Raw genomic sequence first — 60,948 nt, 5'->3', positions numbered from 1 at the left:
GACATGAGTCATGAAAAGCCACCAATTTACAAAAGTTAACTAAAACTGAAGGAAAAAGCAACAATGGAGAGACAAAATAATCAGAAGGCAAAATCTGAAATGGCAGTAGTAAGTCCTTATATATTAATAATCACCCTAAATGTAAATGGAATTCACCAACCAAAAGGCACAGAGGGGATGGATGGATAAAAAAAAACAAGACCCAAATATATGCTGCCTACAGGAGACTCATTTCAGGTATAAAGGCTAAAAGTAAAGGAGTAGATGGTATTTCAAGCAAGTGGAAAGAAAAAAAAAAGCAGGCATAGCTATACTTCGATCAGTCAAAATAGACTTCAAGCCAAAAATGGTGAAACAGGCAAAGAAAATTATATAATGATAAAAGGGTCAATACATCAAGACAAAATAATCATACAAATATACACTCAACACCTGAGCACCACACATATTAAGCAAATATTAACGTATTAAAGGAGAAATAGACAAACAGACGATAATAGTAGGGGACTCCAGTACCCCCTATCACCAATGGAAAGATCAGACAGACAGGAAATCTACAAGAAAATACTATAAGGAATTAAAACATACTTTAGAACAACATTCCACCCAACAGCAGCATATAGTTTTCTCAAGTGCACACGGGACCATTCTCCAGGAGATCATACGCTAGGACACAAAATAAATCAGCAAATGTAAGAAGACTGAAATCATACCAACCACAATGGTAAGAAACTAGAAATCAAAAAGGAAAGTGAGATCTACAAATACATCGAAACTAAACAACATACTTCTACACAACCAATGGGTCAAAGAAATAAAAAAGAAAATAAAAAATTACCTCAAAATGGAAATACAAACACATCAAATCCTGTGAATGAGGGAGGTAAAAGCAGGTATAGTAATAAACACATACTAAGAAATTAGATCTCATAAATAAACCTAACAACTACAAAAAGAACAAAGTAAGTTCAAAGTTAGCAGAAGGAAGGAAATAAAGATCGGAGTGGAAATAAATGAAATAGAGACCAGAAACGTAAAGGAAAGGATCAATGAAAGTAGAAGGGTTCATTGAAAAGATAAATAAAATTGACAAACCTTTAGCTAGACTAAGAAGATTCAAAATTAGAAATGAAAAAAGGAGACATTACAACTGATACTACAGAAATATGTAGGATCATAAGATAGTACTATCAATTACAGGCCAACAAATCACATAACCTAGGAAAAATGGAGACATTTCTAGGAACACAAAACCTACCAAGACTGAATCAGGGATAGAAAATCTGAATAGACCAATAACAAGTAAATAGGTTGAATCGGTAATCAAACAATTCCCAATACAGAAAACTCAAAAGATTCTGCACAGCAAAAGAAACAACAAAACAAAAAGCCTACAGAATGGGAGAAAATTTTTGCAAACCATGTATTGGAAAAGCAGTTAACAAACAGAATACAACTTAACAAAAAAACCCAAACAATCTGATTTTTAAAAGGGCAGAAGAATTTAAAAGACATTTTCCCAAAAAAGAGAGCCAGGTGTATGTTTTATAACTTTATAAATATCTATGAATTTTGGTTGTACAGATGTGCTTTTTCCTTTATGATCAGGGATATAACATTTGGAGACTTGTACACAGTTAAGTTGAAGCTCCTTAAGAGTCTCCTGTGACTTGTCTGCTTCCCTTTTTTTTCTTACGTGCATACCTCAACTTCCATCTACCAGTACTGCTCAGCTAGTCACAATTCTCCTCTGTACACTGCAGACTCCTGCCTCTTTGCTTTGTTCATTTCACCTTGTTCACCGGAGCACTGCTCTCTAGTGTTTAGACATCATTTCCTCCAGAAGGTTTTCCTGTTCCATCAGTACCTTCTCTGCCATGCCCCGGCTTCCTGTGCTCCCGTAACAGTGCACATGCTATTGCCACTGTGCTCACCATATTGAAATGATGTCCGGTATCTACCACCTGCCTGTGAGCACTCCTTTCTTCCTCAGCTTGGTGTTCATGTTGGCGTTTTACATGTAGAACATCCTTGTACTGGAAATGCACTGCGATAAAGCTGCCATACGACGGAATTGGATGGATGACAAGATAATCCTCGGCTGTAAGCGCTCCGATAAGGGAAGCAGTGTTCTCTCGTTTTCAGTTCTCACCTGAGGGTATCAAAAGCTGGAGTGGATATTTCAGTTTGACGCCTGAGGAGAGGGGTAGCTTTTACCAACATTAAACCACTCTTCTAATTAGGACTTGGAGCCACTACAATGCAAGTGAGGTTTACAAAATTTAATGACCTGAAATTCAAACACAGAGATAACGAAAGTTTTAATAGTTGAAAAGGTGGTTGAGACACCAAGAAACATTTTACATGTCACAAAGCAGTGAGTGAGTCCTTGGATCTATAGCCTCACTGCCATGAATTTGATGAAGATACAAACCCGCTCATGAGAAAATTGTACATGCAAGCAAAAGTTTATATACAATTGCAGGAGATTCACAAATACCCCCAAATCTAAAGCCCCTGAAATAAGAACTCTGTAGGAAAATCATTCAGTAAGAGGCCTAATAAGCTTAGTGCCCAGATAGCCACTACAATTCATGCTGGTTATCTAGATAAAATCCTAGAACTCTTTCAATCCCAGGGAGGCATAAAAAGGAATCTTTAGTATGTGGCTGATGAGTTTTTCAGTACTCTTTTATTAGAGTATCTTATCACACACCAGGAGATAATTCGATCTTATAGGGTTTAGTTTCTATGTAAGCATGAGAAAAGCAAGTAAATTATGAAATACCAGATATTCTTATTGTTTCTCATAATATGCTTATGTTCTGTTTAGAAATGCATTTTTTGCAGAGATTACAACAAATAAAGCCTTTATTAACAGGCTGTTATGGAAAATTGCAATGTTTCCTTTAAAAAGCTGCTTTATTGATTTTGGCAAATTTATAAAAAGGTAACATGTCGATCTATTCAAAATTACGATTTACATTAACATAATGACCATTGCACGTGTACAGTTAATACTGCACACATACTGTACACCAAAAGTAAATATCCAAGGGGTCTTCTTAGATTTAAGATTAAAACCCATAATGCATTGAACTCAACAGCATGATTACAAACACGTACTATTTAAAAATAAATGTATATGCTTCACCATACCACCCTTTCTCTCTTCATTCCAAAAGCTCATTTACTTCATTAACAATTTGTTTACACTTTAAAAAATGCTTTTATAATCTTTACAGTTAATTGACTAAAAATGAATGCCTGGGTCTTTAAAAAAAAAAAACTTTAACAGTGGATTAAAAATCAACAGAAGTGTATTTAATACTGAGTGATGTTTGAAATGTCAAAAAGCAAAACAAAACAATCCTCTTAAATATGTATAAATATTTAAATATAGAAAACCTCCATCAAGTTAAAAATAAAGTCTATTTAATGGTTGTACTGTCAAGGAGAAATGGGCAATTCATGCCAGAGAAGATTCAAAAATGAGACGTTTCAAGCAAACACTGCCTACGGACAGCCTCATATTTGGATAATTTAAACCTAATTTTAATTTTACTTAAAGAACTATTTTAAAAAATCACGCCCACAAGGAAAAAATTGGTAATTTGTTTACAAAGCACAATATTTCAGTACAGCAAATTCATCTCAAACAAACAGTATGTGTGGCTTCTTAGCTTTTCAAACTCCCCTGATTTCCATTTAGATGGTTTAACACGTAGTCGTGATGGGTAACACACGAAGCCTGTGTAATGAAGCCTGGGCCCCTTAAAGCCTGGTAATTCCAACATAAGAGTATGAGACCTGGCAAGTAAATTGTCAACATCTGATTGATGAGGTACAAATTATCGGAATAAAATTTATGACCTGGTACCAGTCAGTAATCCCAACACAAACTATTACTTTGTAATGAACTCTGTATGGTTTGCATGTCTTTCAATAACTGAAGATTTTTCCTGCTTTTTTCTCCAGGTCTGGGTTTGGCCAAGTCCTTTTTGTTTGTGGTCCCTGTGATTCCAGAAGAACGGCTGCTGCTGTTTCCTTCTTCATCGAGAGTCTTTTTGGTGGTTCTTAATTCCCTCTTCTGCTTCTCTGTCTTCTGTTTTTCCAGCTATACCAAATAAGCAAGGCATAGAAAAAGGAGAATTTAATGAAAACATTCTCTTCTGACAACTGGTACTTTATTCTCATACTAAACTAAAATGCAAATAATATATTCTACTTTTTTGAGACTTCAAAAATCTGTTGTACTACTAATCATTTACTAATCAGTGCTTAAAATATATCGTGACATACAAGGAAGTCTGGTGCTGTATCAGAAGTTAAGGCATGTGGCCCAAGTGCAGAATAGGTAAGTGAGAAGCATGGGGGTTTGGGGGAAGGTCTCAAGGAGGAGGCAAAAAATCCTGACACGGGAAATGAAGGATAGGAAGGATTTAGGAGATGAAGGACAGGAGAGAGAAACGCATTCTAGAAACTAGTCTGAGCAGGCACAAAAGTGTGTTTCAGATAGACGGAGAGATGTAGTAGTGGTAATGTATTAATACTATGAAAAGGATTTTTATTTTGTTATTTCACTATTATTTAAATTCATTTATTTAAATAATTATTATAAATTAAGAATAATTTATTAAAATAGAGAAGCTTTATTTTCACTTTAGCTGCAGGCTAAAATAAACTGCTGCTGGCATGTTGGTGTTCCACTGGAGAGAATAAAGTCTAATGTACAAGAAACAAATCCGACCATTACTCCTACAGGAATCATTTGCTTGCCATTTCTTTTTTTGAAAAATGAATTTTCTCATCTATAAAATGAAATAATATGTACGTACTTAACAAGCCTTCCATGAAAATTAAGTTTTAAGATGACATTTTCAAAGCACCTTGCAACCAATTAACACTAGCCGACCCTGTGCTGCTCTGTCTTCTCCAGTGGTAACCCACCATCCTTTTCCTCCAAGTGAGATCCAGCAGCAAGTCGCCCTGATATTTCTACTTCCAAAACACACCTCAAATCCGTCTCTTCTCCCCAGCTGCAGTCACCGTCAGAGGTCAGCTTACAAGGCCCAGCTGGTCCCTCAGTTTCCCTGCCCCATCTCCACCCCGCCCGGTGGTCATAGTAATCTCCTAAATAGGTGAATCATTGTGTTTCTCTCCACATGAAAACCCTGGCGTGTGACTTCCCACTGCACTTAGTAGATACTAAATAGATGGTTGTTTTATTCATTTAATTAGTAACAAATGTAACGATTTTTTCACATTTATGTCTGACTCCTTTAGAAATGAAAATTTCTAGGTTCTGTTAAAGACTTGGGTAAACTTAGAATCATTTAAATTCCTCACAGAAGTTAAAAGTTCGTTGATATAAAGGTAGGAATATTAAATAGATTCAGTATTTGAAGGGCGTATCTTAGATAGTAAAATCTATTCTAAGAGACTGCAAGACAGTTGTCTTATTTCCTAGCCCACTGAACACGAATTCTTAATATTTAATAAACTGAATTAACAAGTGTCTAAAGAAAGACTTCCTGTAGCTCCCTATCTATGATACACTTACAATGCCATCAATATATTGACTAAAAGGGTGTTTTTGTTACTGTTGTTATTTTCTAATCATTAGAAACATGTGAAGAGAAACTGAGTTACCTGGGCTTGATATTTTCGAACTTTCGTTATTTGATTGGCTTTTGCCTCCATCCTTTCCACTAATGCCTCCAGTTCGCACTCTAAATTGTCTTTCAGTTCAACAGTTGGTGATTCTTGTATAAGTTTTGCAAGTTGCTGATGATCACTATATAAAAAACAAAAGTAGGGCTTGGTTACGTTTCCTGTGATTCGTGGTTAGGCCCATACATCTCACTCATCGTGGGACCACTGCTCTGTGCATTAAAAAAAGACTTTTTTTTAAATACACCAACACATTTTCAAATTAACAGTGACAATTTAAAATTCCAAGAAAGGCACTGAAGGCAAATGCCAAAAGTTCTTAATTTCAAAGAGTTAATTATATTTCCAAACCGCCCCCCGTAAGAGTATTAACGCATCTAGAAAAGAAAATCTGGAGAAGGACCTTGGTTCAGCAAACACGCACATCCTAACGTATCAGTTAAGTTTAGCGTAATGTATATATATCAAGCTTCCAAACAAGGAAATAAAACTTAAATGTAAATCTTGGTCTTCAAAACAGTTAACAGTATTAGAAAGGGAGAGATTTCACCCAGAACAGCTGTATTTGTTAATGTCCTAGTAACTTGCTCAGTGGTTGGCGCAATGATTGTGCTCAACAAATATTTGTTGAACAAAGATAAGATTGGTAAAATCATCGAGAAGTTAAAACAAGATTTTACAACTACATTAAAAAAAAAAAAAAAAAAAAAACACTGAAAACTCACAAACTCATTTGCCCAAATTCATCTTGTAATGTCTGTAAGACTTCCGACAACTCTTCATTAATGCTGCTCGAGGAGGGAGGTGTTGCTGACAACTTCTTAGTCCTGCCACTTCGTGAAGGTACTTGCTTCGTCAAAGGAATGCTGCTGACGACTCGATCATTGCACAAGGCTTTACTGTGCTGCTTCATTAGGTGCAAGACATGCTGCACGTTGGCTACCACTGCATGGCTGGGGCTGGTGGACTGAAGAGAAATGAAGAGAACGAATTGAAGCCACATCCTCTAAATCTTGTTCTTTTTACTCCCTAACCTGGGTAAAAAGACATCCCAAACCCCTGAAAAAGCCTGACCTAAGTCTCCTACTCTGGAGTAAATCAATTACCAACTCCCACGTATTTAGCATTTGAAGTATCTCCAATAGGCCTTTGATACTCCACCCTGCCGTCAGTCACCTGGTTTATGTACTCGCCTCTATGAGCCACAGGAAGAACATCCTAATTGGTCTGTCTGCTCCCAGCCTCTTCCGCCTCTAACTCCACAGAGCTATCACTTATCTTCCGAACATATTATTCTGATCAAGCTGTTCTCCTAATTGGCATCCTCTGATGGTAAGCCCACTGATTTCAAACTCTTCAGCACAGAAAATTAGGCCTTATTACTGAGCTGCAGTTTATACTCCCTGACCTCATGTCCCATCTCCTAATTTCTCTCCATTACTTCTTTTGTGTGACAAATTTTATACCATTCTTTAAAACCCAGTTCAAATCTATAATTTTTGAAGACTTCCTTAAAACCTCCAGGTAATTAGTGTTCATTTACAGATCACCTATGGCATTTATCTCTATCCCAGTATTTAATCACAATATATTGTAATTGTGTTTGTGTGTATCAGCTATTAAACAATGTGTGGTAGGAACTGTTATTGTATTGATTTCTCTATCCTGGAATAGTAAGAAGCACTAAATGTTTGCCAATATTAACAGGAAAAACCTGGTAGCCTTCTTGAAGTTTGTGTTTCGAACACTAAACAATAATCTCAATGTGCCATTTCAATTCATAAACAGATGGCTGTTCTAATTCAGCTCCAGAAGAATCATCTAGACAGCATATTTAAAGTGCAGATTCCCAGGCAGCACTCCAGACTCAGTGTGAGGTCAGGGGTTGGAAAGGTGTACTTTTAAGTCTACCAAATTGATTCTGATCGGCCAGGTTTGGAAACCACTGTGCTAAGCTAAACAGATACTCTTTTTATCCTAGTTTCTGTTAGGTAGTTAACTGATTCTAGCAATACACTGTTGTATCCACCACATCAAAGTGGGGTTTATTCCAGTAATGCCAGGCTAATTCAATATTTGAAAATCAATCAATTTAATCCAGCATCTCAGTAGGGTCAAAAAGAAAACTCATATAATCATATAATTTGATGAAGAAGAGCACTGGAAAAAGTCAAACACCCATTTGGGGCATTAACACTCAGCAAATAGGAGCAGAGGGGTATTTCCTCAAGTTGATAAAGAGCACTGACTGAGAACCTACCCCTGATGCCGTACTGACTGGTGAAAAGAATGAAAGCCTTCCCCTTAAGATCAGCAAACAGGCAAGGATGTCCACTCGCATCACTCTTACCTAAACTGTCCCTATTTACAGATGACATGACTCTCTACACAGAAAACTTTAAGCAATCCAAAAAATAACTCCTAGGACTAATAAGTGAATTCAACAAGGTAACAGAAATTAGGAGCAACATACAAAAACCAAATATACTAGCAATGATCATGTAGAAACTGAATTAAAACTAAATACAATTTACAATCACTCAAAAAATATTTGAGTATAAATCTAATAAAACAGATATGCTGGACTAATATGTTGAAAACCATAAAACACTGATAAAAGAAATCAAAGAGCTAAATGAATGAGAGATACACTATCCTCATGGGCTAGCAGACTCAACGAGGATGTCAGTTCTCCCCAAATTAATCTACAGGTATAATACAATTCCCATGAAAATCCCAGTACAATTTTTTTTTAAGCTAGAGACACGTTTATTCTAAAATTCATATGGAGAGGCAAAGAAACTAGAAAAGCTAAAGCAATTTTGAAAAAGAATAAAATAGGATGAATCACTCTCCCCAATGCTAAGACTTTATATAAAGCTACAGTAATTGAGGCAGTGTGGTATTGGCAAAGACGTATCATCTATCCATGGAAAAGGAAAAAAAAAGAATCTTGACCTAATAAGACCGTATACAAAAATTATTTAAAGTGGGTCACAGATTTAAATGTAAAACAAACTACAAAACACAGATGAAATTCAGTGAAAATCGACACAACACAGTCTAGGCAAAGAGTTCTTCGACATGACTCCAAAAACATGATCCATAAAAGCAAAAATATCAATTAACTAGAGTTTGTCAAAATGAAAGCTTCTGCTCTGTGAAAGAGTCTGTTAAGAGGATGATATGAGGACAACATAATAAAAGAGCAGGTCCAAGATGCAGATCAGGTAAACGCTATACTTACTCCATCCTGGGATCACACCAAAATTACAAATGAGTTATAGAACAATCCACCTCAAGAGTCATCTGGAGACTAGCTGAGCAGAACCCCTATAACTAAGGATATAAAGAAGAGGCCACATTGAGACTGACACCCCCCCCCACCACACACACACAAAAGGATGGAAAGCTAAGCTACCAATTGGGATAATATATTTGCAAACCACCTATCTGATAACGTGCCTTGTATCTAAAATACAGAAAGAACTGTGAAAACCTAACAGTAAAAAAAAAAAAAATCAATTGAAAAAGGGCAAAATATATAAATAGACATTTCACTACAGGATATGTGGCTGGCAAATAGCACATAAAAAGAAGCTCAAATATTATTAGTCATTAGGGTAACAAATTAAAACCACAGTGAGGTATCATAACATACTAAAATAAAAAGTGACAATACTAAATGCTGGGGAGAATGTGGAAAAATTGCACCTTTCATACACTGCTACTGGGAATGTAAAACGGTACAGCCAATCAAAAATAGCTGGATAGTTTTCTTTAAAAACTAAATATACCCTTACAATACAATTTGGCAATCAAACTCCTGGTTATTTACCCCCGAGAAATGAAACCATATGACCACACAAAAACCTATACACGAAATGTCATACTGGTTTTATTTGTAAACATCAAAAAGTGGAAACAACCCAAATGTCCTTTAATGGGTGAATGAATGGTTCAACTGTGGTACGTCCACACAACAGACAACAGACTACTACTCAGCAAGAGCAAGAATTATGGATACACACAATAATTTGATAGGTCTCAAGAGAGTTATGCTGAGTGAAAAAGTCAATCTCAAAGGGTCACATACTGCATGATTCCATTATACAGCATTTTTGAAATGGCGAAATTGCAGATACGGTGTGGTGGTGGTTACACAAATCTATGTGATAAAATTGCGTTGACCTGGAGCTGCGTGCACCCACGTCCATGTAAAGCTAGGGAAATCTGAGGAAGGTCTGTGGATTGTACAATGTTCATCTTCTGGTTTTAATACCACATTATAGTTATGTACTCTGTTACTATTGGGGTAAACTGGGTGAAGGGTATACACGGCCTTTCTGTATTCTTTCTGCAGCATCATATGACTCTATAGTCATTTCAAAATGAAAAAGTTAATCCACGTTTTTATCAAGATAACTTAAATTTAACTATAACTAAATAATTTAGGTACACATACTCCCCTGCAAGTATGCCATCATCAATACAAACCTGATTATCAAGAACCAAATTCATCTGTCTCATTAACAACTTTAAACAGTGATATACATGGTATTTGTTTTAAAGTACAAAAATATGTGTTGAATATGGGGAATCACTGTATCACTCATAACTTCTATTCATTATACTTCTGCTCTGTGAGTTTGTTAAGAGGATGAGAAGAGGACAACGTAATAAAGGAGACAGTACAAGATGGTGGATTAGGTAAATGTAGACATACACTTTCTTTTATTTATACATATACTTTCAATAAGCAGTATAGTTTTTGAAATCTTTTCCTATTATTTTCCTGATTGTAATTGTTAATGTAATTTTATGTCTGCTGAATCTAGTAATAAATTGGGATTTGTATTTTATGTCTTTTTAATTTCATATTTCTAATAATTCATTTTTATTGCATTTTACAAATGTTTTTGTCTATGACAACATACGATTAAAAATAAAAACTGGTCTTTCACAATAGATAGTTTGAGAAACACTGAGCTAAGGTGACAGCACATTCTTAAGTATTTGAATAATATTTCACAAAAAATACAAAAAACTTCAAAAGAGGAACTCAAGTTGAAAAGCCCTGTGTTTGAACATGTCCTGTTCAATCTTTGTATTAATGAGAATTAGCAATGATAGATAATTAAATTTGAAGATAACAGAAATATAATGGAAGACTGAAATCAATTCTAATCTAATGTGGGACTGGGTGAATCTATTCCTATAGAGCTTCACTTGATTAAAAATTCTGTATATATAAAAAAAATCAATTCCACAAGTAAAGAACCTACAGAGGCCAGTGCAAAGATTCAGTAAGCCTTGTACCTTCAGCTGACTTCAGTTATCGATGAGTGAAAGGGATAGGGTGGCTTTCCCCGTAACCCGTAACATTAATGTGATGCTAGGCTGAGCTAACAGATTATCCAGAACATGACAAAGACTATTCTGTGCGAGTCACACCACAGTTAGAAAGCTATATTCAATTTAGGAAAGAAGAGAGTGATGAGGCAGTAAAGAAACTCATAAAGCACATCTTATGGTGAAGAGCTGAAGGAAAGGTAGTATTTATTTATAACCTAGAATAGAATAAGATGAGAAAAAGATAAAGCTACCTTCAAAAGTTTTAAATTTTATAATAGTCGAGCGTTCATTTATATGTTCTATGTGAATCCTTAAGAATAGAAAAAAGACCAATGAGTAGAATTTCTACAGTGACAGATTTCAACTCACTTAAGAACTTTCAAATAAAGCCGTCAAAGAAATGTGATGGGCTGTCTACGGTATAATGGTGTCTCATCAGTAGATGTAATTGAATAGAGTATACAACCATTACCCTGGATGTTTATATAATGAAAACAATGGACAGGGAACTACTGTATTAGGTGGGTTCCAAATCGAACTGAACATTAGACTGGGAGCAGGGAAGAGTGGAAAAATACTTTCTAGGCCCCACAGCTGAAAAATTCGATTTAGTAGGATTGTGGTTGGGGTTTGTAATCTTTTTCAAGTGCACAGTGATTCTGATGAAGCCGGTCATCCCTTAAGAACCTCTATTTCCAACCTAACTCAAAGATTCTATGGTAAAACAAAAGAGCCTGGTAAAAGACATAGGGGAAAACATGGTCTGCAATCCCACAAGAGGATTAATTTAGGGTAAAGGACAGCACAGAGCCAACGGCAACACTTTTTTTCAAGTGATGTGTGCCTCACACACCTGCAAAGGGCAAGTGGAAAAGCTAGGAAATAGTTCATTCCTTAAGCTTTCACGGAGAATTTACTGTGCGGTTAAAGTTAAATAAATATGACAGATAAAATTAAAATTTACTCCCCAAGCCTCTCAAACTCACTGGGTCTTCAAGGCATCTATACAAGAAACAAACCAGCAACACAAACAGTTAATCAAACAGTGGTATAAACACAGTATTAAGTACTGATTAGAAACTACTTAGTACTTGCTGGTACTTGACAAAATTAATCACCTCTGCATTTAAGCACTAAAGGAACATAAAATTCAAATCTACACATGACTGTTTCTTGGAGAATGAGTCCTGTGAGTAATATGGATGTGAGGACAAACAGTCTGTGATTTCTATTTATTTAAATATCTATCTATATTTAAATATAAATCTACAGGACTGACACTGAAAATTCAATGCTACAATACACTATTTCCTGTTCCTCGACCCTTATCTGCAACCCCATCATCTCCAAACCAGGGTCTCTGGCATTTGTTCCCATCTTCCCTTCCACAAATACTTTATTTGCTCTAAAGTAACCCCTAGTCTCCTCCCTGGTCCCCAATCTCATAATATCTTCCTCCATTTCATTCTCACATCACTATGATCCACATTGGTAATGGAGCAGAAAAATGTTTCCACCATTTATAGGTATACAGGCAGACGGGTGGATTTAGTTCAAAGATCTAAGTTGTATATAAAAAAAAAAAAATCCAGATTCAACCAACTCACCTTTCCAGCTACAAATGGCATATCACCCAAGCATAATCTATAATGTGGTTGTGCAGCAAAATAGTTCCTAGGACCTTTCTGAATGGAAAGGAAAGAAAAACAATTTTACGCACATGACAATAAAAGCTAACTGTCCATGACTAACCTGAAACTTCAGCTTAGTGCTGTGCTACTACTTGCCTTATCTATACTGGCACTATGGTCTCAAGCTCCTACTAATACTTGTCAACATGCATCCCAGCCTAGGAAAAAAGAAAATGGTACCTGACAAAACAGCAATTAAAATCTAGGAAAAGTGAGTGTATGTATGTGTAAAAAGATTTTAACAGCAAAAGGTAATTAATTAATGCAATACTTATTAATAACTAATATTTGTGCAGTGTTTTATAATTCCAAGATGCTTTCATATATATTATTTCACCACCAGAGTAAAAATTTAGAAGCAGATATTACTTATCTCCATCTTCCAATGAGAAACTGAGAATGAGAAATTTACTCATCCAAGCCTGTGTTATCATCACATGGTTTTACGAGGGTTTTTCACATAAAATATACCCAGTAATAATCAGCATTCTGACTTATTAGTTGTTTTCATACCTTTTCTGGTGGTTTTGACTTCTTTTTTTTAATTCTTCTTGCACTAGGAACACAAGGAGTTGCCTTATCTTCAAAGATAAGTCTATTTGTTTCTAGACCAATCTGCAACTAGAAAAAAATATGAGCCTAAAGTTAATGCTGTAGAAATAAAAGCTATGACTCAAATTTGAGATTCACCATGTAAAAGCCTACAAAAACCTACAGTAGTATATACCTGAAAAACAAGTCATAGCTATGTAACTATGTCTTGAACTAATCCGTCAACATTTGTCAAACATTTTAAATCAGTATCAATCTCTCATTTTATCTTGAAGTGTTGTGTTATAATTTGTCCTTTCTTTAGCCTGGAACCCTTTAGCTCCATTATTTGTAGTTGCTTCATAAATTATACTTAATGAGTTAAATGCACTATATCAAACTGATACTTCAATATTTTTTTTTCACACATAGAATCAACAATAGTGCCAGACACGAAGCAGCTGGAGAGCAAAACACATTTCTTTTTATTTAAAAAACTCACACATTTACAATGTAAGAAAAAGAAACTGGAAATTTACGTCCAAAAGAACTGGAAGGTGTATCAACAAATGTTATCAAGTCCCTTTCTCTAGAAGCTTAGTAACTACATGCTTTTAAAAGTAATTTCACATCTGCGTGGTAGAAATTCCACAAGCAATTACTAAGGACTTCAAACGGACTGCTGTTTTGTCTAAGCCAACTTTGAACGTTCCTTAAACACCCGTGCGCATGTGCGTTTATACACACACACACACACACAAACACACACAACCGACAAGTGCGTGTATTAGTCTAGAATTGTGGTTTTCAAACCTGCCTGTGTATGAAAGTTTATGAGAAAAAGTCAGATTGTCAGGCTCCTTTACAGACCTCATGATTTTGAATGGTCCAGGTTGGGGAAATTTGTATTTAAAAGCATTTTAAAGTTCCCAGGGAAATTATGATGGAGCTGGAACAAACACTCAGAATCAATGGATTAGTTGAAAGAAATACTGAGGTCATTCATTACTAATACTTCCCACAATGAACTGCATTCTCTGGGGAAAGAATCTATCTAGTGACAAAGGAATACAGGGATCTCTATTCACAGGAGTGTCTGCATCCCCACACATCTAACAATGCTTTATACATAGTAAACTGAATAAATACAATTCAATGAACATGAAATTACTATTCTGGAAGACCTAAGAAGCCAATGAGTTTAAATAGTATACAAAAGGACAATTTTTTTCTAGCTTATTTAGTTCTTCCCAATAGCTGTTATATATTTGTGTGGCAGATTTCTAACATTTTTAAGTGTTTTCATTATCTTTCTCTCTTGTTTGAACTCTCCAACACTAAGATACAAAATGAAGACCACTTTCTCAATGATAAAATCCAAGCCCTGAATGGTTACTATCTTGCCCAAGGCTACACAAATTAGGGTTAGCTAGACTCGGAACCATTTATCCCTGGCCATTGTTCTTCCACTACAATAGTGTTCACTAGCAGAACTCAAAACCTTTAGTGATATTATCAGTAATAATAACTGATTGGATCTCTACTTTATTCCTGCTAAATGAAAAAGAAAACAAAAACACCATAAAATCATTTTTAAAATTAATAATGAACTTGTTTAATTTTGTATTTCATGTACAACAGAACTCCCCACCACAAAGTATATAAAGAACAACCTGTAAGTTTCATGTTACAAGTGAGGAAATGAAAACACAGTAAAGTGGAATGGGCAGAGAAACCAAGTAATTTCAAAATTCGTTGGTAGTCAAAAATAAAGCCACATGGCTATATAACTCAGAACACATTGAGGGAAAGACATATATCAGGGAAAAACATATATGAGGGAAAACATATTGAGGGAAAAACATACTGAGGGAAAACCAAATCTATCAGAAAGTAAACATTTGAGAAAATATATTACGCTTAATAGAAAGACAGTATGTTAAGTCAATGAATTCTGGGAAGCACGGGAAGAAAAAGACAAAGATAACAGAATGTTTCTAGTCCTGCGAGAACATTGATGAAGTGACTTTTGGCCACAGCTGGAACTGCAAAGCCTCTACTCCTAATTGTTTTAGAATAAAGACCTATTTCTTGTGTTAATATTATCAGAAAAGATAAAAATGTTATAAAAATTGAAGACTTTGGAAGGGGGAGGGTAATATACGTGAAGTATTTGAATAAATATGCTCATAAGGGGAGTCTTCAGTTACAAAGAGAAGTCTTTTATTGAGTCTGTAAGACTTATTGGGTACAGAAGTGTCACTATAAATGCAGTTCTGGTTGATAATATATTAATTCGATGTTTTTGAGAATTCACACTGCCTCTCCTATACTAGCTAGTGGCCACCGCATAGGATAAAAACCAAGACTAGAGTGAGCAAAGCTCATTTTCCTAATATGGTAGGTTTTTGTGAATTAGTATAGGTCACTAGATATTGAAGTAGCCCACTACCTCAACTTCTGTCCTGATGTTTTGAGGCCACCAAGGAAAGGAAGCACCTGTAAGTAGGATACTGAATGATGGCTTTCCCATAGTGACCCATGTTTTACATGATTATGTATTAACCTTATTATGTATACAGTCTCTGATATTTTTCAGTTTATTAATTTTTTTTTAAAAATGCTGACTGAAACCCCACAATTTGAAAAATTCTAAAGAATTGCTCAACTTTTATTTTGTTTGTAAAAATGTTCATAATTTTCCATCTTAAGCTACCTCTAAGAATTTACATATTGGACCGTTCCAAATTCCAAAGTATAAATAATCTAAGAAGCCCACAGTTAATCATCTAGATATATATAAAATATAGAGTATTACAAAATATGATGAGCCTAATTGCTCACATTTCAACTTACCTCAGCTGCCTTAGCTTGCATATGTTTCCTTTCCTGTTCTTCTTCATGAAGTTTTGCTTCCAACTCTTGCATTTTTTTCTAGTGATAAAAACATTAAAAGCAGTAATAGTAAAAGAGAGTCTTATTGTGTATTTGAAAAATTTTAATATAGCAACAGAGGAATGTGTGTAAATTTTTAGCATAGTAAATATAAGCTTGTTAATTCACTCTAGTAATGGCTCTAGGCTTGCCAGTGTGCATGCAATCCCGTCATTTATTATTAATCATCTGTGAGATAGTTGAACAGAACTATGGGTAAAAATCTATGGCTGAAGAACACAGCTCTGTACGAAGGCACATAGGTAACACAGAAGCTCAATCCGGAACTTTAGTCTTCCAAGCAAATCAATTTAAAACTAAAATTAGGTCACAGAACAACTTAACCAAGTGATACAAGCCTGAGGGATACTCAAAAACATTTAATCTTCCAACACTTTTCAAGAGAAGTCCTCATGTACATCAAGGTTTTAAAATGTGAACATTCTCTCCAAGTCGCATTTCTTCCTTTAAAAATACCTATATGTTTCTTTGCTACAAGGTCACTTTTCTTCCTATAAATATTCAGTATTATAAAATGATCAATTTTTAAAAAGAACCAATATTATGCATTGATAAGTAAAAAACATATTCACTGACTTCTGCAAGGGCCTGCATTGCAGTAAGTTTATTATATTCCTGCTCAAGAAGGTCCAATTTTTCAAGCTGGCTCTGAACATGTGTCTGATTATGTTGTCGTTCTCTTTCTAGGGAAACCTGTGGAACAATATTAAATACAGAATGATAATTTGATTAAAAAAAAAAAAACTCTGAAAGACAACTAGCACTGAGTGTAACTAAGAATACACTATATACTAATTTTTTCTAGCCTTTCATAAAAGTACTTAGACACTGCAGAGGAATTCTAGGAAAACAATATTAAGACGAAACCACAAGAACATCAATTAATACAAGTGGACTCCTGTTCTTACCATATACTACCGTAACATTTAGTTCTATTACAGTGAGACTATCATACTTTGAGATAGCAGGGATTTACTGAGATAGACATATAGGCTACACACACATACTCATACACACATTCTCTCTCTCCCCCATCCCCCAAATTAGTCTGGTTCTCTTAAACAGTTAATCTTTTAATTAATGCAATAATTATGGTTTTGGTATCTATTATTCACATTTCCTCTGAATTACATGTAGAACATCCATTATTTTCCTGCTTTCAGATGTAGGGTTAAGGATTTAAAAAGACTTCCAAGTGGAAATATGCTAAATTGAGGTCTATTAGTAGAACTCCAAGTATATAAACTTGTAAAGAGTGTATCTCCACATACAAGTCTACAGTAATGAGTAACATACAATGACAATAATTTTTTCAGGAATCTGTGTGGACTCCTAATTCCCTCCTATCCACCACAGTGGACAGTTCACTGCCCTTAAAAGAATATATTAAAAGTTGGCAAAAACCGTATTTTATTTCCAGTACTGGAACCATTCTTATTAAACTATATATTTAAAATTTACTGATGAAATGGGCCTATGATTCCAAGTCATCTTTTATATACAGTCAGGCACCACTAATGACAGGAATACATTCTGAGAAATGCATCGTTAAGCGCCATCAGCATCGTGCAAGCATCACAGAATGGACCTGCACACACCTGGATGATGTAGCCCACTACACATCTAGGCTGTATGCTGTAGCCTATTGTGCCTAGGTTACAAGCCTGTAAATCATGTTACTGTACAAAGCAACACAAAATTAAGCACAAGAGAAAATGATGCAATCGAGAGATGCAGTAAATACGGGATGTATGAGGCTGCTGCCAGCATAACACAGCATCGATGTTTTATAGCAAATTTTTTTTCGTAACAAGAAGGAATACAATCGAAAATAATAAAAAGTAAATACATAAACCAGTAGCATTTGTTACCAATTTCAAGTATAATGTACTGTACATAACTCTGTGCTATTCTTTTATATGACTGGGAGTGCAGGGCGTTTGTTTACACCAGCACCATCCCAAACATGAGTAATGATTGCACTATGCTGTTACAATCACCACATCACTAGGTAATAGACAATTTTCAACTCCATTATTGTCTCATGGGAGCACCATCGTATATGCAGTCTACAGTTGACCAAAACGTCTTTATGAAGCACATGACTGTATGACGCAGGCATTCCTCGGCAATACTGCAGGTTTGCTTCATACTGTAGCAATAAAGTGAATATTCCAATAAAGTGAATATTGCAGTAAAGCAAATCACATTTTATTGCTAAAAACTGCTATCAATCATCTGAGCCCTGGGCAAATTGTAATCTTTTTACTGGTGAAAGATCTTACCTTCAATTTGTAAAATAGACAGTTTCTGTGAAACTCAATAAAATGAAACACAATAAAAAGAGGTAAGCCTACCTATATTAGTCAAGACATCTTACTGATGTCTTATAAATGCTTTCTAACCTGTGAACGGGAATATCTCAATGAAGAGAATTACTCCATTACTGTATACAATGTTTTACATTTCCAATCATGTGACAGATATGAAAGAAAAATCTCCAGATGTGAAAAAAGATAAAGGAACTCAAACGCAAGTGGACTGATACCAAAGCAAAATATCACATGAGGCAGTACTAGAGCCTTGATGTATAAGATATAGCAGAAATATGACAAAAAACCTCAGGCAAAGTATCATCTGGATGATGCAAGAACCCCAGCCGATAAATTAACATAAATCTGGACCAGAACCAGTGAAAACCATTAGGCATCAGCAAAGCAAATCCACAACTGCCTCTTAAGGCTGCAACACAACTTAGAAAGTAAGGAAAAATCCATGACAAAGGTGGTAAGAATATACAATGGGGAAGACAGTCTCTTCAATAAATACTGTTGGGAAAACTGGATGATAAATGGAAAAAAGTTGAACTGAAGACTTTCTGATACCATATACAAAAATAAACTCAAAATCAATTAAAGACTTAAATGTAAGGCCTGTAACCATACAACTCCCAGAAGAAAATATGGGCAGTAAACTCTCTGACATCGATCTTAGCAATATTTTTTTGGCTATGTCTCCTCAGGCAAGAACAACAACAACAAAATAAGCAGTAAGACTACATCAAATTAAAAATCTTTTGCACAGCAAAGGAAACCATCAACATAATAAAAAGGCAACCTCCTGAATGGGAGAAGACATTTGCAAAGTATATATTCGATAAAGGTTAACATCCGAAATATGTAAAGAAGCCATACAATTTTTGAAAACACAATCATATTTTAAGAAAGGGCAGAGGACCAGAATAAACATTTCTCCAAAGAAGACATACAGATGATCAAGAGACACATGAAAAGATGCTCAACATCACTAATCATTAGGGAAATGCAAATGAAAACCACAGTGAGAGATCACCTCACATCTCTCAGAACAGTATATCAAAAGACAACATACAGCAAGGATGTGGAGAAACATGAATGTTTGTGCAATGTTGGTGCAATTGCAAACTGGTGCACCTGCTATGGAAAACAGTATAGAAGTACCTTAAAAAATTAAATAGAACTACATACCACACAGAAATTCCACGTTTGGGTATTTATCCGAAGAAATCGAAAACAATTCGAAAAGATTTATGCACCCTTATGTTCTCTGCTGCTTTATTTACAACAGCCAAGATACGGATACAACCTACGTGTACATCGAAAGATGAATGGATAAAGAAGATGTGACAGACACAGACAGACAGACACACACACACACACACACACACACACACACACACACACACTATGGAATATTATGCAGCCATAAAAAAGAATGAAATCTTTCCATTTGTCACAACATGGATGAATCTAAAGGGTATTATGCCGAGTGAAATAAGTCAGAAAGAGAAGACAAATACTGTATGATTTCACTCACATATGGAATCTAAAAAAAAGAAAAATCACTGAACAGAAACAGAGTCATAGACATAAAGAACAAACTGATGATTGCCAGAGGAGAGAGAGTAAGGGGAGGATGAAAAAGGTGAAGGGGATTAAAAGGTACAAAATTCTAGTTATAAAGTAAATCCTGGGATGTACTACAAAACAGAGATTATAGTCAATATCGTAATAAGTGTATGGTGACAGACGGTTACTAGATTTATCGTGGTGATTTCTTAAGGTATATACATATCTAATCACTATGCTGCACCCCTGAAACTAATATAATATTGTATGTTAACTACGCTTTAATTTTAAAAAAGACAGTATTTTCAAAGTATAAAGAACCTTACACTTTCTCAAAGTATAAAGACTCAAAGATTACTAGGGTCTTCAAATAAATTCAAGAGGTACATAATATGATTTTTTGTATCTTTTATAACGTAGACTCAAAGAATATGATGAGAAAAGATCACACAACTAACTGTACAATAGTTTCCCAATTTAAGTAAAACTCTTCCAAATACAGCAATAATAATGGAGACGACCAATCAAATCTTTAGACACCATAAATGATCCCAAGTAATTTCCGTCTTGGGCTGTTATACGGTTCAAAAGCATAAGCTACCAAAGCTTATGTGCACATGTGTGTGCGGGTCATCCAAAAAGGAAACCCCTCTTTATAGCTATGCTGAAAAGAACAAATTACATTTTTTTCTCAGAGCTTACACTAGCTTTTCAATATGAACTACTGGTGCTACTGCCAGTGGTTACTTTAAGATAAAAGGAGAAATGATTATTATAATAGCACCATTAGTTCTCGCTGAGAAAAAAGGTCTAATTTGCCCCATAACCAACTGTTCTTGAGAATGAATCTGTGAGGTACCATACCTGTTTCTCCAAGACAGATGTCCTTTCCTTTTCTGCATGCCTTATCATACTACGCATGTATTCCAATTGTTTTTCTAAAAGATTACATTTATTTTCTGCAGCTAACAACTGAGATGTCAGTTCTGAAAAGAATACATATGAAAAGCAGAAATTAGCTCACGCACAGAAGTTTGAACAAGCTGTTATAAGGAACTAAACCTACTGTGTATACAATAAATACTTAACCAGTAGCCCCAGGAGCCTGGTCAGGTGACCTAAGGTGTTCTCCCCATAGGTATGCTAGTCTAATGTGCTTTGAATTTAGTCAGTAAACGTAATTCATGACACCAGCACTCGCTCCTCAAACTGCACCCGAGTATAATGAAATTTTGTAGTGCCTGATGACACTGACCACCAGAAAATGCTATACTGTGCAATTGTAAGAGTAATTTTACAATATTTATTTTGATGGTGTTTCATCTCCTTCATAATTTAAACAAACCTTGATTGTGCTTTGATTCCTCATTTTTTGAATTCTCCCTTTCTTGTATCTGTTCATCCAATACTTTCTTATATTCAGTTGTTTCTTTAGACAAGGTTTTCACACTTTCTTCTGCCTGAATCCTTTCAAGTTCTAAGCGTCGAATCTTATCCTGAAGATTCTTCAGAGCAGAAAATATGGCTGCCAAATACAAATATGGGTACTATAAGGTAACAAGACACCGTTCAGAGAAAGAATAATCTTATCTAAATAAAAATGATAGATGGGTGCGGTGGAGGATCACTCTTTGGGAATAAAACGTTAATTATTATCACATAATTATTTTTAAAAAAATCCATTTAAAGACATCTTTTGAGTTTCTGAAACACGCCAAGTACTCAAGTAAAAACCACATTACCGTGGTCCAAATATTTCCAAGATTTTATAAAATGATAAAAATATTTGGCTACTCATAAATTTTCATATAACTGACCCAAAGTACATTAACTATCTCTCTTTTCTGTTTCATTAATAGGATCCCATGCAGAATTCAAATGCAGTTAACAGTCAAGCACAAGAGGGACTATTTTTTAATCTCCGTTTTTTTTTATCATTTAGGAAAAAAAAAAATCTAAGAATACTTCAACTGCCCCCAACCCAAGTTTCTGATTATAAAAGTAATAGGTATTCACTGTAGAAGGCACAGGAAAATACAACGAAGACAACTAATAATCCTACTACTGAGAGATAATGACGGTCATTTGTAATTATTTCTCCCAATCTTTTACTATAAAATAAATTGAGATAAAAATTTAAGATTTGTTTTTCACTCTAGCATTATGAAACGGTGAGCATTCCCTCATGCTGTCTTAAAAGGTGATTTCCTTACTACCAACAAGTAAAAATTGAAAAAATTAAGTTACTAGGTCAAAGAATATTCACATTTTAAAGGCTCCTTTCTTAAAGTGTGTATACATTTTTTTGGCACTATCTGTATTTCTAAAATAAGAAGCAAACTGAAACAGACAGAAAAAATGATATTCTAAAAAATAATAATACTGTATGTTAGTTTTATTTTTACAAATAGACTTTTCACAGTAAACACTAGATTTAAAATTTTTATCCTCATTACCCACAATATTCCTGAACACAAATGTTCAAAATTAAACACATTTGGTTAGTTGAATATGGGAGTGTAGAGTGTAAAATGCCTCCGGAAAACTTAGAGTCTATAAAGATAGGCAGTTTCCCTTAAACTTCATTTAATCATCCCTAAAATATGAGCTCCTTTAGGGGGAAGAGAAAACCTATTATTCATAATTGAAAACTCCAATACTATGTATGCCCTGTGTATGGCACATAGTTGGCACTCAGATGTTTGAATAAACATGTATCTAGGAAAGTCTCCATATAAATTTAAAATACCAATGAGAAGACAGTTGGCTGAAATCCTTTTCTAACTCTTGACGTAGTAAAATTAAACCTTATCTTAGTAATTCATCCTTTGCCTAACACAGTAAGTGGTTCCCTTACTTTACTACTTGGTGACCTTTAAAAAATCCCAATGCCCAGGGCATACTCCATCCCAATTAAAAAAAAAAAAAGGTCCAAAGAACATTTGGAATGAAAGTCAGAAATCCAAGGAAGATCCTCAGGCAATTCTAACAAGCAAAGCTTGGAAACTTTCTGGTGACATCTAGAAGCACTAAAAGAATGGAAGACTTTCTATCCACTTCTCAAACCCAGTTTGTCATTCATTCAGAAGACTGAGGCACTTAGAGTCCATTTAACCTCAGACCTCAATGCTATCTTGTTAATAAATTGGTTGTTGAATATTTCTATCACTAATATATTAGCACAGGTTTGTTGCAGATTAAAGAAGGAAACAAAACAAAACAAAAAAACACCAGATCACCAGGCCAGGTCTTCAATTTCCCTAGTATCTGTCTGTCTTGATAGTTCTTACCCTTCTTACTATTCCCACTTTTTAGCTCACCGTTTAAACGGTGGTTATTTTCCAGAAATTTTATCTCCCTCTATTTTCTCTTTGGAGAAACCCTACACACTCATAGGGCTTCATCCACTATTAGATCCATGATGATGCCTGGGTTCATTAGTGCAATGCTCTAATTTACACTTCATTTTTATCTCGTTCGCTTAACTCATAGGCACCTCAAATTCAACATAACTCAAATTATACTCATTATCTTTCCTTGAAACGCTCTATTTTTCGTATAACCTGTCTTAATCACATCATCATTTACCCGCAATAGACACCTTGGATTCAAAGGTTTCTCCATCTTCTTCATCGCCTATATCAAAATACGCATACATTTCTCAGTCTCGTTTTCTGACCCAACTGGCATTGCTTCAATTTAGACTAATTCTGACCTAAATTTCAGTTCAACAAATATTTATGGAGCACATATGTGTCTGTAAGACACTCTGCAAGGTAAATGAGAAAATATAAGGTTAATTAAGACAGTCCTTGGCTTTGAGGAGCTACTGTATAGATCCTAGAACAGAAGCTGCTATTTACACTCTTCCTACACCTGGTGAAAACTATTTACATGAATGAAACACTCCTCCAGATGTACTCATATTCTTTATTACATTGGTTCTCAAAGTGTGGGGCATGGGCCCATAGGGAGGTGGGGTTCATGCGACCTCTACCAGAGTCTGTGAAAATAACACTATTTTCATACTACTACTAATACATTATTTGCTCTTTTAACTGTTTTGACATTTGCAATGATGATGCAAAAACAGTGTTGGGTAAAATAGCTAATTTTAGCCCAAACCAAAACAGTGGCACTAAACTGTAATTCTGGGCTTTGTACTCTTCACTGCTACACATTCCCAGTAAGAAAAAACAAAGCCACTAGTTTGCTTTTCTTGATGAAGCAGTAAAAGTTACTGACTCTCAAAACTTGAGTATACACCTATTTAATACTGTGTGGCAAAATGGGAAGGACGCATCCATATAGTACATACCAAAGAAAAATGATATTGATGAAAAGCAGTTATTCTAATGTTTACATTGTGAGTGGTGCTAAAACCATTTCCTTTACAGGAACCATTTTTATTTGAAAGAACTTTTGATAAACTATGGCTATTCAGACTTAGTTAGCAGTCATTTTCTCAAAAATTAATGAATGACATGAGCCCGTCACCTCAAAGATCTGATAGTAATTGTTGCCAATGATGAAAATTAGAATTCAAAATAAATGTCATCTGTGTTGTGAGCTTTATAGTTTCTCAATATAAAGATTTTTTTGCTATTGAGATCATTGACATTAACAAATGTAATTTATAAATACTATATATGCCAAATTTTATCAAATTTTGAAAGTATCCATAATACAATAAAAATCATGCATGGGTAAAAGGTATTCAAAGTCCCAAACAGAGAAACAGATTTCAATGTAATCATATGCCAAAAAAAAAAAAAGAAAGTTTACACAGCAGGCCTGAACCTTGGCTAAGCTATGGGAACTTGGCTTTGGAATGTTCCCTATGTTACCAATTGATAAGATTATTTTGTAAGTCTAAGATACCAAATCCTGCTTCATAAGTTTGCCTATGCTTGTGAAAACAATGTGTTTTATGGTGAATATCATGGTGAACACCAGCTCCAAATAAAAGCCCTAATCTGAGCCTTAAGAGGGCTTTCCTGGGCAGAAACACTGCACACTATATACAGTTCATTGTTGGAAGGAAGAAGTTTGTTTCTATGTGACCTCCATGAGGGAGAACTTTAGAAGCCTGCATCTAGATTTCTCCAGATTCCACTGTAACGAACCACTGCCGTAATTAGAACCACTTCTGAATCTTGCCTTTAGTTAATCTCCAACCACGTAGGTGGTCCTTAAATCCTGGAGTGCAAAAAATTCACTGATGTCTTCAGATTCCATATTGCAACTAAATTTTAAGAAACTACCATTTGCCAAGTTTTGGTGTAGTATCCAAAAATATCCACAAATAGTTAGAAAGGCTATTAAAATATTACTCCTTTTTCAACTATGTATCTCTGTAAGGTCAGATTTTTTTCACATATGTAAAATCAAAACAACTTACCACTACAAATGGAATGCAAAAGTAGATATGAGAATCAAGCTCTCTCCTATTAAGTCAGAAATACAACAATGTTACTCTTGTACTATATGTTTTGTTGTCAAATAATGTCACTCTTTGTACTGTAGTTTTTTAATTTGGAAAATAGTTACTCTTCATCGAAATATTTATGTAAACATACATGTAAGCATGTAATGGGTTTATTAGGGTTTCCTGCACCAAAAAATTTGAGAACCAATGTTTTGGGAAAACTGATGGGCAGTAAAATGTTATCAGTACCTAACACAATAGCTGTAACTTGACTTCTCTGACTGGTCACAATAATGCTGAGCTTTCTATAGGTGTGACACAAATTTGTGATAGATACGAGTATGCTAAGATGTTTTCTTTGTCAGTTCTGAGGGGGGCACCAAGAGCAAAGGGCTCTAAAGACATTAATACATTTTTGAAGGCAGTAATAATTTCCAATTTCTCATTCATTTCTAACTAAAGTTCAAATTGAATATGAGAATTATAAGCAACAATTTAATTATCTCTTTCTATCGCATTAATCAAATTATATTTTCAAGGTGATTATCAGATACCGTGTCTCCCAAAAATAAGACTCGGTCTTAATACATTAAGGTTTGCTCCAAAAGACACATTAGGGTTTATGCTCAGGGGATGTCACCCTGAAAAATCATGCTAGGACTTATTTTCCGGTTAGGTCTTATTTTTGGAGAAATAGCAGCAACGTGAAATGGTATTTTATCAATGAAAATATATTAAACTGTAACTAATCTAAAGAATAACAAGTCTCCCCTCACCCAAAGCATTAGTGAGAAAAAAGCATTTACTGTGTGTAAAAAAGAAAAGTTTATCATAAGAGTATATATTCAAAATAAGAATTCATTCATTCAATAAATATTTGAAGATTCACTGACCAAACCAGGAAAAAGTGGAAAGAGAAAAATGGTTTGATATTAGACTTGTTAAAGTAATCACCTTTGAGATATTTCTTCATCTATAAATTTTGAATATACCTACCTTACACAATTTTTTTCTGTGAAGATTAAATGAAACATATTTGCTCTAACTGGAATGCTACTGCACTTCAGTTTGTTTTTCCTTTTTTAGTTCTGTTTAATCAATAGTTCTTTGACAATTATATTTACTAACAATTCTTTAGACAAAAGAAGTGTTATATTTTAGCCACATATAGGATTAAACGGGTTTGTAAATTAGTTTAGGAATACTTTTATTTCAACTGGGAAATGCATTGCAAATATCTTAAGATTAATCATAGGATGACAGTGTTTTATAAACCGTAGGCTGACTGTTTAGTAAAATATTACGTAGATCATAATATCCAAGTAGAGTTACTAATGTAAATCCTAGCCCAAAATGGGGCCTCAAAAGTGTTTCTGAAATAAATTTCACCAGAAGTCTGGTGTCTCTTAAGAATTTCAATATTAGATATTCAATTTCCTAACCAGAAACTTAGTTGTAACATATTGTGTCTCAAAGATGATGACAAAGAAAATGCTAATTAACGTAATGATTAATAAAACAATTAAGTATTACTCATGAGAATACAGTAGTTAACGATTTTGTCAATTTTGTAAAATAACAGAAGTTGCATAACATTCAAACAATTTAACATAGGTCAAAAAAACCAAAAGACAAATAACTAAGCCCATAGTGGAGTAAAAATCAGTTAAGTTTTAGTAATATTAAAAAAAAAAAAAAAAGCACAAAATAACAAGCAACTAAGTTCTAACAGAAACACAGGTCTAAGAATTAGATATTAATCCTTCCATTACAACCTTACATCTAGTTCGATCTTTACATCTATGTAAAGAAACTTTTTTAAAAGTTCAGAGAAAAGCAAATTACTAAAGAATAAGAAAAATTAAACAGGGCAGATTTATTCACAGAGCAGAGCCAGCAAATGTTTCACCCAGTGTTAGCAACAAAGCTAAATTCTACTTGAGTGTCACTAGTGGTTTTAAGGAATATGAGAGAAGGCGAAAGGAGATGAAAAAATATTGTGCAAGACAGTAAATAAGCTTCTTTTATCTTTTCAGAGCATGGTGTTTTTGGTAAGGCAAGTAAAACCCAGCTTATGAAAAATTTAAGACTTATCATGTAAACCATGGAGACGTGTTGAAACTTTAAAGTGGGAAGATGATGGGTACCAGAAATGGTAGGACTATTGCTACCTGGGGACGAGAGGGAAACATGGGTAGGGAGATTAGTTAGGAGTGTATTATTATTCTCTATGCAATAGATGACGAGAGCCTGAACCACGGCAATGAGAAGGAAGAGACAAGCAGAACCAATAACTTTTGAGGATACTTCAGAAGCAAAACCCTAAATCATGGTTCCTGACTAATGACTGAGGTGACAGAGCAGTCCTTGATGACAAAATGGATTTTTATTTTAGCCTTGATGATTCGGTGGATGACAGACCCTCCAAAATGCATAATATTTAGAGGAGGTTAAAAACAGGAAGGGGGAAGTACACTTTCCTCCTCTAATTTTAGAATAAATAGAAGACACAATTAAGAGATTTTAAGCAGTGAGTAAACACATGCAAAAAAACACCTATTTTGCTAGGCTTTATTACCTCTGCTGTTGCTTTCAGGATAGGCAACTGTAGGCTTACTCGGGGAGCGTCGTAGATCACTATTAAGGAAAGGCTTATCAGGTGGATATACTACATATGGAGATGAGGAATGGCGAACCATACTTCCATTAGACCTTGACGGTTCGGCTAAGTTGTTCTGAAAAATAAAAATACAGAAATTACCTTTCAAAATTTTAAATGCAAACAGCACATAAATATGTATATATGTACTCGTATATATGTTCATGACTGAGAATTGGACTGTTCTTATGTTCCACTGACAGAGACAACAGAAAAAAAAGAGAGACCATATACAAAAGAATTCAACCATTATTTTAAAAAATAAAACTTTTAAAGTGTTTCTTATTTGTCTAAGTATAGCCATATGCCAGACACTACAAAAAGGAAATAATCTTCACACACTTTGAATCTGCACAGAAATACTTAAATATGGTACTCACAATGAATTTAATATTTTATTTAAAAAATATATACTATAAAATATACGTTCAGAAAAATGTTCTTTTTTACAGTATCAGAAGCTGCTACAAAATGACTGAATTAATTTATCCGTAATCAACTAAATACTTACTGAATATTTATCAAATGTTCAAAACTGTAGTACTCACAGAAAGAAAAAAAGGCATAGTCCTTGCCTCAAAAAATTTACACTTAATTGGGGTGGAGTGGGGAGGGAAGAAAACAGAAAACATTAAAGCTTATCAAACAACTAAATATCAATCTTTATTTACACCCACACACTGTCTTGATGGGATTCTGTTCCCTTTGGGATTATGCTCTACATGATAGTTTTCAGAGCACGGGATGCTAACGGGGGGTTGTTTGCTGTAGGCGGCTTCCTGTTGGTAGGCAGACCTAAGCGGGGGAAGAAATGGAACAACTGGAAGCTAAGATGAAGAAGATATGACTGCTAACTGCTCAACATTCTCAGGCATCCATTTTGCTTATTCAAGTAGCCACAGCAAACTAGGTTTTCAACTCCTACCTTTGGAGAACTATAACTATTTATACAGCATCAGAATGATCTGTGTCCAGAAAAGTACAAAATAACCACATTACATCTAAATCTTATTAAAAATCGAAGACTCTATTTCTGTGTTCAAAACCATGCAATTTTCCAGTTGATTTACGAAAGCAAATACAAAACATATACTATGACTATGAAAACTGAAGAAGGCAAAGGGCTTGGAAGTCTCCAAAGTGGTACTCAAATGATTCAATGCTAGGTATCCTGTAAAATGGGTGTTCATGTGCAACAGGGACTAATAATTGACATTTTTCAAACTTTGTAGGTGGATGGAATATGGGGTGAGTTTTCAATTCTTAATATATATGGAGGTTATCTTAAAATGCGTATACATTTTTTTGGCACCCTCTGTATAATACTGCCAAATCTCTTGCAAAGCACCATGAGTTACCACATTACAACCATTAAATATGGTTCTTCACAGAGAACTTTAAGTCATATAACCTACTAGAATCCTATCATGTAACAACTACCATACAAACAATGGTTAGGAAATAGCTTATCAATATATTTATGAACATAAACAATATGTTCACTTATGATTTTCAAAATTTTTATTAGAATTACTGAACATTGCACCGATATTAGAACTGTGCATAAGTAATTTACGGAAAACAAATCATCTTTATTAAATTTATTGCCTCCCAAGTCTTACAAAACTATCAGTGCAAGATTTGTCAAAAAAAAATTGCCACATATATGTCATCAAAATACTACCTGAGTTGGGCCAGCAGACAAACCATTCAGTCTTTTTATATAAAAATGCACGTTATAATGAGTTTTTTTTTTTTTTTTTTTTTTTTAGAAAAGCAATTCTAAATATATTCCATTTTCTATGTTAGGCAATTCATTTTAAATGTCAGGATTTAAGCAATGAAAGTCATCGTTACTCTGAATGTGTTGGGTCCCTGTCCTTATTTGCCTCCAGCAGTTTGAAGCAAGGAATAGAAGAATATTTAAATCAACCAAAAGCAAAAGATAGAAAATAAAATGGCGTTGCATAAATTATTTATAAGAACTAATGTGAAATTAAATTAAAACAGAAATGCAAAACTGATAACTCTTAATTATATACACACACAAATGTATCGATTAAAAATAGTCAAGAATAACGTGGTATACACATAAAATATTATTCAGCCTTTAAAAGGAGGGAAATCCCATCACATGCTACATAATGGATGAACCTTGAGGACATTATGCTTAGTGAAATAAACACATCACAAAAAGACAAATATTTTATGATTCCTCTTACATGAAGTCTTTCAAGTAGTCAAATTCACAGAAACAGAAAGTAGAATCCTGGTTACCAGAGGCTGGGGAGAGATTGCAAAGGGTAGTTTTTTAATGGATATAGTTTTCAGTTTTGCAAGATGAAAAAGTTCTGGAGATCTCTTTCACAACAATGTGAATATACTTAATACCACTGAACTGAACCCTTAAAAATGGTTAAGATAGTAAAGTTTAGGTAAACACCTAAGACTAATAGAAAAAAAATAGTAATAATTTTTAATAGCCAGAGAAAACAGAGAAAAAGGTATAAACTTTAGGGATTAGAAAACTAGTACTTTTTTAAGAGTTGGGAAGAACCACAGAAACAATCTAATACACTCTCCCTATTCTACAAAAGAGGAAACGGAAGCTCAGAAAAGCTGACTCACCTACCTCTTATCACCCCTCCCGCCCCACAACCTCTCCCCTTGTGCAATCACCTTCATTCTGGGATGAACTGAACAATAACTAGTTCTCAAGAGAACCTACAACCTACCTACACCGTTCTTATACACTCTGCCTTCCCTACCCTGAAACAAGGAATGAGCTTTGTATACGTAATGAACCTGTTTCCGTTTACCCACCCAAAGTTTTGGTTCCTACTAAAACCCCTCTCCCATCTGATGCCATCTATTTCTCCCTCCCTTCCAGATCTTTCACATTGCCATTAACGACCAAAAAAACAAAAAACAACAAAAAAAACCTTTTCTTAACTTTAGGACTCCCCACCTTTCCCCTCCCAGGTCCCTCCTCATTTCTCAACTTTTATAACAAAGTCCCTCAAAATAATTAAAATTGCTGCCACTTCTTCATCGCCTCTCCAATCAGACTTGAGTCATCACCACTTCAGAGAAACAGCTCCCGAGCTCCCCAATAACTTTCACATTGCCGAATTCAGTGACCTCCCAGAAGCATGTGATACAGCAGATCACTTCATCCCAACACTTTCTTTAGTGGATGGACCACCACACTCTTGTTTTCCTCCTCACACACAGGCCCCTTTCTCAGAATCTCCTTGGCTCTCTTTTTCCTCCTTCTAAATGCTGGATTCTCCAAAGCTTCGTCTTTCCACGTCTTCTCTTTTTCACCTTGTACATGGATTCTTTTGATGACCTCACCTACTCTCAAGGCTTTGGGAACCCTCTGCTGATAACTTTCAAGTTTAAACACAGAATCCAGAGTTCTCCCTCTTGGACTCTATACTCAAATCGACTTTCCCACTCGTTATCTCCACTGGGATGCCAATGTGGGCACCTCAAACTTAACATGTTTATAAACGAATTCTTGAATCTACTCCCCAAACCTGCTCCTCTCCCAGCATACCACAGTAACTAGCACCACCATTTACCCAGCTGCTCAGGCCAAAACCCTTGGATGGAGTCATTTCTCCATACATCCCACTTCCAATCTTTCAGGAAACCTTGTTGGGTCTTCTGTCTTCAGAATACAGCAAGAAATTCTCGAACGTCTCAACAAGCCCACTACTAATTCCCTGGTTCACACCATGGTGATCTTTTGTCTGAACTACCACAAGAGCCCCCAACCACTCGTCCACATCCCTTTCTGTTCTCCAAATAGTAATCGTTATGATTTTTTAAAAACGTAAATTAATTCAAGTTAATACCCCTAATCGAAACTTTCCAACGGCTTTCCATCACAGAATAAAATCCAAAACTCTTACCATGGCTTATAAGGCCCAAATAATCTGACCCAGGCTAACCCTGACCTCATTCCCCACGTCTCTCCCCCACCCCCACAACCACGACTTCCCAGCCACACTAACTTTTGGAATTCGAAAATGCACAGCACACTCTCCATTTCCATTTGCTATGTTTACTCTCCCTGCAAAGCTCCCTTCCTCATGCTATTCAGTAATTTATTCAAAAGTCTGTCAGGGAGGCTTTCCCTGGTTACCCTATCTAAAGTAGGGTCACTCCACCTCCTCACTCTTTTTAAAAAACATTTATCTCTATCTGATATAGTTATTAATTGTATGCCCTCTGGAATAAAAAAACATATTTAGTTTCTGTCCCTGGTTCACGGCAGAGATTCAAAAATTCTTGGAGTTTCTTAAGTGATAGGAGAATGTCTTTATTATGCTCATAACGGGGCCCCTTAGTTTTAAGATGAGAGCTGGGAGCATAAAAACCAACCAGGTGATTGAAGAGTAATTTCAGCACCACACTCTGACCTCAGTAAGAAGGGAGAGGGGCTAGAGATTGAGTCGTCACCAATGGCCAACGATTTAACCAAGCACACCTACATAATGAAACCTCCATAAAAACTCTTGCACAATGAGAATCTGGGAGCATCTAGATTGGTCGTGGAAGCCCCTATGTGTTGTGCCCTTTACCTACATCGTGCCCTATGTGTTTCTGCCATTTATCTGTCCTTGAATTGTGGTTTTTTTTAATTAAAAAGCTGTAACATAAGCATAGTGCTTCCCTGAGTTCTGAGAGTCACTCTAGCAAATTATTAAATGTGAAGAGGGAGAGTCATGGAACTCCTTAATTTACAGTTGGCTGGGCAGAAGCGTAGGTACCTTGAGAACACCTGGGACTTACAGCTGAAGTGAGGTCAGTCAGTCTTGCGGCACCCCTTAACCTATGGGGTCCGCGCTATCTGCAGGTAGTTAGTGTCAGAAGTGAACTGAATCGTGGGACACCCAGTTGGTGTAGGAGAACTGATTATTGGGGATGACTATTTTTCCAACATAGTCATCTAATAGAGTTCTAATAAAGACACTTAAATGTGATAAATATGCTTAAATCTCTTAAATAAATTAGTTATATAATTCCCTGACAAAACAGAAAAACTGTCCATTGTTTATAAAACTGAAGTATCCTATTTAATACAGTTACTGTAATTCACTGAAAGACAATAAAAGCTTTTGGTTTCTTCTACATCCAACAACAAACAACACGAACGTCATAGGAAGGTGGTGTATTTAAAGAGCTAACAGCAGACTTGAAACCACTATCTTTAGAAATGTCTGCTTGCAAGGTTGGTTCTTGGCTAGTATCTGGGAACTTGAATTATGAGAAGGTTCCAACTACTGTCACCATGAGTATTAGGGGTCCCCCAAACCAGCCCCAGGTTCACTGATTTGCTAGAAGGACTGACAGGACTCAGCATATAGTTATATTCGTGGCTGTAATTAATTATAGCGAAAGGACACAAAGCGAAATCAGCAAAAGGAAAAGAAGCATGGGGTAAGTAAGTAAGAGAAGGTGCAGGCTGTCAAAATTCCTCTCCTGGTGCACTCATTCAGGATATGCTTAATTCTTCCTCCAGCAACTAATGACAACTTGTGTGAAGTGTCATCTACCCCGAAAGCTCATTAGACTTAGTGGCCAAGGTTTTCACCGGGGGCTAGTCACATTCCTGACTCCCAAAAAGAAAGCATGTGTATGTAATCTACATTGTACACAAGGTGTACGCGCACAATAAGTTACTGTTCCCATTTAGGCTTAAATCTTATATATAACTGTAGGAAATTGTTTACTGTTAAGTCCACAGGTGCCAACCAAGAGCCAACCTCGCAAACGGGCCTTTCTAAAGATGGTAGTCATTTAGGATGATGGAAAATGTCAAGTGAATTCTTGTCCTCAATGATGCCATATCATGCCATCTAATCATAAGCACCTGGAATCTTTGGGCAGGTAAAGGAGCTTCCAAGCAAAATGTTTATGCTTGCTCCACCCATATACATACTAAATAAAAACAATCCATAAACCTCAAATTTGCATTGGACTTAACAATTTACACTTCCATTATCTGGGTTGATCCTCACAACAAATCCTGACAGGTAAGAAAGCACCTCCACTTTATAGTTCAGGAAGACATACTTGGATTTACTTTCAGAACACTGCATATGGTATCTTAGATTTGTTAGCACATTGTTTTCTAAGCACATTCACATTCTCCTTTAATTATCACAAGAACCCTGTGAAGTAAGCATAGCAAACATTGTCCCCATTTTGTAGGTGAAAAACAGAGGCTAAGAAAACTTAATCCGTTTGCTTAAAGTCTCATAGCTACTAAGAAACCCAAGTCCAACTCTTAATCAAATACTACTTCCATGACCCCAAGCATTCAATAAATATTTTTCCAACTAAAATGATATGATTCTAGGAAAAACTTTTAGGATTAAAGGCTGAATGTTTAATCTGACCACCTTCTTCCCGGTAGCTTTGGTTGTTAGGGCAAATATTATACTTAGGAACACTTATAATTCAAATATTTAATTAAAATATTTAACATCTCTGTGTATAACACTGTGTTAAGTATAAAGTATGTTTAAAGATGTGCGTTATTTGCCTTTTCAAATGGAGTGTGCAACATGGCTAGAAAAAATCAAGTACATAAAAGTTTAAATAGAATTATATAAACCATATCCAACTATACTGAAAATATGAAATGGGGTTTATTCCAGGTATGGAAGACTAGATGAACCTGAAAACATCTTTTAAATGCAATCCATCCTATTAAAGTGAAAATCCATATGATCAACAAATATAAAAAAGAAAAAAAACATTATTTAGCCATTATTAAAGAACTATTTTCTTATAATAAAATTTACAACAAACCATGGCAACATATTTAATGGTGCACATTCCTTTTAAATTCAGGAACAAGGCAAAGATATTTACAAGACAACTTCTAGTCAATGTTGTGCTGCATTTCCTAGACTGCACATTGAGACAATGGAAAGAAATGAGATGTCAAGATTGAAAAGGAAGAATCCAAACTTCACAGATTATAATCGTTAAGTAGAAAACACCAAAGACTCCTCAACTATAAGAGTTTACAAAAGTTGCTAAGTAAAATTAATAGGAAAGAATTAATAATCCTATATACCAGTTAGAAAATGCAACTTATGAAAACATATTTAAAAAACTACAAATAAATTTAATAAACGATGTCCAAGACCCAAAATTATAAAACTTTACTGAAAAATGTTCCAGTTCCAAAAAACTGGAATGACATAATATGTCCAGGTAGAAGGCTCAATATCCTAAAGACATCAGTTATTCCTAACTTTCAATAGAAATTCCAATAGCAAATTCTAGAATTTCTACTGAAGAACAACAAAGGACCAAGAATAGCTAACATTTCTGTTGAGGAACAAGGAAGAGTTACCCTCCCAGACAAATAAAAAGGAGAATCATTAAGACCAGGAGAGACACACAAATGCAACAATGGAACGCAGAGCCTAGTAACAGATCCATCACATACGGAAATTAACAGATAGCTAAAATTGCAAACCATTAGGGAAAGGATGAGTTTTCAAACAGTACTGCTAGAAAAATTGTGGATCTTAAATAAAAACAGTAAACTGGATCCCTATCTTGCAGCACACAAATTAATTTCAAGCAAACTAAGGAATTAAAAAGCCCCAACTTTAAAATTGGTAGATAAAAATATAGAATACCATAGAATACCATCAAAACCTTGGCTGTAAGTAATAATTTCTTAACCAAAAAGCAATTATATCACAAAGAGAAAAGACTAAAATTTATTCCATTAAAATTAATAATTCCTATTAATTTAAAGGTATTATAAAAAGACAAGCCAAAGCGTATTTCGAATACTCTTAACAGACAAGGATTAACATCCAGAATATATAAAGAATGACTATAAATCAGTAAGAAAACCAATTGCAAACAGGCAAAAGACAAGAACAGGCATTTCACAGAAGGAAAAACACAAAAGACTAGTAAAGTTGTGGGGTGTGGAAAGGTGCATCTTCACCAATGATCATGGGAGCACAAATGAGAACAAGAACAGGGTATCATTTCACACTCACCTCTTAGCAAAAATTTAAAAGTGAGACGCTACTACTTGTTAGAGAGGATACAGATTAAAGTGGACTCTTGGTGGGAATGTACATTGGTACAATTGCTTTGGAAAACAATTTATCCATTACCAAATAAAGCCAAAGATACACATATTCTATGACTCAGAAATTTCATGTACAGGTATGTTTGCTGAATTTGCTATTTTTTTCTCTGTCTCTCCTCTTTTTTTAAAAAATTATGTGTCCTGAGTCACTAAACATATTCCACACTCACTACTGAACTGTAAGTAACAGCCCAACAGGCAGTTTGAAAAATCACTGCCCCAGACCTGTCCCTTTCCACCTTCTTGTACTTGTGACTCCTTTACACTCTTAAAAATTACTGAAGACCCCAAAGAGCTTTTGCTTATGTGGTTATATCTATTGATATTTATCATATTAAAAATTAAACTAAGAAAATTTAAAGATATTTACTAATTTAAAAATAATAAACCCAAGATGTTAATATTTGAGTGAAAAATAACTGTCATCCAAAAAACACTGAGTGAAAAGAATGGCATTATTTTACATTCCTGCAAATCTCTTTAATTCTTGACTTAAAAGGGTGTTGGATTCTTATATTTGCTTCTGCATTCACTGTTAGACATACTGTTTTTGTTGATGTATGTGAAGAAAATCTGGTCTCTCACAAAGTGGTTGGGTTAAGGAAGGACATTACAGACCGTCCTGAGAAGGACTCAGGGAACCCCAAAGGTCTTCAAAACACTCTTTGAGAACTGCTGCTCTAGAAAAATTTTTGCAAGTATGCAACTTACAGGGATGATCACAACAAGACTGTTTAAAATAGCTGGCAAACAAACTAATGAACAACAAATCCTAAAAACCCAAAGCCCATCAAGATGCCATACTGTACAGTGTGAACAAAGAGGGACTACATAACAAACCTGACAAGCTACTGGTGGCCACATGGCAGGCCTGACAAGCTCAGTGACCAAAAGTAACCACACAGGATGGTCTAATCATAAACTCCTAACAGGGCAGGCTTTGGCCGACAATCACATCGCAGGACTACAGCTTCCTTAGCAAAGGTCAATCATTATCTTAAGTGAATTCTGTCCACTGTTCTTATGCATCTAGGATAATACACCTTTGAAATGTCAGAGTAATTTTTTTCCTCGACCCCTCAAGGCACAGGAAGAGGCACCACAGCACAAGACGACCAGATCATAAGACCACAGAACCCCGCATTACCTTGTTCCCAGCAAACCATCTCTATGTACTGTAAATGTTAATTTTTATCCTGTATCTACCAATGTAAAAGTATATTTCTCTATTTTGTTTTTTATTCAATCCTAGAGATTTCCCTGCTTTGCTGCCTCCCACCTCCTTAATCTACAACCAATGGATTTCATGTAACCGTCCTTACATCTCCTTTGATTCTAGTGTACGGGATAAGCTGCAAAACTGCCATTCTCTGGAGCACGATCTCAATCCATTGAGATTTTGCTTCCAGACATGTCCTCAAAATTTTGGCTCAAATAAACTCTTATAAAACTTTTCTATAGGCTGGACATTCATTCATGGGTAACAGAAATATAAAAGTAACTTTGGGGCCGACCCGATGGCTCAGGCAGTTGGAGCTCCATGTTCCTAACTCCGAAGGCTGCCGGTTCGATTCCCACATGGGCCAGTAGGCTCTCAACCACAAGGTTGTCAGTTCAATTCCTCGAGTCCCGCAAGGGATGGTGGGCAGCACCCCCTGCAACTAAGATTGAACACGGCACCTTGAGCTGAGCTGTCGCTGAACACCCGGATGGATCAGTTGGTTGGAGCACATCCTCTCAACCACAAGGTTGCCGGTTCGATCCCTCGAGTCCCAGAAGGGATGGTGGGCTGTGCCCCCTGAAACTAGCAACTGGCAACTGGACCTGGAGCTGAACTGCGCCCTCCACAACTAAGACTGAAAGGACAACAACTTGAAGCTGAACGGCACCCTCCACAACTAAGATTGAAAGGACAACAACTTGACTTGGGGGAAAAAAAAGTCCTGGAAGTACACTGTTCCCCAAAAAAGTCCTGTTCCCTTTCCCCAATAAAAAATCTTAAAAAAAAAAAAAAAAAAAAGCAGCTTTGACTTAACCTTTCTGTGCCTCATTTTGCTCATTCAAATATGGAAATGCTAATGCCAACCTCATAAAATTATTGAGGATTAAATGAGTCAATATATGATAAGTATTTAAAATGACTGCCAGGTAGTACTAATAAGTATTAATATTATGCATTATTATAATCTCAAAATGTATGGTGGTGTGTGTGAAAGCAAGGTGCAAACAGGGGCATGAAAGTAAGTCATTGTATTATTAAAAATAAATTTTTATATGTTCAATGGTTTAATGTTATAAACTCTATGAAATATTCATAAAACATTTTAAAGAGAAATAAAGAACAGGTTGATTAAAGGGCTTGGCTAAAAAGCCAGGGAGACCAATTAGAAGATTAGCTTATTAAGTCCAAAGAGTCCCAGGTGTTGATCATGGTTACTAGGAAAATAAAAAAGGACTGACAGAAAAGACATTCTTCTGTTTGCTAGACTATGCTGCCTGTACTTCTGTTTAATATCTTTATGCCCAATCTTTGTTTTCCTGCTACTCTCCACTAATCAGTTGCTACATACCGATCACTCAACAAATGTCACTGTTACCCACTGTTGCTACTCTTGCAGTGAAAGACTACTTAAAAGCACAATTCAAATGTATCGCCTATTTCCATGTTGTTCATAATTGACGTTTATATGGTAGCTGCTCTCTGAAGTCTGTTACTTTGAATCTACCTGTTAAAAAATCCTTGCCTGGTAAAAGTATCTCTATTTACTATAGCTAGCTCCATGCTGGACTTATTAAAGTTGAGTAAGTATGAAATGTTAATGTTCACAACCTTAAAATCTGAATATGAATACCCTTCTGAGTTCATGTTGTAGTTTTAAAAGCTCTTTGTGTTATATTTTATGGTCATCTGTTTATTAAGCCAAAGTGCTTTGTAAATTCTGTTGGAAATGCCAGCCTTGTTTCTCACAAGACAGTGTCTAAGCAGGGCTATTTCTTATACACTGATAAACTAAATTTAGTCATTTTTGTTTTGAGACATAGTGACTTACAAATTAGATATTTTGATGTAGCAGGTCAAGTTAATTAAGAAGGTTAGTTATGCTTTCATTTGTAAAGGGTCCTAGATAATCTTAATGTATTCTTGACATTTAGAATCCACTTAAAGCTGAGTTTAATATATAAAAATATGTATGCTTTCCTATTACACCCATTGTAGGATTTCTGACCAGGTTACCTTAAAGACTGCGTAAGGACTGACCACATCTCAGTACCACTGCTCAGCTCGATAGTCTCAGCAGAGTGCAGTACAATTCAACATTTACAGGCATACCTCATTTTCTTGTGCTTCACTTTATTGCACTTCATCGATGCTGCGTTATTTTTCGCAAACTGAAAGCAAGACCCTCCCCCAGCAAAAAGGTTACTACTTGCTTCATTGCCATGGTCTGGAACCAAACCAGCAATATCTCTGACGTATGCCTGTATAAGAGAATTCCTTGATCAGTCTCCCAGTGCTACATTTTGAGGGCAGTGAAAAGCCCTCTTCTCCCAATTAAGTTGAATTAATCAAGACTTATATAATCTCATCTACTTATGACACTTGCTCCTAACAGTCTAATGGTTCCTCTTTTATCTACTTTTACCAGTCTATTTCCTGATTGAACTCCATGTGCTTCATACTTTCTCAACCTTTCCTGACTTCTCTGCAAACGTGTTACCCCCTTTCTGCTGAAACCCTGAAGGTTATTTCTAGCCTATTATCACAAATCCTCATAATAGCCACCAAAAACTGAAACTGAAGAAAAGTGTATCTTTATCAAGGTGACTCTGCTCTCTCTTAATGTTCCCTAAACTGCCCCATTAGCTTCTATGATATAACTTACCCTGATAGCCTCCTGCTTCTTCTTTCACTATCCTTTTCTCCCATCTTTTACCTACTTTTACAATTCATCTAATACAACCCCACTCCCATACTACCTCTACTCCTCCCAAATTTTTTCAAGTTTACCTACTGTCTTGGCACATACGCCATATGCCTGCGGTGTTCTTTCCTTTTCTGTTCTTGTAACAAGCATTTACAATTCCTTCACCATCCAGCTAGCTCCATCTTCCCTTCTAGGAAACCGTCCCTAGCATACCCAAGCACTGCTAATCACTCTCGCCTAGGTTATTCCAGTATGGTAGCATTTATCAACCTGTACTGTGTAAAAATATAATTGCGTGTAGTTTCCCGTCAATGCGTTGCCCTTTCAAGCAGGGACTCCATCCTATTCATCTGTGTAATCTTGGAGCCTTAAAAGCATGCCAGGCACTTAACATTTACTAATCAAGAGATAAGGGCTCCAAAGTCGGGCTTCCTCACATTTACTGCCAATCTACAGTATTCCCAGTGCTGCGGTAACCAAAACGCTAAGTGTTCGACATTCCAATTCGACAAATATTAGTGACTTACCTGGTTAGTGACCCTTTTTGGAGGCAAAACCAATTAAGATCTGCTGCCCCCTGCTTCCCTAAAAGGGTATTTACATGTTGCAGTCCTAACTAAGGTGGGAGGTGGGAAGCAAGCGCTCTGGGTAGAGTAAGCACAGAACAACGTTAATGGCAGGGTGGGAGGAGGCACAATAATCAGCTTAAGCAGGACTAATATGCACTGGAGACTGCAAACTATTCAACAGCTGCCAACGAAGCCGACCAGCGCTCCAACCTGGTCTCGGCGAGATTCCAAGAAGGGCCGTTACACCCACGTGACCAAAGGAGCAATGTTTTCGCTACTCAGGGTGTGGGTACAGTCATCCCAGCGGGTCCTGGCAATGTTCGGTAACAGGGGCTGCTAGGCCGAAAGGTGCAAGGGATATGTGAGTGAAAGATGGGCCAGGCCTGTTTCAACAGAAGGCTGCAACCTCCACAGAGGAGCAGTGGACGCCAGGGCAGCACGGGGCGCTCTAGGCGCCCCCCGCCGTTTCCCAGGATGGGATGAGACGCTGCGCTGAGAGCGCTCTGAAGGGTGAGAAAACGCAGAGAGGCGCCAGGACCCACCTGGGCCTATTCGAATGTCAACCGCTTCTTACCAAGAACTGAGAACCTGAAGTCGCAGACACCGACGCTGCCGCCATCTTCCTTCTTGCCCAGCACACCTCCGCAGCCCCGGGCGGTCTGGGTTCTCGTGCTCTTCTTCCAGATTCGACAGCCGCCCACCAGGGGCGACCCTTAGCCGAGCCCCTGATGGAAGGGGCTGCGATGCTGGTGCAAGGTCTAGAAACCCCCGCCACACTCCCACGCAGGGACGCCCTGCCTCCCGCCCCGCTCAGAGCGTACACGGACAGGGCGACACGTCCTAATGGACGTTCTGAATAGCCAATCAAGAAAGCGGACGTCTTCCGGTAGTAGGAGCGAATCCGTCTTGTCCCTCGGTGACGTCACAAGGTAGCGCGTAGCCGCGATCGCGGAGGCTGGTAACGCTGGGGGCTACTAGACAGCTTAGAGGACACTCTACGGAGGGGCGGGTGTTCTGCGGGCGGAAACGTGGGCGAGGGGTTGTTTTGGTCTCTAGGGGTAATTGAATCGAATGGTTGACGTAGAATTAAAGCGAATGCGAAATTCAAACACTCCCTGGATCAGTTCCCTGGGACCAAACGCCAAAGAGAGCGTGAGCTTGACTCGGGGACGCCTCTCCAGGTGAAGTACCTACCTTTTGATCTGTAGCAGGTAGAATGGGGGAGGAAGGGGGGCTGAATGATTTGGTCCAATACAAATCAAGTGAAAAAGCAGTTGAGGCAGAGAGTAAGTCTTCGCGAACACTTAACCCAATTGGATTGGGAAACGCTCACGCAGACCTGACACCGGCTACTAGAAATAGCCGTGACCCAGACCTTTGGGCGGGGCGAGTTTAAAGCGGCTTTCGCGCGCTGAGAGCGGCGGGCTGTTATTGGCCGGCGACTTCCTCCCTTTGTGGGAGCTCCCTGCGTCGCCGGGGTTAGGGGTTGGGAGGAGCGTCCGAGTGACGCGTAACCTCCCCAGCTAATCAGGAATGGGGGAGGCCGAGAAGGAAGCGGATCCGCTGCCGCGCAGCTGAACTGCAGCGAACTACCCGCTTCGTCTCCCTCCGCCGCTATCGGGGCCTAAGCGGGAGCGGCTGGGACGGCGTCACTGGGTGGGCTGGGGCGGAAGTGGAGGCGGAGGGAGACGGCGGCGTCCACAGGGCCTTGGGCTCTCGCGGCAAGGCCCTGGTGGGCGCGCGGCAGGGGGAGGGGGAGGAGGAGGAGCCCGCGGCCCGGGCGGCGGCGGCGGCGGCGGCGGCGGCGCCCGAGTTCTCCGTAGGGCCCCGCCTCGGAGCGGGCGGCGGTGGAGGAGGAGACTGAGGAGCAGGATGGCGGCCTCGGCCCTGTACGCCTGCACCAAATGTACCCAGCGCTATCCCTTCGAGGAGCTCTCCCAGGGACAGCAGCTCTGCAAGGTCCGTGGGCGCTGGGCGGCGGGCGGGCGGGGTTTCCTCGGCCATAGCCTGAGGGAGCTGGGTGCCCGCTGCACTGCAGTCTCGCTCTCTTTGCCGGCGCCGGGGGTTTGGAGCCCTCGCCCCCTCACCGGGGGATCCCTTTATTGGATGACCTGGGCATCAGCTGGGAAAGGCCCCTGAGAGAAGACAGAATCCTGCCCTCTTCCTGGAGGCCCAGGAGTGGGCCGGGCCCCAGCAACATTCGGGGGTCTCAGGGGTGGGGCTGAGTGAGGCAGCCACCTGTCTATGCCGCAGAGACCCTGGGGTGGAGATGTTTTCATCTGGGTTTTTTGCCTGGTCTGTCCTCTCCTTCCACCGGGAGGCAGGGGACGGTTTTTGCACTTTCTTGCTAGGAACCTGAAGCAGCAAAGCTGATGGCATCCTTCTTTCCTGCCCAGGAAAGCGAAGCGACTGGCTTGGGAACAGAATGCTCTATGATTTGGAGCTCCTCCCATCCCATTAAAGCCGGGATGCTGTCTGGGAGCAACGGTGCAAAATAATAAGTAGTTTCACATTTAACCAATCCTTGAAATCGGCCTTGACAGCTTTCTTAATTTATCTGTAGCATATCCTCCCCCATGTAATAAAGACAAAGACACCTATGCCTCCTCTACGGAATTACGCTGTAATTGGCCACTTATATGATAAATCACCCAATTGTTTACGTTGGGGGGGCAGATTTTATTAATGTTTTAGACATTTGACTAGGTTAGGTAACAATTTTCTACCAGAAAAGTGAAATTTGGGACTTTGAGATAGATACTGACTAATTCATTGTCTTATTACAGGAATGTCGGATTGCGCATCCTATTGTAAAATGTACTTACTGCAGATCTGAATTTCAACAAGAGAGGTTTGTATACTGAACAGTTTTTGATTGTTAAAGACAAAGTATTATCTGTAGGGAATACTTGGGGGTTGTAACTCCATACTTGTATTAAAGTGTGTGTTTTTTAATGGTTTAGCGTCTTAAATTTTATGGTGTAAACCTTTTAGACATAGGAGAGAGAAAGTTGACAAAGAAATTAATGGTTGTTTTCGACCTAGGCTTCAGTTTGCACATGAGAAAAGAAGAAATTATTGTGTGGAAAGTGTATAGCCTTGCTAATGAAAAATTCAGACATTTCAGACATAAGTAGGTACTATTAAGCACATTAAAGTAAAAAAAAAAAAAAAAGGCACATTAATGCTGACATAGACCTGAGGAAAGGTTACTCGTAACTTGTTACCAGTGGAAGAACAGCACATACTTTTTTTTAATAGGATGATTCCTGTTAGAGAATTAGAGCACATACGTGAGAGTAGCCTAAGAGAAAAACAATTTCTTCATAAGTTGGTGTAGGCACCATAGCAGTACTATGATGTCTACTGGAGAAGGCTCAGTGCAAGGTTAGGTAAGCACTGATACGTAATGCTGTGCGTAAGTAGTGGCAAGTGTGAAGGTTTTGGAACAAGATAGAAAACATTAGGATTCTTTTGTTTACCAAAAAATATACAACAAAAATGTATAGAAACATTTATCTTAATGGAAGAGGAATAAATTTGAATAACATAACAACCCTAAAAGGATCCTATGTTTGTAGTTTTAAAAAATCTTTGGTTTATATTAGAGTAAGTTTTAAATACTACTAAAGCAAATAGTACTCTGCTTTAGTTGAGCGTTTTTCTGATTACTTGAGAAAGCCACATAAATTTGATCACCTATATATCATTTCCTTTTCAGCAAAACTAATACAATTTGTAAGAAGTGTGCTCAAAATGTGAAGCAGTTTGGCACTGTAAGTATGTCATATGTTTTCATGTATTGTTATTGGTCAATTAATAATTTTCACAAAGATGAACCTTTAAAAAATATGTATAGCTGTGTTCTTAAATACTTCAACATATCAAAATATTTCAGGAAAGAAATTTTCTGTAGATAGTCTGATGAGAAGATGACAACATTTAAAAACAGTCATGAGCCTGTTTTATACATATTGAAAGTGTAAAATTTGTGATTTTATTCTGTAAAGATTCAAATATAGCAAACTACTGGTTATGGAGAAGCACCTTACCCATAAAATTTGCATAATCATACTTTTCTCCCTTCAGAAACTCCAATAATTTTTATATAGCAGCACAATTCAGGCATTTATTCACAAAAGTCATGACATTATTCTAGTATAAATTCTTTTCTTACATATGTATTATAGTCATTACTGGTGTATTACAGTCATGTTTAGTCAAAGTACTGGCCTTAAGGCTCTAGGAAATCCTGAATTGTCTTTTGAATGTCAAAGAAAATCAAGGTATGTTTATTATAGTTTATGTTGAATGTGCTTATGCCAATTTTTTAAAGTTGAAAATTCACCTAAAGTATATATTCCTTGTATCATCTGTACCTGTATGTGATAAAAGTTGTTAAACGTTTTTTGAATAAATGATGTTAACTAAGTAGGATGTCATGTTAGTAGAGGTTTGTTCCCCCAAATAACTGCATATGTGAAAATTTCCTATCAATGCATACCTTTATTTTTATTTTTTAAGACCCTTTTCACATGTAGCTTTTTCATTATATAACATACTACGTGAATCATAAATGTTACTCATGACCTTTTTTAACTATTCAATACAGAAACAAAAAGTTTCACGACTAGGATAAATTTTACTAAGCGAATAGAAACACGATAAATTTTATCGATTATGGCAACATACAGCAGGTCCTCAAATGTTTCTTGTTATGACACTGATGCGATGTCGTACGATGAGATGTCATAGGAGCTTACCTCTTGTTACCCTACAGTAAAATTGGTTTCATTACGTGTTGTTTTGTTTAGTCGCAGAACCTGTTGAGGACCTTAAGTGAGGACTTACTGATTTGATTTGACACAAATTTTGTTACCTGTTCATTTCCTTAATTAACCCAGAAGTCTACTTTGTATAGCAGATTTTTAATATTTTCAAATGTCTCTGTTAAAGAAAACATGTGTTTGTTTTTCAGCCTAAGCCTTGTCAATACTGTAACATAATTGCAGCGTTTATTGGTACAAAGTGTCAGCGATGTACAAATTCAGAAAAAAAATATGGACCACCTCAGACTTGTGAACAGTGCAAGCAACAATGCGCTTTTGATAGGAAGGAGGAAGGGAGAAGGAAGGTATGCTTTATTTATGTTATGGCATATTCTGGAAATGAAATAAAACAGCAAACAAATTGGAAGTTACCGTAATTAATATACTATTGAGACTTGATGTATTCTTTGGGTCCCTGAAAGCTGGTAGTTAGATGAAAGTGCAGGAACAGTGCATTTTCTCCTTGTTTGCATCATACATAGATTCATGTTGATCATTTGAGATCACTGTATTTTAAAAAACATTCTGTGATGGCTATTCTGTACTACTTGGTTATCCAACAGTTGGTTTGGGAGAATTGCTAACTTTTAAATGCTTGCAGCTACTTACCCTTTTGCTGGTTACTTGAGGTTGGTGATGTGAAAAAATTATAGCTCATTAACATGATTCAAAGTTACTCTTGTGCCTTTTGATTTGGGGCTCATATTTTAAACCATTGTTTGTTTTCCTCTACCTGCAATGACTTAAAAAGAATGTGTATGCGTGTGGTATTCCTCTGCTGATCAGCATTCACCTCCTGTTGTCTCTCAGTTTCAGTTGATTTGCAGGATGACTCTCTTTGAGGGGCTCCCCTAGATCCCCCCACAGCAACATATGTATCCTAGTTGTAAGAAATGTCCCCCCGGCACTTGTATGAACAATTAGAAGATAGAAATTAGTGAAGAAGTTTCATTTTCTATCCCCGTGACATGTACAATTGAGTCTCGTCGTTTGTAGTAGTTATGTTCTGTAAAGTTGCTGCAAATACTGAATTAGTGAATACTTCCTAAGGGCAATACAGGATTAGGTTCGTGCCACTTGGTCACAACAGGGTGATTAATACATCTTGTTTTGTGTGTGTTTCTGTTTAAAGACACCTTACTTAATATATATCGTTGATAGATTAACAGTTGTAATGCAAACAGCAGTATAACTATGCCTGAAGGAAGCTTATCTATCACATATTTTCTACATAAAGTACATCACAGCCTTCTTGTGCTTTGGAACACTATATACATCACTTCGATCCACCTGGAGACCATTTTAAACAGTGAAATCACTGATAAGCACAAAAATGCAAAAAACATGGCACTAAATAGATGACGAGGATTTGTTTAAGGTATGAGAGATAAAGGAAGAGGGCAGCAGAGCATCACCTTGTTTGACCTGAGCGGGGAGGGTTTGCCATTTGGCTACACAAATTTTTTGCTGCTCTGTACATATGCATGAATGATCACGAAAGCACTGCAAGTTGATTTGGGGGTTACAGATAAATTTTAGCAAGTAGGTGATGAATTTAGAAATGAGAAATCTGCAAATAATGAGAATTGACTGTAGATGTCATCCGAGCTCTCCTTTTTTCTATAAAGTAACTGTTTTTACTGTAGTGGAAAATACTCCGTCATTTTAATAATTACACAGTGATTTAAGAATTCAGTCTAGTGATTCCATAGATTTCTTTGAACTATATCAATTTATGCTTATTCTCCAAATAATAAAACAAGTTTCTCCAAATTAAAAAATGCCTCAAAACTAATGGAAGTCCACATACCATCCTCATCAATTTTATGATCCTCCAAACAAGCATTTTCCCAAGTTTCAGAAAAGTCTAGTTTTACTTCAACTTTTCAACTGTGTATGTGTTTGAGATAGAGAAATATAGCTAGAAGCACTTCTCTTACCTGGTTTCACCTATGGCCAGTTTACAGGTACATTTAATCTAATACAAATATTTTCTTTTAAAAGGTTGATGGAAAGTTACTATGCTGGCTCTGTACTTTGTCATATAAGAGAGTTTTACAGAAGACAAAAGAACAAAGGAAGAGCCTCGGATCTTCACATTCAAATTCATCTTCTTCATCTCTTACTGAGAAAGACCAGCATCATTCAAAACATCACCACCACCACCATCACCATCACCATCGTCACAGCAGTAGTCATCACAAGTAAGTACTCTGAAATCATGTTTTCTAAAATCCTCCCAGGCATTTTAATGCCATATATTGGGGTTTAACTGTTTCGTAAATCCTAGCGAGTGCTAGTCTAATTTCCATTGTACATGATCAGCTTCGAGGGTGTCGAGGGCTTTTCCCCACTTTATTCAGTGTATACAATTACACACATGGAGTGCATTTAGCTGTATACCATAATAATAAAGATAGGACATTTAGGGAATTATAATATAAAATTACATCATGAAGTAAAAGTATAAGTACATCAGAGTTAATTAAATACTTTATTGATTTCCATTATCAAAAACCTCATTTTTTTGTTTAAATAATTGCTAGGATTTTACTTGTAAAAATTACATTTACCTCAGGTATCATTTATTTACTTCAGTTAAAATTAGACCAGTGACTAGGAAATGTACATACATTCAGTATCTTTGAGAACAGATTGTAACACTATCATTTGTGACTGTGATAGAAACATTCTAAATCTTGAAGGTTCTCAAAGTGTGAGACATAATCTTTTTAACTAGTGGTGCTTTGCTGTTTTTTTTGTTTATTTTTATTTATTTTAAACACATAGGCAGGAACTCTTCAAATATAAACAACTACTTGTTTTTTTAAAGTGACTTGTGGCGGAGTTATATATTAGTAATATCTTAACCCTTTATGTGTATAGTATAAAGATTTTTAAGTGTGGTTTTAGTCTTCAGGGCAAAATCAAGACTATTAAAACACAAACTAAAATGGAGAACACAGGAACGTGGTACATACTGATTTTCAGAACTCACTGTTTTTTCCCAAATTTCTCTATAAGTCTTTAAAGTTCTAGATAGGTAAAACATAATTTTATTTACAAAACAGTGATGTCTACCACAGTTAGGAACACAGCAGTTTTTTTAAGAATATAATGGTTTTGTCTAATAAAGATTTGATTCTAAATTGTAGGCAAGCACATATTAAATTATGGGGTGTTTTTGAGGCACCAATATTTACTTCAGGAGCAGTTTTTCCACGTGCCTTATTGTGTTGTGCTTTCTGGATATAACAGTGGTAGACTGTATAGTGACTTTTAATCTTGCTATTTTGAAAAAGTTTTGTGGTCTTTATATCAGAGTATCCCAAGAAGCAAAGCAATATAAATTGTCCTTGTTTTTGCTTCTTGTTTTAATAAAAAATATGACAAAATAACTATGTGGCAAGCCTGCTCCTAAGACTCAGCTGAAGTGTCTCTTTCCCTTGTCCTTTACATATAAATTTGTCTTGGTATGATGTGAAAGGACTCATTCAGTATGTTTATAAAAATCAAATTCTGTGACAGGTTCTTAATTTTTAAGACAGGTTTCAAAAGTAAAGGGAAAGAGGATGGTATTGACATTTTTTCACTTTTGATTATTTAAGAAATATAAATACTAATTTGTATTTGATGAATATAGACTGACAAGTAGGCAACCAGTTTGTGGAGTCCTATCTTAAGTTTAGTAGATTAGAACAATTATTAGGAGAGTACATGATATGATGGGGAAGAATGAAACCTAGGTCAATCTGGATCCAGGAATGGCCCACCTCAGAAAGCAAGGATGAGAATTCTGAGTGTTTCTCTTTAATCATTACTAATGTGATTGATCTCACTTTGAAATCTGGATAGTGCTATTAATTAATGCATGATTATACGGCCTGCTAATGCTGATAATGAAATTTTTAAAAGAAATAAAATGGCAGCTGAATTCCTAAGGAGGGTTGCCATTCATTGCCATAAGTAAGGAAAAATTAAGGTTCATAGAATTACAGAATTCCCCAACTTTGTGTTTATTTAGAGGTGATTTTTAAGAACATGGTCTGTTTTTCAGTTTTGCTTAAAAAAACTACAGCTAAAATAATAGTAAATTTTACACAGACAGATATACGTATTTCTCTTTGTGTATATGCTAGCACTGTACTAAGTGCTTTTGCATACGTAATTCATTTCATCCTTATATCCCTCTAAGGTATGTATTATACCTGTTTCATAGGTGAGGGAACTGAGGCTCAGAAATTGTAATTAACTTGCAAAAGATCTCACAACCCAGGTCCTCTAACATCTCTTATAACACAATGTCTGTACATAGGAGATGCTCTATACATGTTGAGTCAATAAACTAGGGCTTAATGAAGAATTGGCTAATGTGCAAGTACAGTGGAAAAATTTGTACGATTCATAGTGCATTATAAGGTGGTTATATTACTAGTAGGCATGATGGAAGAGAAGTAGTATAGTATTAATTGTAAATAAAAGTTAAATCAGTTATTACTGTGAAATTTCCCAATATTTTCATCATGACTTCTTCAGAGTATTGACTAAAGAAAGATCTAGAGACTTTGGAGAGAGTTCTTAGGGAAACTAGGAAAGAAACACAGATATTAAGATATTTCCTCGTTCAACCTGACACATTATTCTGAGGAATTTGAGTTACTCCAAAGGAAGAATCTTCATGTAGGATTATTAGGAAGGCCTTGACTCAAAAGATAGAACATCTTCTATCTGAAATAGTAAGGGCAGCCTAAGTACAATGATTCTCAGACTTTGTAATTATAGAACCCTGTTGTGGTGGTTTTCATGGTCATACACCCCAACCCGTAATACGATGTTTAATTGAATTATGGAATTATGGAAGTGCTGATTAAAATCAAATGTAGTCCCTATCATTGTACCTTTCTTGAAGAATTTAAGATGACTATGTAGTAGTCATCTGATTAGAATTTATCTTATTAGAATGTGATTTGTTCAATATATATATATATATATATATATATATATATATATATATTAGTTTAGTCTGAAAACTTAATTGAATATGTTTTTCTCTGAACAAAGGATTATAATAAATATACGAATTTGATTTCATTGGGAAGAATGCTGTTATGTGTAGATGTATTAAATAAATATTGTTTGTTATTAAATGTCATTTATATATTTTTCAGAATCAGCAGTCTGAGTCCAGAACAAGAGCAGGGACTGTGGAAACAGAGGTAAGTAAATATGTTAACATATTTACTGAAGTATTTCGAAAAATATTTTTTACAATGTGACATCCCTTTAACCATGTTAGTTAGGCTTTTAAAAAATCAGTGATGTTTGGTAATATTTTAGGGGAAGAGAATTAACTTATCACTTGGTGCCTCAGCCCTTTTTACTCTAATTATTCTTATTAATGTTTGGTTTCAGCCATAAATCCTCTGCAGCAATTCAGAATGAAACTCCAAAGAAAAAGCCCAAATTGGAATCTAAGCCATCTAATGGAGATAGGTAAAAATGAATTCCTTTAGTGAAAATTCAACTTAGTTGAACAGTTACGGTTGATTGCCAGTTATTATTAGGTAAAAGAATAGAAACATGTGTCTTCTACGTTGACTTTGAGTCATTCAGAAGAATAAACATTATCAGTTAAAAAATTTTAACTTAATTTTGGCAATAAGAAAGTGGCACTGCACTGTTTTTCTATTTGGGGAATAAATTTGGGTTTTGAAAAAAGGAAAACATCTGAATAGGGAACGTTCTTTTTATCTTAATTATTCTTCAATGAAACACAAATCTAATTGTGATATTTTAAATTGACCTGCGTGGAAAATGTTTTTAGATTTAAGGTATTATGAGCGAGCGTGACTTTGTTTTAGTTCATTAGCCAAGTTTGCTGATGTTACTGTACAAATTGGCTGCCTATTGCTTTACACTAGAAGTATTGACCCCCTAAAAGCTAATACTGAATTATATTTCTGCAGGTGTATGTAATGTGTGCCATTAGTAAGGTAATTTGCCAGTTGCATCCATTTCTGTCAGGTACATATTTTTTTGCATTAGCCTTAAGGATGTTTGTGGAATTGTCTAATTTATGCAATTTGAACACCTGATGATTTTCCTTCTACTTCACTTAACTGTGTTTTACTTTTTTCTTTTTAGTAGCTCTATAAATCAGTCAGCAGATAGTGGGGGAACAGACAATTTTGTCCTTATAAGTCAACTGAAAGAAGAAGTGATGTCACTTAAACGTCTCTTACAGCAGAGAGACCAGACCATTTTAGAAAAAGATAAAAAGGTAAGAACATGGTTCGCTGAAGTCTGGTAAGATTTACATATTGACTCTTTACTGATAATTGCAAATTTTATTAAACTTTCTTTAATAATTTGGTAATGTTTGCTGTGCATAGTTCTTAAAGATACATTACAAAAGCCCAAATTGGACCCTAAGCTGTCTAATGAAGATAAATAAAATAGTCTTTCAGAATTTTTGTTCTAAGAATTGAGAGCTAATTAGAATTGTAGTAATGTCTGAAAATTAGTTTTCACTAAGCCTGTAATTTAAAATAGGTCTAATGTTCTATTAAAAAAGAATTTTTGATTAAAAAATTTTTAAAAATTAGAATAGGTGTAATGTCTTAATTTGAAAACGAAATGTAAAGAGAATATTTTGTGAATTCTTGTGATTTAAGAAAGTAATTGAATATAGTTTTTGATATACCAGTCATGTATTCATTTCAATTCAAATTAAATAACTGGTGAAAAGTAATGCTGTGGAAATTTTTTTGTGTTTTAGTCAGTGATTAGCATTAGGTGTCTAAGATTATTTTGTAGGAAGTAAGTGTGTTTATTGGGATTTTGTTTGATTTTGTTTATAGGTTAGATCAAGAGGAATATCAAATATTTTGTCCATTTAATGAAAAGTTCTAACTTTCTGTATGAACTTGGCTCAGAATGCTTTCACATTTTTAGGCCTCAGTTTTCTCATTTTAAAAATGAGAGTATTAATACCATCTTATGGGATAGTTGTTACGATTAAATGAAAATGTAGAGTACTTGCTGTGTTTCCGCAAAAATATGACCTAGCCGGACCATCAGCTCTACTGCGTCTTTTGGAGCAAAAATCAATATAAGACCGGGTCTTATTTTACTATGATATAAGACCGGTCTTATATTAATTTTTGTTCCAAAAGACGCATTAGAGCTGATGGTCCGGCTAGGTCTTATTTTTGGGGAAACACTACTAGCTCCTAGCATGTATAAGTGCTTATAGTTCCAATTACTAACGCTTAGTCATCTTTGAGGGTAGAATCTACTTTTGTACTTCTTTTATGGTCCTAGGCTGTCCAGTTTGATCTGTTTCAAACATCTTAATGCAGTAGGAAAATAGTCTTTTTAAAATTATAAACAACATATTATAAATACGTACGTATATGAATTATCTGTTTCCGAGTATTCATAGTAGAGCTTCTGTCTAACCTGGCTTTTACAGTTCTGCTCTGGCATTCAACAACTTTTTTTTTTTTTTTTACATTTCTATTTTTTTTTATGTACTTTTTAATTAAATTTATTAGGGTAACATTGGTTATTAAAATTATATAGGTTTCACGTGTGCAATTGTATAATACATTATATATTGCATTGTGTGTTCACCACCCAGAGTCAGTTCTCCCTCCATCACCATATACTTGAACTCTTCTTTTCCCTCTTCTACCACCCCATCCGCCCTTACCCTCTGGTAACCAACCACTAAACTGTTGTCTGTGTCTATGAATTTTTGTTTCTTTGTCTACATTGAACAACTTTTGTGTTACATTTTCCCACAGCTTGATCGTTAAGTGTATCTAAAGTTCTTTTAACACATTTGTGCCTTTAAGCAAATTCATTCTATAAAATTTAGTATTGACATAAGATACGAGTAAAAATAAGATAGTTATAAGTATCTTATTTTTAATGGTTATTTTTGAGTAACTGCAGGATGTTTCAAATTGATGAGCTTTCATGAAAATTTGTTTTATATGCAGAAATTTAGAGACATTTCTATTGCAGAAAGACAGCTATATCTGTATCAATCTAGATAAAAGTTGAATAAAATGGTAAGTCAACTATAACAGTGATTCCAAAACCAAGAAGTAATGAATTGTGGGATTTTTTTTTTTTTACTTTTAAGATATTTTTCCTTTTCCTAGCATAATTATTCTATATTAGTGCACTTAGTTGAGTTTCCTACTTTCGTTAGTGTTCCCTTTTTCTTAAAGAACACTAATGGGAATGGAGCAATTAGCAGTGTTATAAGGAAAGTAATCATTATAAGCCTAAAATGGCTACATATATGCAGTTTTTTCTTACAATGTAAATCTAAGACAACCCAGTAATTTTCTTGAATATATTTCACTTTATTTAGTGATTTTTAGAGCCAGCTACCTACTAGATCATGAGGATACAAAGATGAATAAGTAAACAATCCATCCAGAAATTCATAATCTGGAAGCAACTCACAGTATAGTAATGAGAAAATGATTATCTTAGCTGGTTAGATGCGAATTGACTTTTTGGCACAGGAATTCCCTTTGTGATATAGAAAAGAGAATTCATTTATTCTTTGAATTTGACAAAAGCAAGGACTTTTATTCAGAAAATAAGAATGTAAGACACCATGACTTCCTTTCTTTTTTCTGTTGTACATATTTCAGTTTATTTCAGTTCACTAACTACTGGGTAATTACAAAAAAGAACTGCAAACCTTTAAAGCTTACATAATGAAAAACATTTAAAAGTAACCAGAAGCTTTCTTATGCAGGGTTCTAATAATGAAATTGTATAATACCAACTTCTTAGAGTAAAGTCATGAGATTTTATATTTTCCTTGTTATTGATATTTATGAAAAGTTGTCATGTAGCCTTCTTTGCTTCCTCAAATTACTTTTTCTTACATTTGTCTAATTTAGCCCAAATTTTAAAGTAATGCCTTTTTCTTTCTTGTTGCATATTAATTATACTTCTGTGGTTTGGTCTCCATTTTTACCTCAAATCATAGTTGGAATTGGATACATCATTCTGGACATGTATTTTCAAATGAAAGCAATATAGCTCTTGTTTCATGGACTGTTTCTCTTTGTACTTTCCCCACGTGAAATGTTTTCTTTTAATCACTGAAAGATTATTTTAATAAACCAGTTTTATTGTTCCTTTATAATATAAAGTCCATTTTAATTGACGCATTTCCAAGGTATTAGCCATTAAGCTTTCCTGTTGGCATACCAGTTGCCAAACTCCGTCCGGTGAAGCCACCTTTAAATAGAAACAAAAAGGCAACTTCCCCAATGTTTTACTGATGGTTCATTATTATCTTAACCTTAAAATTATACTAGAGCGAAATAGGTAGAATTCATCATTTCACAAAAATTCTAGATAAGTGATAAAACTCAGGAAACTGCTGATAACATTTTCCACTTTTCTGATGAATTGTGAGTTTATTTTAAACGATGTGTTTGTATATGTGCATATATATATACATATATATATATAGATACATATACACACACACACACACACATATATGTTGGGTTTTTTTTGTTGTTTTTTTAATCTCTCAGTTAACTGAACTAAAGGCAGACTTTCAGTACCAAGAGTCGAACTTGAGAACAAAGATGAACAGTATGGAGAAAGCTCACAAAGAAACTGTGGAACAACTTCAGGTAAATGACATTATTTATATAAGTTGTTAGTCAAGAAAGGCTAATCTTTGTTCATAGTGTTCATTGTCTTAGACTAGTATTTTTATCCCTTTTTTATGCATATTTTGTACATTTTCAGCTTTGATTTACAGACTTAGTTTTTAATCCAGCTCCTATTAAAAGTTATTGCTTGAAATCACTTGATAGAGGAATTCAGTATAATTAATTCTAAAAACTTTTCCCTAAATTTCAAATGAGGTTTTCAGAGGAGAGGGTATCATTGCAGTATGTTCAGTTGAATATCAGATGAAAAGCAAACAATTAAAAATCAGATTCGTGGAACTAAGGTCTTTAGACATTGTGCAATCATTCTTCTTATTTCCGCCCAGATGATGGGAAAGGAGATGGGTGTACAAACCACTTCTCAGGGACCTCAGGTAGATGAAATTTATGCTGCATGAAGTGATGCAGCACCTAGGTCAATCTCAGAGTGCTGTCAAGTGTATATACTCAGAGGGTGTCAATATAGGGAACCACTGAATGGGGAAAGCAAGAGTTACCAGTTACAAAGAGAGTCTATCTGATGTCTGGCGTGCAGAGATGAGAACATGCAATGGGGATATAGATTTATTTCCTTATTTAAGCTTTTTCTCACCTAGGTTTCATAAATTTAGAAATGAGACCATACTGAATTACCTGTTCTATTGATTTATGCATTCTGACATTTGTAGAATCAATCTTTGGGTAAAAGGGTTTTCAGAAGTTTTAAAAGTGTAGAAGGTGCCAGCACACAAGACTTTCGACTCAATGGGAGAGTGTAAGTTGGAAGGAAGGAATTAATACTGCCCTGGTTGGTTGTTTAATTTGTTTGTTTTTAACAATGTAACACCAAGGGATATTTGATATTGCTATCTTTTGGTTTTGTATTCTTCATAGTTCTTTGAAAGTAGCTTGAGTTGAGTAAGATTGTAAAGTGGATATAGGAACCTGTTGAAATTTGATGTATAGGTTGCCTACCATTAACACTGATCTTACTTTTACAAAGGATTTTGAAGAGAAAACCTTGACTAGAACTTGACATATAGTATGCATTCAAATAATTTGTTGAATGAGCGGTGATTTATGGAAATGGCCATCTGCCTTCTGTCCTGAGAGATTGTTCATATCATTTTGGACTTCTTACACATTGTTATCATCCATCAGCAAGTATTAGTTTTGTGATATTCTTGTTTTTCTCATTCAGTTATTAATGCTGAATGATTTCTTGGTAACAAAATCTTCTGTATGATGATCTCTGGTGTAATGTGGTGTAAACCAAAACTCTGGAGTAAATCCAGAATAAAGTGGTGGAAAAACTGTGAGCAGTACTTAAATATGGTAACACTTAGTACTTCTCAGTGTTGGAAAGGCAGCTTGTTTTATTTTGTAGTTGTAAGTACAGGGGAACCTCTTTGACGTCTAGCCTGATTGACCTTAAGCCTACGTTCTCTTGGTTGGTAGCTGAAGTTCTCTTGGTTGGTAGCTGAAGTTTCATATGATAGAATATTAACTAATACAGTGGGATATTTTCAATACGATTTTACGTAGGCTGTCTTATTTGCACCTTAAAATAACTGAGTTATATGTCAGAAGTGACATAGAAACCTGCATCTTCTGACTCTGATTTGACTATACTTTCTCCGGTTCTGCCTTTTCCCACCACTTCAGGTTACTTAGGTTTTCTGTTTCATCCTTGTTAACATTCTGTCACAGTTAAGTACCTTCTTTGAAATCCCACTCCCTTTAGCAACCAGGTACTTGTAGGTGAGTAAACATAGTTAACTGTTTTCTTATCTTTTTGTGATAAGAAACTAAGCCCCATACCAGGAAAGTTACCTTGCTCTAATAGCTCTCAAAACATTTTTAACTACCACGCCTGGAGGAAAAAAACACTGAGTGTCACAAGAAAAAATTGTGCAGAATACAAAAAAAAAACCCACCCAAAACAAACAAAAAACAACCCAAATTACCTAAAATAGCAAGAATATCAAATAAAACAATTTACCTTTCCTTTAGGAGGTAAATTGATAAAAGGGGGAAAAGGCTGCAAACATTTGAGTGCCTGCTATGTACAAGCTGCTGTGTTCAGCTAAGTTTTTTATATTTTTGATTAGTTCTTTCGACTCCTGTTGTGGGTAGTGAAATTTCCATTTACAGATGAGAAAATAGACTCCAGGTTACATAGCAGATAAATGGCAGAGCCAGGATTCAAAGCAGGATCTGTATGATTCTTAATCCAGATATTCTTTCCTTTATGCCAGTGTTTCTAAACATTTTTAACTTGCTTGAGTGTTTTTAAATAATAATGGATTTTTGAAGGTGCGTAATAAGTAATATTAGTATACAAATTTTAAATGTATTTGTATTTAAATACTGTATTACAAAATATATTTTTATTGTACCTATATTAGAATAAGCAGAATTGGGCTTGTCTCCATTTAACAACTGATGCACTGTTTATTTTTCTTAAACGCTTTTTTCTTACATAATTTATTAGCAGACAAATTTGTTAGTGACATGAGTAGGAGACCAAATATATAAATGCAGGTTGAAAATTAGCTGCTAATAATTAAAAGGAAAAATTGCTTTCAACACCTAAAGTTTGAATTCTGGTATTTCATACTTAGGATATGAAAATTATAAACTCATTTTTTTTAATTGATCAAGAAAAAATAATTTGAAGGTTAACTTTTTAATGATTTGGTGTGTCAGTATAAATGTTTCTATATAAATGTAATTTGCAGATATCCCTTTTTATGCCCTTCATTAATTTGTATTTTAAAATTTGTTCTTAAAATACATTTTTTTACCCAGTAAGTCTACTATAGTTACAAATTAAATAATCTGTAGCTAACAGTAAAAAGAAAACAATTCAAAACTACCACATTGACTAGGACTGGTCAGCTGACTAATAACCCAATCGATAAAGAGTGTGTGCTCACTTGATTTCCACTAACTGCCGGGCATTCTCATTGATTTGACCCCTGTTTAGTTTTAAAGGGAAAATAAAATCATTTAAATTCTAGATGGTTTTCTAAATTTGAAATTGAATTAGAAACTCTTAATTACCACCTTAATTATTTAATAATCGTGAACACAGAAATGCTGCTGCTAATCGTGCAGTCAGACATAAAAAATGATTTGCAAATACAAGATCGCTCTAAGAATGTTTGCATTTTGGAGGTCATAGGTTATGCATTAGGGAGAGTTTGAGTGAAGAGTGAAAGTACAAAGCCTGGAAAGGTTTCTATTTCATGAAGCTGCTTTAAGATGGTATACATAGAAGGCAGGGTGTTAATTTGACATACAAAGGCTAAAATTAGAGTAGAAGATAAAGCACTGGGGTTAAAAGAAAGTATCTAGATAATAAAAAATCTTGAGACCTGTGAAAGAAAATTGTTTTTAAACATAAGCCAGAGGATATCTTTTAAAATTTTGTTATTTAGGGCAGTGCTCCAAAACTTCAAAAGTGTTTGATCATTAATGTCCTTATGTAGTATATGGAGGGTTCTTATTATCTGTTTCCACAGTTAAGAGATTGCGTAGGGAAACAAAGGCAGTGAAAATATGAAAGTATTCTGAATACTGAAGGGTCCCTACTTCCAAATCCCTCCTCACTAAACCTAGTGATTGTCACAGCACATCGGCTTAAGGTCAGTGTCTTTCAGTGGTGGATGGTACATTTGAATAAAATGCAAATTCAGTTCAGGTAGGTAACAAAGTGCAATTGTGAATCTGAAAAGAAATTTCAGCCTTTCATGAAACTAAAAACAATGAGGATGTGTCACTGCTCAAATTTGATCAAAGCTAGTACCAAATGACTGTATGACAAAGGAGCAAAAATAAGATCAGAAAGGGCGGTGCTGGATGGGTACTTCAAAAAAACATTTAGATACCAGTCCCTGTGGCAAAGTGATAAAATCAATATTTTTGCAAAAAGGACTTTTTACACTTGTTCTAAAATAAGTGAACGTCAAATAAAAGATTGTACAGTCTGTAGGGAACTATTCCTCCTAAATCATTACTTGAATCGTTTGGTCTTATTTATTATAAAATAAAACTTACTTTCATGGTTTTCATCTCCTGTTTTTAGGATAAAGAGCCAAAAATTCTATCCCTATTTAAAATTTTGACCCTCTTTTAAGCAGATTCACTTTACGTTGCCTTTTTAATAACCGATTATAAAGAGATGAACCTAAATATACTTTTTCATTTAATTCTGTTAGTGTTTCAATGAAATCTTGGTCTGTAAGTGAAAAGAACAGTATTAGACAAGTAGTATTCTTCAGCATGATTAATAATATTTCAAACATTTTTAACCTTAAATGTTTCTGTCTCCCACAGGCCAAAAACAGAGAACTACTCAAACAGGTTGCAGCATTGTCAAAGGGCAAAAAGTTTGACAAAAGTGGAAGCATACTAACATCCCCTTGAGAAAGTTATTAATTTAGTGTTTCTGCTGAAAATGTAAATTTGAAAAAAAATTCTGTGAAGCCCTTAAATTCTGTGTAGTGGAAGAATATTTTTGCACACCAAATGAATTGGCGTGTTTCCTATTCACTTTTGTAACTGATGATATACAGCATTTTTTTAAGTTGTAAAACATTCAAATAAAACTTCAACTGGTTTGAAGTAACTTTTTAATTATTTGATATCAAGGAACTTTTTTGCCAGCAATAGTATTAAACAGTTGTGAAGGAGTGCATGAATAGTGCTCTTTATGAAATGCAACATGCAATAATAGAGTAGTCAGAGCAGCAGGGTTTTTGTTTTGTTTTCTGTTTCACACTATGCTAGTACAGATAAACAGTTTTCAGTTTAGAAATACAAAAACTTTTAAATAAGGAAAGTGGTGAACACTGGTTTTTTTGGTAATTGTTTTCACTTTGCATCAACAAAATTTAGGAGAGAATCATGGTGCTTTATTAAATGAACATCAGAGAATATGTAAATATGTTTTTAAAAGTTAGATCATTAACATTAGTATACTAGTATTTTCATTATTGGTATAGGAATTAATGTTTATTGTACAGTATCCAAGGTAAAATGTGTTTTGTTTTGTAAAAAAACTACTGTAGATTTTTACTTACAAGTGCCTTTTTGCCACCTAATGTTTTTATTTATAGGAATGCTGATCTTTTGTATATAAAGCTTGTTTTAAAATCATGTTTAATAAATGTTTGTATATAAATGCATATGTACAGAGCCTATTTCAGAAGGAAATCAAAGTTGCTAGTAAAATGTTTGAGGTTGCATTAAGAACTGAAAATGCATATAGACTTTAGATGATTTCGTGGTTTGTTTCTGTGTGATGCGGGAAGCTGTAGATCATTGAATTCATTGAAGTCAAAATACTTCCCCAAAGATTTAATTTTAAATCACTTCTGATAGAGTATATTTTTTATGTGATACAGCTTCATGTTCATATTTTGTAAGTTACATGTTTTGCTTTATTTTTCTTTTATAAAAATTTTAAAAATTTATAATTTTTCTGCAGTGGTCCATATATCTGCTTTCCCTATAATATGTCATTAAGTTAATATTTATGTACACCATACTTAATTTGTAAGTTTTAAAGCAAATCTGAAAAAAAATTAAATAACT

At 35.6% G+C, this 60,948-nt stretch overlaps 2 protein-coding genes across 5 annotated transcripts; one reads left to right on the top strand and one right to left on the bottom strand.

Moving 5' to 3' along the window:
* Positions 1–2,677: 2,677 nt before the first annotated feature.
* On the bottom strand, positions 2,678–41,643 carry CEP57 (centrosomal protein 57). Of its 3 annotated transcripts, none has more exons than XM_033119896.1 (11): positions 41,360–41,642; positions 28,099–28,255; positions 21,438–21,617; positions 20,957–21,078; positions 16,782–16,898; positions 16,107–16,184; positions 13,233–13,340; positions 12,636–12,713; positions 6,399–6,640; positions 5,653–5,797; positions 2,678–4,117 (listed from the first exon to the last, which is right to left on the bottom strand). In XM_033119896.1, exons 2-11 carry the CDS (start codon positions 28,217–28,219, stop codon positions 3,884–3,886), a joined length of 1,425 nt encoding a protein of 474 aa, XP_032975787.1. In that variant the 5' UTR covers positions 28,220–28,255; positions 41,360–41,642; the 3' UTR covers positions 2,678–3,883. The 3 variants fall into 3 exon arrangements, with proteins under 3 accessions (XP_032975787.1, XP_032975785.1, XP_032975786.1); XM_033119894.1 differs by having other exon boundaries at positions 41,392–41,641; XM_033119895.1 differs by lacking the exon at positions 12,636–12,713 and having other exon boundaries at positions 41,392–41,643.
* A 390-nt stretch (positions 41,644–42,033) lies between these two features.
* On the top strand, positions 42,034–60,456 carry FAM76B (family with sequence similarity 76 member B). 2 transcript variants are annotated; one of them, XM_033119898.1, is made up of 10 exons: positions 42,034–42,776; positions 43,604–43,668; positions 44,539–44,593; positions 45,796–45,951; positions 47,651–47,850; positions 50,815–50,862; positions 51,059–51,139; positions 51,794–51,926; positions 55,225–55,326; positions 59,689–60,456. In XM_033119898.1, exons 1-10 carry the CDS (start codon positions 42,690–42,692, stop codon positions 59,776–59,778), a joined length of 1,017 nt encoding a protein of 338 aa, XP_032975789.1. In that variant the 5' UTR covers positions 42,034–42,689; the 3' UTR covers positions 59,779–60,456. The 2 variants fall into 2 exon arrangements, with proteins under 2 accessions (XP_032975789.1, XP_032975788.1); XM_033119897.1 differs by having other exon boundaries at positions 42,035–42,776; positions 51,791–51,926.
* The last annotated feature ends 492 nt before the right edge of the window (positions 60,457–60,948 follow it).

Source organism: Rhinolophus ferrumequinum, chromosome 11 (assembly GCF_004115265.2).
Source record: "Rhinolophus ferrumequinum isolate MPI-CBG mRhiFer1 chromosome 11, mRhiFer1_v1.p, whole genome shotgun sequence".
NCBI classification, from domain to species: Eukaryota; Metazoa; Chordata; class Mammalia; order Chiroptera; family Rhinolophidae; genus Rhinolophus; species Rhinolophus ferrumequinum.
This window is presented reverse-complemented; position numbering and strand designations above follow the sequence as displayed.

Excerpts from the sequence above, each read along its gene's own strand:
- FAM76B (XM_033119897.1), top strand. The coding sequence starts at position 42,690 with ATGGCGGCCTCGGCCCTGTACGCCTGCACCAAATGTACCCAGCGCTAT. Across the intron at positions 44,594-45,795 it reads ATGTGAAGCAGTTTGGCACT|CCTAAGCCTTGTCAATACTG; the intron begins GTAAGTATGTCA and ends TTTGTTTTTCAG. Across the intron at positions 55,327-59,688 it reads AAACTGTGGAACAACTTCAG|GCCAAAAACAGAGAACTACT; the intron begins GTAAATGACATT and ends TGTCTCCCACAG.
- CEP57 (XM_033119894.1), bottom strand. The coding sequence starts at position 41,436 with ATGGCGGCAGCGTCGGTGTCTGCGACTTCAGGTTCTCAGTTCTTG. Across the intron at positions 16,185-16,781 it reads CAATGCAGGCCCTTGCAGAA|AAAAAAATGCAAGAGTTGGA; the intron begins GTCAGTGAATAT and ends TTTTATCACTAG. Across the intron at positions 5,798-6,398 it reads GAATTTGGGCAAATGAGTTT|TGATCATCAGCAACTTGCAA; the intron begins GTGAGTTTTCAG and ends TTTTTTATATAG.